Genomic DNA, 64,863 nt, shown 5'->3' with positions numbered 1-64,863 from the left:
CAAACACGTTTGGTGTTTGCCAAAAGGCATGTGGGAGACTCCCCCAACATATGGAAGAAGGCTTTTTGGTCATCAAGGAAACGCTATGTCTGGCGCAAACCCAACACCTCTCATCAACCCGAGAACACCATCCCACAGTGAAGCTTCATGGTGGCAGCATCATGCTGTGTGGATGTTTTCATCGGCAGGGACTGGGAAACTGGTCAGAATTGAAGGAATGATGGATGGCGCTAAATACAGGGAAATTCTTGAGGGAAACCTGTTTCAGTCTTTCAGAGACTGAGTAAGGCAAGTAAGGCAATAGGTCTCTTTGGCCTTGTATGAATCCAAGAAGAAATGTCAGTGATGAAAAGTACCCTTTCATAACAAAAAGTTAGTTTGGTAATTTTCCTGCATAGCAAATATATAGTTTATTATTACTTCATATATTAAAACATATTATTAAATAAACTTTCATTGTTCTAGACTCTAGATACAAATATGACTTTTTGTATGTATATAATTTTCTTTAAAAGTAAAAGCACACTCTGGACCAGGTGTGGGCAAATCTGGTTCTCAGCGGTTGGGCACTTCTGGTTTTATTTGGTTTTACTCTGGGTCCCTGGTACTTTGATATGCTAATAGTTAGATATTCCACATGACTGATTCTCCAAGTTAGAATCAGTCCCTGATTAAGGGAGGATGGAAAACCAGCAGCACCCACAAGGACTGGACTTATCCACGTTAAATATGTTACTGATCAACTGAACTAAACAGGTAACCAGTTTAGTTCTTTACTTCACTTTGCTACCAAGGCACAGAGGAGGGTTGTCTCATTGATGCTTCTCACCCCTAGTCATCCATAGTCCTTAAATGGACATTTAGCTGAACACTTAAAAAAAGACTGATAATAAGCAATGAAAATAAACTCAGGTTGTTTCACTCTGTTTCTACAGAGAGTGACACATATAACATAATTTTAAATTGCAAATAAATAAAGTTTTCCTGCCGTTATGGGAGGGTGGAGGTGGGCAAAAAAAACACATAGTGTATCATATTCTCACTGTGTGCACTATGCAGTGTCATTGTTTTGGCTACCCTTATGTTCACTGAATAGCCTACTAGTCCAGTAACGTCAGTCAGGTGTGTGTTTTTCTGAGAATAACTCTTTTTGATCAGATATTATTTGTGCAGAAAATAGAAAACGTATTATGTAATTTGCTTTGCTTGTCTATCATCTTAAACTCTGTGTGTAACTGCGAGATGAGAAAAGTCTTCAAATGTATTAACAATTGAATTAATGTATTTTAAGAAAGCATCTTGTAAAGGCACTTGGATTTAGCCTTTGATTTTATTTCATTGTATTTATTGTGTTCTGATTGGCTGAAAGCCATGGTATATCAGAACGTATACCACGGGTATGACAAAACATTTAGTTTTACTGCTCTAATTACGTTGGTAACCAGTTTATAATAGCAATAAGGCTCCTCTGGGGTTTGCACTGTAATTCATATCATAGGCCTAATAGTACTGTAGAGCTCTTATTACTTGCACACAATACAGCTGGATCGCCTCGTCCTGCCCCTAGGGGTCCACCGTCCTGCAGCGCCCCAACCCACTACATTCCACTCAGCTTTAGGATCTTAGTGAAACATTCGTTTTTGGTTTCAGGTTTGTTAGGCCAAGGCCAGAGTGACACGCAAGAGTACGGCAGACCCCCAGGGCCAGGACTGAGTAACCTAGCAGTAGGGATTGCCTAAATAAGTACAGTGGCTTGCGAAAGTAATCACCGCCCTTGGCATTTTTCTTATTTTGTTGCCTTACAACCTGGAATTAAAATAGATTTTTGGGGGGTTTGTATCATTTGATTTACACAACATGCCCGACCACTTTGAAGATGCAAAATGTGTTATACTGTGAAACAAACAAGAAATAAGACCAAAAAAAATGAAAACTTCGGCGTGCATAACTATTCACCCCCCCCCCAAAGTCAAAACTTTGTAGAGCCACCCTTTGCAGCAATGACAGCTGCAAGTGTCTTGGGGTATGTCTCTATAAGCTTGGCACATCTAGCCACTGGGATCTTTGCCCATTCTTCAAGGCAAAACTTGTCCAGCTTCTTCAAGTTGGATGGGTTCTGCTGGTGTACAGCAATCTTTAAGTCATAGCACATATTCTCAATTGGATTGAGGTCTGGGCTTTGACTAGGCCATTCCAAGACATTTAAATGTTTCCCCTTAAACAACTTAAGGTTTAGCAGTATGCTTAGGGTCATTGTCCTGATGGAAGGTGAACCTCCATCCCAGTCTCAAATCTCTGAAAGACTGAAACAGGTTTCCCTCAAGAATTTCCTTGTATTTAGCGCCATCCATCATTCCTTCAATTCTGACCAGTTTCTCAGTCCCTGCCGATGAAAAACATCCCCACAGCATGATGCTGCCACCACCATGCGTCACTGTGGTGATGTTGTTCTCGGGGTGATGAGAGGTGTTGGGTTTGCGTCAGACATAGTCTTTCCTTGATGGCTAAAAAGCAACATTTTAGTCTCATCTGACCAGAGTACTTTCTTCCATATGTTTGGGGAGTCTCCCACATGCCTTTTGGCGAATACCAAACGTGTTTGCTTATTTTTTTCTTTAAGCAATGGCTTTTTTTCTGACCACTCTTCCGTAAAGCCCAGCTCTGTGGAGTGTACGGCTTAAAGTGGTCCTATGGACAGATACTCCAATCTCCGCTGTGGAGCTTTGCAGCTCCTTTAGGGTTATCTTTGGTCTCTTTGTTGCCTCTCTGATTAATGCCCTCCTTGCCTGGTCTGTGAGTTTTGGTGGCGGCCCTCTCTTGGCAGGTTTGTTGTGGTGCCATATTCTTCCATTTTTTAAATAATGGATTTAATGGTGCTCTGTGGGATGTTCAAAGTTTTGGATATTTTTTTATAACCCAACCTTGATCTGTACTTCTCCACAACTTTGTCCCTGACCTGTTTGGAGAGCTCCTTGGTCTTCATGGTGCCGCTTGCTTGGTGGTGCCGCTTGCTTGGTGGTGCCGCTTGCTTGGTGGTGCCCCTTGCTTGGTGGTGCCCCTTGCTTGGTGGTGCCCCTTGCTTGGTGGTGCCCCTTGCTAGGTGGTGTTGTAGACTCTGGGCCCTTGTAGAACAGGTGTATATATACTGAGATCCTGTGACAGATCATGTGACACTTAGATTGCACACAGGGGGACTTTATTTAACTAATTATGTGACTTCTGAAGGTAATTGGTTGCACCAGATCTTATTTAGGTGCTTCATAGCGAAGGGGGTGAATACATATGCACGCACCACTTTTCCGTTTTTTATTTTTTCTGAATTTTTTGAAACGTTATTTTTTTTCATTTCACTTCACCAATTTGTAATATTGTGTGTATGTCCATTACATGAAATCCAAATAAAAATCTATTTAAATTTTAGGTTGTAATGCAACAAAATAGGAAAAACGCCAAGGGGGTGAATACTTTTGAATGGCACTGTAGTACATTCTATGGATGGTCTTAAACTGCGGTAATTTATGTCTGAGATTATATGAACATGACTGGGCATTGAAACATATCTGTATCCATTCATCATCATCAATAGTGTCTCCTAGGTCTTCATCACATTTTATTTTTTATGTTTTGTGTCATCGTGAAAAGCCTATCAACCCTACAGTTTGGAAATCAACTTTAGAGGTTTGTCAGACTACCTTAAAATAGTTGTATTATTTGAAGCTTCTGGCTTGTCCAGTATTGGCTGCACAGAGAGAATAAAGTGAATAAAAGTGAACTTCAGTGTCGTCACAGACTGCTCTTCCCTGGCTGCCTGACACTGCTGAGATCCCTGTCACCATCTGATCCTGCTCAGATGAGGCATAATGAAGAATTACCTTGGTGTACATTTATACATTGTATTTTCCAAGAATAGAACCAAGTGTTGAATTATTGAAATTACCATTATTCCCAGACTGTAGCCTACCCATCAACTCAAGATGGAATTTTGTATCTATTAACCGATTGTTCTAATATACTGCAAAATAAACGTGAGCTCCATCGACTGGTCTTCCCTGGCTGTCTGACCCTGCAGGGACACCTGTCACCATCTGATCCTGCTAAGACATGATGAACATAGTGTTGTGTACTGACTGTGCATCATGACAGTAAAGCCTGTAGAGTTGTTCATACAGTTTCAGTGTAAAAAGTCAGGAATTAGTTAGGGAAACTATCAGATCAATAACGTTACATTGATGTACTGACTGTGATTGGGGCAAAAAATGATATATAGCATCAGCCAACTTTTGGCTAGCCCTAATGGTACATCAACTGGAGAAAACAGGTCAAGTTCATTTACTGCTGTTGAAATGGAACAAAAAAAAGGCTACAAAACATTTCCATACACACAACAGCTGTTAGACACTTCTACCTGACAGATAGCTAGAGGCTAGAGCTGAACTGGCTGCGGTAGCTACTAGCTAGCTAGCTAGCTAGCTAGTTCATTCACTTCAGACAGAACTTCAGTCGAGAGGGGATGAAACACTAGCTAACGTTACATGTCAGTTACACTACTAGCTCAGCACTGGGAATAAATACTTTTTTTCCTGTTAAATTAAACTGCAGTTACCTTGCCAGCTATATCAGTCAGTTAAGAGTAGACCGTTTTTGCTCTACTTGCTTTTGCAACTCAGAGAAAAAGCACAACACACATAGACAACAGCTGCCTTTGTTTGCATGCTCTGTGGTGTCTGCTTGGTCCTAAATCCAGCCGCCTGAGACCACCAAACAGCCTGGTCCTAAAGCACACCGATGCCGCTTTTTGTATCCCAATGGAATGATTCAACTGGGGGGGACAAACATTTCAAGAATCTGGGGTCATTTCCCCCCTGTCCCCAGGGAAAGTTGCTCCCCTGCTTTTCCCATTACTTTATTGTCACAAGATTTGTTCCAAGTATGTTAAAGCACTAGTGAATTTTCTGGTAAAGCAGCCTGACTGTGTTCTTTCTATGAAAGATCCATATGAACAAAGTAATTTTGTCTTATGTCTTGGTTGTCTGTCCTCTTTAGTTTGTTTCTGAGATGCACAGAGTCCATTACTCTAGCACTGTGTTATGTTGTAGATAAACAATCTTGTTTAAAAATAACTGTATCTTGAAAACAAGTCTCTAAATAAATTCAAAGAGGATTGTTGATGGATGTGTATGCATCAACTCTCCTCCCTGTAGTGAACATGTCATGATGTGAAACCAAAGGCAGAGAGAGCATGTATAGTATTTCCTGAGTTTTAAAAAATGAATGGAAGTATGGAGCCAGTTTTGCGCCTACCTAAAAAAAAGGCTTAAATATGTGTAAAAAAATATATACATATACAGTGCCAGTTAAAAGTCTGGACACACCTACTCATTCCAGGGTTTTTCTTTATGTTGACTATTTTCTACATTGTAATAATAGTGAAGACATCAAAACTACATGATTCCATATGTGTTATTTCATAGTTTGATGTCTTCACTATTATTCTACAATGTAGAAAATAGTAAAAATAAAGAAAAACCCTTGAATGAGTAGGTGTGTCCAAACTTTTGACCTGTACTGTATATTTCCTGAGGTTTCTTATATCTCCTAGATATAGGACAGACACTTCAAAACCTTATTCCTTTTGGACTCTTTTTTGCCCCCAACGTCTTAGACTCTAGAGAACTAATACTCACAGTGATCATATCTAAAACATTTTCTACAACAACAACACTGATTCTAATTAAAGCAGTCTGAAGTCAGGTCTTCCTGTAGGGGATTGTATCATAGAGTTGGATGGGAGGGGCCACAGAGGAAAATGCTGCCCCACATCTATTTTACTTTCACTTACTCGTTTTGTAGAATGTCTGTGGAGAAGGTATGTAAACTATTCTTTATCTTTAGAGTTTTTATTTAGTATTTGTTGGGAACCAGTAGGACAATTATGTTTATCATAAACAATCAAATATATTTTAAACAATTCATTGTAGGCATTAGTCCGCTAGTCCAGTATATGACAACTATATTATGTTCACTCTACGTAGATGCTATCTCTCCCATAGTTAATCTTTTCTGGCTATGAAAATGTTTCCATCCACTTTAAATGACTCATTCTTTTGTTAAGTGTTTGATTAATAATGATGAGAGGGAAAATTAAGACTAGACAACTTATGTTTATCAAAGTAAGACTATGATAAGAACTGACTAGGGTACTGTGCAACAACAGGAAGTTGGACTCCAGATCATACCTGCTTATAATTTGCTCATCTGCAGAAACTACTTGACCCTCAGCTATGTATTTTCTTTTTGTTGGTTGTTTTGCTCAATAGTTTCTGTGAACTAACAGAAGAACCTTATTAGGCCCGCTGACTATATCAGGCCTCTCGAGTCTTATTAAGTTCCAGTCTGTAAGACAGCCAGGTGGCGTCATTTACCCTTCAGATAGACTCTCCATACAGCACCCAGCCTTGTGTCATATGCAGGCTATGCTTTCTTTTCTGTCACGTGCTGACAGGCGACAGGTCAAATCTGTAGGCTCTCTTCCTGTTGATAAACCACTGTGTCCTCATGATGATGTAGTGGACACCTACTGTATGCAATCAGAAGGGTGTTTTTGACATGAGAAAATAAATAATTTTCCTATCCGATCTACTTCAGCTGCAGGAGTAAATTACAGTTCCAGGCTGGAGGGAGGCAGAAGGAGAGAAAGAGAGACTCAGCATGCAACAATGGCTGCCAGTGGATTACACACACCGTCAGGTAATATCTACAAATTAAACATAAATATTTGTATTTATTTTGTACTCATCAAAATGATCTGTACTCAGCTATATGATGAATGTGAAATTTAGATTAGGAGCTTGGGATCACTGGGTGTAGAGACATGGATGCCAACTATGCCCAATCTTACTGCAGATGACTCCAGAGGACATACAGTAGCTCTTGATTATAATCGTCAGAGGAGAGTAGATGATGAATGGAAAGTGTCTGAGATACTTAGTTTCCTACAGAGGGAGGTTCAGAGTAGGGAGAGAGTAGGGCTGTTACAGTGACCTTATTACCGCCACACTGGCGGTCACGAGTCATGATGACAGTCAAATTCCACATGACTGTTTAGTCACAGTAATTAGGCTTCTCTGATGCTGCTCATTAGTAGCCTACCAAACTTGCTAACTGCCTGGTACTCATCACTCTATTGTCCCTCTAATCACTCTGACATCAATGGAAATCTATTCAAAAATCTAATCAAAACCTTAATGAGAGCCCATTTCTATAGACTACGTAATTGTGTGAGAAAACAAAGTTTGATGGCCTCTAATAAAAATAGGAGGATCCCATCAGCTTTCTATAGGCTAGGCCCGCTATATTTTTTTCTCAACTTTTCTAATATTAAGCACATTGCTTCGCTTTACAACATTAGTAGAGCCCCCCTGCCTGGCATGAAAATTAACCACGGGAAAAGCGTCCCTCATTAGCTATTTAAGTGCATAGATGACATGTATTTTTCCCCATACCCCTGACAGGTGCATGATAATAGTCTATTCTAAATCAAAACTAATCTCACAAATATATTATTTAGTATACTCTACCAGTCAAAAGTTTTAGAACACCTATTCATTTAAGGGTTTTTCTTTTTTTTAAACTATTTTCTACATTGTAGAATAGTAGTAAAGACATCAAAACTATGAAATAACACACATGGAATGAAATGTTGAACAAATCAAAATATATTTTATATTTCAGATACTTCAAATAGCCACATTGATGACAGCTTTGCACACTCTTGGCATTCAGCTTCACTTGGAATGCTTTTCCAACAGTCTTGAAAGAGTTCCCACATATGCTGAGCACTGGTTGGCTGTTTTTCCTTCACTCTACGGTTCGACTCATCCCAAACCATCTCAATTTGGTTAAGTCGGGGGATGAGTAGGTGTTCTAAAACTTTTGACCGATAGTGTATATAAAGACTACATTAAATTAAGAATAGTCTGATGGGTGACGATATTAGCCTATCACTTGTGAAGGATGTTTTATCACTTGTGAATGATGTCCAGCTTGTGCAGTAAGGCAACTTATACAAATCATGCAAAGAGAAACTGAAGAAGATTGGAAGATGCTTTGTGTGTTTAGTACAGAAACACATGGCAAAATGTAAGTCAAAGAAGGGCCATGTGTAAAATGTGGAAGCAAACAACAGTTTGCTGTGTGACCCGGTAACAAGAGTTAGGTGCAACCTCTGTTTCTGAAGATGATGTTGTTTCCTCACTTATTCCCCATTCAGTGACGATGAAATCAGATGGACAGAATACATTGTTGATAAAAACTGCAAAGGCATGGGGGAGGGCCCATCGGGTAGGAAGATAGCTCTTGCTTCCTAGATGGGGGCAGTCAGAGAAGCTTCCCTGATGAAAAAAAGACCAGCATACATTTCTAGCTGGTGCATGCTGGTCTATGCTGGTCTGATGCTGGTCAAACCTGTCTGATGCATTCCATTCGCTCCGTCATGGCTATTATTTTGAGCCGTCCTCCCCTCAGAAGCCTCCTGTGCTCGGGGGCCTGATTGGTGTCACATTTTTGCCCCAGCCCCAGCTAACACACCTGACTCCAATAATCGACTAATCATGATTTTTAGTTGGGGAATACAATTTGTTTAATCTGTTGTGTTTCCTAGGGATGGGGAAAAGGTGTGACACCACTCCGGCCCCCGAGAACTGGGCTGCATTCCATACACTTAAAAGACACCCTCTCCCCTCAGCCTTCAAATGAAGTGGACACATCTGATGACGTATCATGACGTCTGACGAGTTGACACTTGCAGGGCGAGGGAGGAAGGAATTCATTTTAAATGGACCGCCCTTGCCTGGAAATGTATCACTCATTCGACCCGCGACGATTGTGTTTTCAGCCACCGGTAGCTTGTGGGTGCTTTATATGCGCTACAGTCAATTATGAGTGCATGTCTACTTATATTAACTACAGTACATGCAACATTTCCACACGCATATTATCTAGTAAGAAAACAATACCTTAGCACTCAAAAGAGAGTGTTACGTGCATTATCACGTAGCACAGCGTGTACTTTGTTCTTGGGGATTTCAAACATATTCTCAAATGCCATTGAAATGGCAGCAGCGGTATGAGAACCAGCACATTCTTGAGCATGCAATACGGCTTTCCTTAGTAGAAAATCCTGGTCGATCCACTGTGTTGTCAGACTTAGCATGCTCATGGGGCTGACAACACTGGTCCAAATGTCAGTCGTGAAGCTAATAGCAGTGATGCCCATAGCAAGTAGCTCATGGATGTGCTTTTCAACAATACTGTGTAACTCCGGTAGGGCAACATCTGAAAAATAGGGCCTACTCGCTTGACCAGTCGGTGAAAGCCAACATCATCCACGGCAAAGAACGGTTGATTGTCAAGGCCAATGAATTCAATTATCTTGGCATTAATGGATTTCGCCTTTGAGTTGTCTAGCTGAAATGTTCCTACTCTTTCAAATGACTGCTCGACTTGAACTTATTTAGTTGTTGGAAGTGTGCACTTAGTTTTTTTCTGCTTTTGTTCTAACTAGTCGCTGAATGTCTGGGGGTGATGCACTTTCAAATGAGTAATTAGGTTAGTGGTATTGAAAGATTTCACTTTCTCCCCTCCTAGGGAAATAATAGCAGCACAAACGTTGCATATGGCCTTTCTGTTATCTTCCTTTGAAACTTCAAAATAGATCCACAGAGCAGACATTGTGGGCTAGGTTAGGAATGCTGTGTTGCACGTGTAGCGCTGTATTTTTCGTGGCATCATTTCGTCATCTACCTGCGTTATACAGGTATGCACGTCAGCTTTGACATCGGTTATGCACATCAGCATTAAACTATACCTAGAGCCGATGCTGAATTTGCTACCTATGTTCGGATTAGCCGTTGGAAGAAGTGGGAGGGAGAGAGGGAGAGTCGTAAGATATTGTTTTCTTACTCGATAATACGCTTGTGAAAATGTTACTTATATGTATAGTTTGTGTATACTCTGTTACAATTCCTTTGTGGCACTTTTTCTGTTAAATGAAATTGTCAGATAGCTAGCTATTTCTGCAAGTCAATTTGCTTTGACTAGCAGCTTCTATGTTAGCTTCTGATTGGAATCTATACAGTCTACCTAGCTATTTAGTCATATTTATGTGCTTTATATAGATTTGTTTTATTTAACCTTTATTTAACTAGGCAAGTCAGTAAAGAACAAATTCTTATTTACACTGATGGCCTATCCCGGCCAAACCCGGACGACGCTGGGCCAATTGTGAGCCGCCCCCTGTGGAACTCCCAATCACGGCCGGATGTGATGCAGCCTGGATACAAACCAGGTACTGCAGTGACGCCTCTTGCACGGAGATGCAGTGTCTTAGACCACTGCACCACTCGGGAGCCCCTAAATGTCTAAATGACTATATTCATGTAATGTGGATACAATAACTTGCTGTATGTAGCAAATAAAAAAATCATTTCCACATATTCACATATAGAATAATGCAATTCACTTTTGTTGTCATGCTAGGTCTTTGATATGATTGCGAATACAAACATGTTTCTACTTAACTAGCTAGGTTTGTTTGATTGATTTTAATTCAAGAATGCTTGCCATAATTGTGAAAACATTTCCCACTTTGACAAACTGGATCACTTTGTTATATTGTACTGGAGTAAAGTTGAAAGTATCTGGTATTTACATGGTATAAGTAACAGCTTCATTTTACAGCCCTCTTACTTCGTATCTACCCTGTAAATGTGAAGGTGGTACCATGTAATAATTGGGTAAGATCACGGACAGATTTGCTCTTGTCTTCATGGGATAGAGTCAACCAATGCAGTGGTAACTCACAAGTAACTACATTGTATCTACGTGGAAAAAGACACCACTTCATTTTACAGCCCTGTTACTACGAATATACAATGTAACTAAAGGTGAAGTACATAAAAACTGGGGGAGAATATCAACACAAGAGGATAGCTTGAAGGTATTTATTTGGTAATTATGTGGTAATAAATAATACATTACTATGTATGTTCATTGGTGTTTCTTACATATTACTTTGAAAGAGACTGGCGTGACATAGTAATAAGCTGGTACTTACTTGTACTTACCTTCTTACTTACTCATGCTTACTTATCTTATTACAAAATAAGTATGTAGTACTTACTTGCTTGGTTCCTAGTAAGTAAGTTAAACACTACGTATTGTTAACATCATGAGCACGCAACACGCTGCACCTTGGTCTGCTCATTACGAATCTTCTGTGACGTTTGTCGTAATGAGTAGACCAAGGTGCAGCGTGTTGCGTGCTCATGATAAATATTTATTTAAACTCAGAACACTAAAGCAAAACAACAAATAACGGAAACCGAACGTCACGTTCTGCAGGCTTTACAGAGCTGTGCAAAAACAAGATCCCACAACACCAGGTGGAAAAAAAAACCTACTTAAGTATGATCTCCAATTTAGAGACAACGAGGACCAGCTGCCTCTAATTGGAGATCATTCCAAACAAAACCAACATTGAAATACAAAACTAGAACATGAACATAGAAATACAAAACATAGAAAAACACCCCCTGTCACGCCCTGACCTACTCTACCATAGAAAATAACATCTTACTATGGTCAGGACGTGACAGGTGAAAACAATGTGTGGGGAAGCAGAGGCACAGAAACTCACATCAATACCTTTGTCAGATAACACTGAAACCAAGAATTGATGCTATAACCAATCAAGAGGAACTCTAACTGAACAACAAAGATTTTTTTAATCAAGAGAGGAACAGACTAAATCAAATCACATTTTTTTGGTCACATACACATATTTAGCAGATGTTGTCGCGGGTGTAGCGACATTATTGTGTTCCTAGCTCCAACAGTGCAGTAGTATCTAAAAATGATTCACAACAATACACACAAATCTAAAAGTAAAAATAAGAAATCCCGCTATTGTAACGATGTTCGCTGAGAGTCGGGAAGCAAGTTCAGGGAGTGAATACATTTACAACAAGAAACACAACAAGAAACACAACAAGAAACCAAAGGGAGTGACATTTAAAAACACAACAAGAAACACGAACAGCGCACCAACATGACACAGAAACAGAAACAATGACGACTTGGGAAAAAACTAAAGGGAGTGACATATAAAGGGCAGGTAATCAAGGAGGTGATGGAGTCCAGGTGAGTGTCATTATGCGCAGATGCACGTAACGCTGGTGACAGGTGTGCACCATAACGAGCAGCCTGGTGACCTAGAGACCAGAGAGGGAGCACACGTGACAGCTATGCTCTCCGACGAATCATCAAACAGAAAAAGCTTCAATACAGGACTAACATCAAATCGTACTATACCGGCTCCGACGCTTGTTGGATGTGGCAGGGCTTGCAAACCATTCCAGACTACAAAGGGAAGCACAGCAGAGAGCTGCCCAGTGACACGAGCCTACCAGATGAGCTGAATAGCGTCTATGCTCGTTTCGAGGCAAGTAACACTGAAACATGCATGAGAGCACCAGCTGTTCCGAACGACTGTGTGATCACGCTCTCCGCAGCCAATGTGAGTAAGACCTTCAAGCAAGTCAATATTCACAAGGCCGCAGGTCCAGAAGGATTTCTAGGACGTGTACTCCGAGCATGCGCTGACCAACTGGCAAGTGTCTTCACTGACATTTTCAACCTCTCACTGTATGAGTCTGTAATACCAACAGGTTTCAAGCAGAACACCCTGTGCCCAAGAACACTAATGTAACCTACCTAAATGACTACCGATCCGTAGCACTCACGTCTGTAGCCAGGAAATTCTTTGAAAGGCTGGTCATGGCTCACATCAACACCATTATCCCAGAAACCCTAGACCACCCCCAATTTGCATACCGCCCCAGCAGATCCACAGATGATGCAATCTCTATTGCACTCCACACTGCCCTTTCACACCTGGACAAAAGGAACACTTATGTGAGAATGCTATTCATTGACTACAGCTCAGCGTTCAACACCATAGTGCCCTCAAAGCTCATCAATAAGCTCAGGACCCTGGAACTAAACACCTCCCTCTGCAACTGGATCCTGGACTTCCTGACGGGCCGCCATCAGGTGGTAAAGATAGGTAACAACACATCCGCCACGATAATCCTCAACACGGGGTCCCTCAGGGGTGCGTGCTCAGTCCCCTCCTGTACTCCCTGTTCCCTCATGACTGCATGTCCAGGCATGACTCCAACACCATCATTAAGTTTGCAGATTAAGTTTGCAGTCATTACCGCCACACAGTCATCCAAGATGGTGTAACAGTCAGACGTCTTTGGTCCTCGTCTTGTTGTGTCCCGTGTATATATATTTTTTATCTTTTCTTCGCATATCTTTTTTATATTTTTTCTAAAACTCAACTTCAAAACACTCTCCTGCAACCCTCCTCACCCAATGTGGTGCGGATCTGTTTTTTTTCTAAAGCATTATTCACCTCGTATTCGGAATCCCCCAACAGAAGCTAGCCACTGCTAGCGGTCATCAGCTAACCTCTAGCTCGGATAGCTCTTGCCAGTTTGTACAACGCGACTCAAACCAGAGCATACCTCTATACCAGGACCTCTATACCAGGTGTTGTCAGAGGAAGGCCCTAAAAATTGTCAAAGACTCCGCATTGCAAGCTGTGTACCGGAGCACAAAGTCTAGGTCGAAGAGGCTTCTAAACAGATTGTACCCCCAAGCCATAAGACTCCTAAACATCTAATCAAATGGCTACCCAGACTATTTGCATTGCTCTCTCCCCCTCTTCTACGCTGCTGCTACTCTCTGTTGTTATTATCATAGTCACTTTAATAACTCTACCTACATGTACATATTACCTCAATTACCTTGACACCGGTGCCCCCGCACATTGACTATGTACCGGTACCCCCTGTATATAGCCCCACTATTGTTATTTACTGCTGCTCTTTAATTATTTGTTATTCTTATTTCATACTTTTTTTAGGTATTTTCTTAAAACTGCGTTGTTCGTTAAGGGCTTGTAAGTAACCCTTTCACTGTAAGGTCTACACCTGTTGTATTCGGCACATGTGACAAGTACAATTTGATTTGATTTGAATCGAAAATAATGGAATTAAGAAATATATGAATATTAGATCGCGCAATGTCGGGGTGGCATTGATTAAAATACAGTAGAATATAATACAGTATATACATATGAAATGAGTGAAGCAGTATGTAAACATTATTTAAACATTATTAAAGTGACTAGTGTTCCATTATTAAAGTGGCCAGTGATTCCAAGTCTATGTACAGTTGAAGTCGGAAGTTTACATACACCTTAGCCAAACACATTTCAACTCAGTTTTTCACAATTCCTGACATTTAATCCTAGTAAAAATTCCCTGTCTTAGGTCAGTTAGGATCACCACTTTATTTTAAGAATGTGAAATGTCAAAATAATAGTAGAGAGAATGATTTATTTCAGCTTGTATTTCTTTCATCACATTCCCAGTGGGTCAGAAGTGTACATACACTCAATTAGTATTTGGTAGCATTGCCTTTAAATTGTTTAACTTGGGTCAAACGGTTCGGGTAGCCTTGCACAAGCTTCCCACAATAAGTTGGGTGACTTTTGGCCCATTCCTCCTGACAGAGCTGGTGTAAATGAGTCAGGTTTGTAGGCCTCCTTGCTCGCACACGCTTTTTCAGTTCTGCCCACAAATTTTCTATAGGATTGAGGTCAGGGCTTTGTGATGGCTACTCCAATACCTTGACTTTGTTGTCCTTAAGCCATTTTGCTCCAATTTTGGAAGTATGCTTGGGGTCATTGTCCACTTAGAAAACTCATTTGCGATCAAGCTTTAACTATCTGACTGATGTCTTGAGATGTTGCTTCAATATATCCACAAACTTTTCCTTTCACTTGATGCCATCTATTTTGTGAAGTGCACCAGCCCTCCGGCAGCAAAGCACCCCCACAACATGGTGCTGCCACACCCTGTGCTTCACAGTTGGGATGGTGTTCTTTGGCTTGCAAGCCTTCCCCTTTCTCCTCCAAACATAACGATGGTCATTATGGCCAAACAGTTCTATTTTTGTTTCATCAGACCACAGGACATTTCTCCAAAAAGTATGATCTTTGTTTCCATGTGCAGTTGCAAACCGTAGTCTGGCTTTTTCAGGGCAGTTTTGGAGCAGTGGCTTCTTCCTTGCTGAGCGGCCTTTCAGGTTATGTCGATATAGGACTCGTTTTACTATGTATATAGATACTTTTGTACCTGTTTCCTCCAGCATCTTCACAATGTCCTTTGCTGTTGTTCTGGGATTGATTTGCACTTTTTGCACCAAAGTACGTTCATCAATAGGAGACAGAACACATCTCCTTCCTGAGCGGTATGACGGCTGCGTGGTCCCATGGTGTTTATACTTGTGTACTATTGTCTGTACAGATGAACGTGGTACCTTCAGGCATTTGGAAATTGCTCCCAAGGATGAACCAGGTTGTGGAGGTCTACAATCTTTTTTCTGAGGTCTTGGCTCATGTGTTTAAATTTTCCCATGATGTCAAGCAAAGAGGCACTGAGTTTAAAGGTAGGCCTTGAAATACATCCACAGGTACACCTCCAATTGACTCAAATGATGTCAATTAGCCGATCAGAAGCTTCTAAAGCCATGACATCTTTTTCTGGAATTTTCCAAGCTATTTAAAGGCACAGTCAACTTAGTGTATGTAAACTTCTGACCACTGGAATTGTGATACAGTGAATTATAAGTGAAATAATCTGTCTGTAAACAATTGTTGGTAAAATTACTTGTGTCATGCACAAAGTAGATGTCCTATCCGACTTGCCAAAATTGTGGTTGAAAAACGAGTTTTAATGACTCCAACCTAAGTGTATGTAAACTTCCAACTTCAACTGTATATAGAGCAGCAGCCTCTAAGGTGGAGGGTTGCGTAACTGGGTGGAAGCCGGCTAGTGATGGCTATTTAACAGTCTGATTGCCTTAAGATAGAAGCTGTTTTTCAGTCTCTCATCCCAGCTTTGATGCACCTGTACTGATCTCACCTTCTGGATGATAGCGGGGTGGACAGGCTATGGCTCGGGTGGTTAATGTCCTTGATGATCTTTTTGGCCTTTCTGTGACATTGGGTGCTGTAGGTGTCCTGGAGAGCAGGTAGTTTGCCCCCAGTGATGCGTTGGGCAGACCACACCACCCTCTGGAGAGCCCTGCTGTGGCGGGCGCTGCAGTTGACATACCAGATGGTGATACAGCACAACACGATGCTCTCAACTGTGCATCTGTGAAAGTCTGTGAGGGTTTTTGGGGCCAAGCCAAATTTCTTCAGCCTCCTGAGGTTGAAGAGGCGCTGTTGTGCCTTCTTCACCACACTGTCTGTGTAGGTGGACCATTTCAGATCATCAGTGATGTGGACGCCGAGGAACTTGAAGCTTTCCACCTTCTCCACTGTGGTCCCGTCCATGTGGATAGGGGCATGCTCCCTCTGTTGTTTCCTGAAGTCCACGATCAGCTCCTTTGTTTTGTTTACGTTGAGTGAGAGGTTATTTTCCTGACACCGCTCTCCCAGGGCCCTCACCTCCTCCCTGTAGGCTGTCTCATCATTGTTGGTAATCAGGCCTACTACTGTTGTCGTCTGCAAACTTGATGATTGAGTTGGAGGCGTGCATGGCCACATAGTCACGGGTGAACAGGAAGTACAGGAGGGGCTGAGCACGCACCCTTGTGGGGCCTGTGTTGAGGATCAGCGAAGTGGAGGTATTGTTTCCTACCTTCACCACCTGGGAGTGGCTTGTCAGGAAGTCCAGGACCCAGTTGCATATCCCGGGGTTCAGACCCAGGGCCCCGAGCTTAATGATGAGCTTGGAGGGTTTTATGGTGTTGAACGCTGAGCTATAGTCACTGAAAAGCATTCTTACATAGGTATTCCTCTTGTTCAGACGGAATAGGGCATGTGCAGTACCATGGCAATTTTATTGTCTGTGGATCTATTTGGGTGGTGAGCAAATTGAAGAGGGTCTATGGTGTCAGGTAAGGTAGAGGTGATTGAGAATACAATCAGAAATACTGTTAGAAGGTTTTGAAATTGACTGCCATAGCCCCAATTAAAAAGTAAACATTGGCTGTTAATTACATTATTTTTTTTCACATGGTTGGGGTCACAAGAATTTACAGATATCAAAATGGGGTCGTGGGCCAAAATGTTTTGTGATGAACGCTGTATGATTTCATTGTGCTTCAGCTTATTTCATGGTTTTTGTATTCCATAATGCCAGGTGACTACCTCCATCTCTCAGAGCTGAGGATTGTGCTGCTGGGATACAGAGTAGCTGGGAAGACTTCATCAGGAAACACCATCCTGGGCAGAGAGGAGTTTGACCTGAGGACAGCTGCTCAGTGTGTGAAGAGACAGGGAGAAGTAGCAGGGAGGCAGGTCACTGTAGTCGACACTCCTGGCTGGTGGGCTAATCAACCTGTAGAGAGGACTCCTGAGCTGGTTAAACAGGAGATTGTGCTCAGTGTTTCTCTGTGTCCCCCAGGACCCCACACTTTCCTCCTTGTCATAGATGTGGATGACTCATTCACTGAGGAATACAGAAGAGCAGTAGAGGAACACATGGAACTTCTCAGTGAGAAAGTCTGGAGTCACACTATAGTGCTGTTCACCCATGGGGACTTTCTAGGAGACACAACCATTGAGCAGCACATTGCGAGACAAGGGGAGGCCCTCCAGTGGCTTGTTGAGAAATGTGGAAACAGGTATCATGTCTTCAACAATAAAAACAGGGGTGACGGCATGCAGATCACAGAGCTGCTGAATAACATAGAGGAGACGGTGGCAGGAAACAGAGGAGGACGTTATGAGATAAAGGGAGAGATACTACTGGAGATAGAAGAGAAAAGGAAAGCAGAGGAAGAGAGAGCAAAACAGAGACTGATGAAGGTTCAGGAACAGAGAAAGACCCTCAGATCGCTAATGGGTGAGATTGTTTAATTATTATATTTTTTTGTCTCTGCTCAGGGTCTTTGAATTTTTCTACTGATGGCATCTGGTATACACCAGGTAGAGTGACCTAAGTTATAATACAATATGGGGTTACTAAAGCTACAGTCTGCGATTGGTAGCTCATTGCAGTTTTACTAAGTCAAAACTGTTCTCAGGGCAGATCTGCTCCAGGGGCAAAATTAATTTGATTGGGTTTTGAAACGTTCAGAATAGCTCCTACATTATACAGTGCATTCGGAATGTATTCAGACCCCTTGACGTTTTCCACATTTTGTTACGTTACAGCCTTATTCTAATATTGATTAAATAGTTTTTTCCTCTCATCAATCTACACACAATACCCTATAATGACAAAGCAGAAACTAAAATATACATTTACATAAGTATTCAGACCCCTTAATCTGTACTTTATTCAAGCACTTTTGGCACTGATTACAGCCTCAAGTCTTCTTGGGTATGGCGCTACAAGCTTGGCACACCTGTATTTGGGGAGTTTCTCCCATTCTTTTCTGCAGATCCTCTCAAGCTCTGTCAGGTTGAATGGGTAGTGTCGCTTCACAGCTAATTTCAGGTCTCTAGAGATGTTCGTTCGGGTCCAAGTCAAGTCTGGGCTCTGGCTGAGCCTGTCAAGGACATTCAGAAACTTGTCCCGAAGACACGCCTGCATTGTATTTTCTCAGTGCTTAGGGTTTTATCCTGTTGGAAGGTGGTCCTGAGCGCTCTGAAGTGGGTTTTCATCAAGGATCTCTCTGTACTTTGCTCCGTTCATCTTTCCCTCAATCCTGACTAGTTTCCTGGTCCCTGCAGCTGAAAAACATCCCCACAGCATGATGCTGCCACCACCATGCGTCACCGTAGGGATGGTGCCAGGTTTCCTCCAGATGTGACGCTTGGCATTCAGGCCAAAGAGTTCAATCGTGGTTTCAACAGACGAGAGAATCTTGTTTCTCATGGTCTGAGAGTCCTTTAGGTGCCAAGCTGGCTGTCATGTGTCTTTTTACTGTGGCCATTCTACCACAAAGGCCTGATTGGTGGAGTGCTGCAGAGATGGTTGTCCTTCTGGAAGGTTCTCCCATCTCCACAGAGGAACTCTGAGGCTCTGTCATAGTGTCCATCGGGTTCTTGGTCACCTACCTGACCAAGGCCCTTCTTGCACGATTGCTCAGTTTGGCCAGGCGGCCAGCTCTAGGTAGAGTATTGGTGGTTCCAAACTTCTTCCATGTAAGAATGATGGAGGCCACTGTGTTCTTGGGGACCTTCAATGCAGCAGAAATGTTTGGTACCTTTCCCCAGATCTGTGCTTCGACACAATCCTGTCTCGGAGCTCTACGGACAATTCCTTCGACCTCATGGCATGGTTTTTGCTCTAACATGCACTGTCAACTGTGGGACCTCATAGAGACAGGTATGTGCCTTTCCAAATCATGTCCAACCAATTGAATTTACCACAGGTGGACTCCAGTCAAGTTGTAGAAACATCTCAAGCACGATCAATGGAAACAGGATGCACCTGAGCTCAATTTCGAGTCTCATAGCAAAGGGTCTGAATACTTATGTAAATAAGGTGTTTCTGTTTATAATTTTAATACATTTACAAAAATTCCTAAAAACCTGTTTTCGCTTTGTCAGTATGGGGTATTGTGTGTAGATTGATGAGAAAAAAAATGTTTAATCAATTTTAGAATAAGGCTGCAACGTAACAAGATGTGGAACAAGTCAAGGGCTCCGAATACTTTCCGAAGGCACTGGTGCCACTTCAGTAACGCTCATTAGAAATTGTTTAAAGATCTTTCAATTTACAACACATTCCATTGGGTTGTATGTAGCCTATAATATGTTTTCATTATAGGGGAAGAAAATACAAAATAAACAGTATTCTGAGACAACAACAACATCTCAGCCAGGTCTAATGTAAAAGTTAATGTAAAATACCTTACAGCTTTTAGATCTATGCAATGCTATTTTGTTTTAATCCATGTTCAACATGAACTAGTCCCAAGCTTCTACTGAACTGGAATTGGGATAATTTGCTTAAAGACCCAGGCAGAATTTGTCATTTTAATTCATTTTAATTACTTCACTAGAACTGGAATGGTCTGAATACAAAATGTATGTTGGGCGCATTAAGTGATGATATGTTTTCCGTTATTTTCTTGTTTGATACAATGTGTTGGAAGATTTCTGGTCCATCTGAAAGCATAGTCACATTTCGCCACAAATATACCACAGTGCCTTGCGAAAGTATTCACCGCCCTTGGCATTCATCCTATTTTGTTGCCTTACAACCTGGAATTAAAATAGATTTTTTGGGGGGTTTGTATCATTTGATTTACACAACATGCCTACCACTTTGAAGATGCAAAATATTTTTGGGTGTGTGAAAAAAAACAAGAAATAAGACAAAACAGAAAACTTGACCGTGCATAACTATTCACCCCCCCCCCCCCCAAAAAAAGTCAATACTTTGTAGAGCCACCTTTTGCAGCAATTACAGCAAATTTGTCTCTATAAGCTTGGCACATCTAGCCACTGGGATTTTTGCCCATTCTTCAAGGCAAAACTGCTCCAGCTCCTTCAAGTTGGATGGGATCCACTGGTGTACAGCAATCTTTAAGTCATACCACAGATTCTCAATTGGATTGAGGTCTGGGCTTTGACTAGGCCATTCCAAGACATTTAAATGTGTTGTGGTGCCATATCCTTTCCATTCTTTAATAATGGATTTAATGGTGCTCCGTGGGATGTTCAAAGTTTCGGATATTTTTTTATAACCCAACCCTGATCTGTACTTCTCCACAACTTTGTCCCTGACCTGTTTGGAGAGCTCCTTGGTCTTCATAGTGCCGCTTGCTTGGTGGTGCCGCTTGCTTGGTGGTGCCGCTTGCTTGGTGGTGTTGCAGACTCTGGGGCCTTTCAGAACAGGTGTATATATACTGTGATCATGTGATAGATCATGTGACACTTAGATTGCACACAGGTGGACTTTATTTAAGTAATTATGTGACTTCTGAAGGTAATTGGTTGCACCAGATCTTATTTAGGGGCTTCATAGCAAAGGAATGAATACATATGCACGCACCACTTTTCCGTTTTTTTTAATTTTTTAATTTCACTTCACAAATTTGGACTATTTTGTGTATGTCAATTATATGAAATCCAAATAAAAATCTATTTAAATTACAGGTTGTAATGCAACAAAATAGGAAAAACACCAAGGGGGTGAATACTTTTGTAAGGTTACAACAGTATGTTAAATTCTCTCTTTATACAGGCTAACAGTAAAAATAATTATAGAAGAGGCATGTGTATATTCTATGTAACAAAAACCATTGCCAGCTAATAACAGAAGCTAAAAATAGCTTGGGCAAAATAGCAGGCTAGCCAGCTAGCACCTAGTGTTAAGTTAGCTAGCGGTTAGAATTCGACAGGTAACTAACAAATCTCCTAAAATATAACAGGTTAAAATATATATAAATGTCGAGTCTCATATGTACACATGAAAATAGAAATAATGTGAGCCTTTGTTCGTGCAAATAAAACCTTTAGGAGCTAAAAACATTCATAGTTAAAATAAAAATAATTGTTGCTGCCATTTTGTCTCATTGACTTCCATACAAAACTATCCAGCTAGTCTGATTTCTTTCACGCTCCAGCTAAAGAAGATGGAATTTATACTCCATGATTTTAAAAACAGCGGGAGAACTTGTGTTATTGTAAAACCAATTGACTGAATTGACTGAAACCGTATATCTATGCATTCAAAATACATTTGAGGGTGCATTCTTCAAGTTTAAAGTTTTATTAGTCGTATGTATGGGTTAGGCATGGAATACGGGTCTTTCTATGAATAATGGGGCCAATGTGTGACATTGGGTTAAAATGTTCAAAATGGTTTGAAACAAAAATGTAAAATATTTTCATGCAGTTCCACATGTGTATGTATGCAAATTGGCCCATAACTCCAACAATACAACAGCGTAGGCCTAGGACTATACATCCTTTAAGCAGAGTTCGTACAGACATTGGTAAGTCAAATTCAAGGACTTTCAAGGACTTTTTAAAGCAATTAACTGTAATTTTCAAGGACGTCAAAGTTATACAATTGTAGAATTTATGTAATTGTACATAGAGGGCCTAATGTAGAAGCCCCCCCAAAAAATACAACATGCAAAAAGTGTAAAAAAATGTATTAAAAAAAGTAGGCCATTACCACTTTAAGAATAATTAATTTTGTAGGCGTTGCCAATGCATTGATGTTCAAATTAGTATTACATTCCAAAATATGTGAGAATAATGTGGACATTGCCTGACTAAATAGATTGGATGTATGCATGGCCATTCAGACACATAATAAATGAATAGTGGCAACATTAATCTCACCATTTGAATCTCACCATTGCTGTTTTTATAATGAGAAAGTAAACTAAATTCAGGTTCCTTTTTTAATGGAAGGATTTGTATGGAAAGCCAAGTTGAAGCCAACATTAGATGTTGTCGTCCTCTTAATAAATGCACGTGGTTTTACTGCAACAGAGTAGCGCAACAACCTTCAAATGAAACGGCGGGAAACAAACGAAAGTGGCCACATCGCTCACAAAAACGGATAAAAAATGAAATCACAGATAATTATAAGGGAGCAGGAGAACTTATAAATTGGCTACAATTATGATAAGGACTTTTCAAGCACCAAACTAAGGAATTGTCTGATTTTCAAGGTAGGCCTAACAGTTGGAATGGTCTGTGGGTACTTAAGTTTCCCAGTTGAATTTCTGAGCTCCTAATTCAAGTTCAAGTAGGCTAGGCTACTTCAAGACCCTTGTATTGTTTAAAATTGCAGGTGTAACATACAGTAGAAAACAAAAGGTATCTGTCATGTTGTTTCATTACCAGATCATATTGTCAATAAGCCCACTAGACTATGTAATTTGGGGGCCCGCCGGTGTAACTGCTAAACTGCTTGCTGACTGTATACTGCATATTTGGAGCGGGTTTACTAACGTGTTAGTTCTAGTAGCTATGATGACTATGACATTAGCTAATATGGTGACAATGATGTAGGCTGTGTGTAGCGGTTATGATATGAAGGTTTGGTTTGGAAAGTTTTTTTTACCTAATCACAGACAGATGATGTGTTGTGCACTAACATCCACAAGCGAAGGGAAAAGGTGAGAGGAGGAGAGTGCATAGATACGAGAAGGAATTATACAACGAGCAAAGTGATCATGCTGTTTGTTTGTGGCTGCTATGAAAGTGAACTGTATCTGTTGAAAAACTTTTCTTAAACGAAGCAAACGGAATGAAATAGGGAATAACATACCTTAATTTGTCCAATAGAAACTCTTCTTTACAGCTGTTGGACTAATGATTACACCCTAGATGCAGGCAAGAGTGTCCAATGCTGTATTGAATGTGTCACTGTCATTAATTCAGTGGATCCCCTTACAAGTGTACAGGCTGGCAGGCCTTGAGAGGATGGGAGCAGTGGCCATGGCATAATCCCAATTCTACTGGAGCTGAATCGTAAGAAGTTCCTCTCCACTGGTAGCTGTTCTCCTCCCTTGGCACGCTTTCCTCAGTATTATTTGATGGGTATGCCTTTATTGGCCAGAGATGATAGGAATGTGAATATTATGTGATACCTTGATGTGATTATGAGGACTTGTGCTAATGACAAAACTGAGATGATGTAACCATGTTGTGCTTGTTGTCAGAAGTGATTGTTCAGAGCGCTTGGAGCTGAAGATGTCTTCGAATGTACCTGAAATCTCTTATAAAAAATACCATTTATTTTGGTATCTGATATCTGGCGGATCATTCCCAAGCTCCACTCCTTGATGTAAAGAAAATGTATTTTGGTATCTGATATCTGGCAGATCATTCCCAAGCTCCACTCCTTGATGTAAATAACCTGTGCATTGTTAGTTTAGTTCCGAGGACCTCACCTATGAAAAGGTGATGTAGTATTGGCTACAGGAAGCTTTATTTGTGGTTAAATCCTCCATGTTACAATGGCATATGAGGAATATTATAATGGACACACTATATACAGAGTAAAAATGTACCTCTTTCATTGTGAACTGGGGAAAATAATCTATCCCGCTCTCTCTCTCTCTGTCAGGTGACTCCCTCCATCTCTCAGAGTTAAGGATTGTGCTGCTGGGGTACAGAGGAGGATCTGGGAAGAGTTCAGCAGGAAACACCATACTGGGCAGAGAGGAGTTTGACCTGAAGACAACTGCTCAGTGTGTGAAGAGACAGAGAGAAGTAGCAGGGAGGCAGGTCACTGTGGTCGACACTCCTGGCTGGTGGAAGAATCTTCCTGTAGAAAGGACTCCTGAGCTGGTTAAACAGGAGATTTTGCTCAGTGTGTCTCTGTGTCCCCCAGGACCCCACACTTTCCTCCTTGTCATATCGGTGGGGTTTTTATACACTGAGGAAGACAGAAGAGCAGTAGAGGAACACTTGACCCTTCTCAGTGAGAAAGTCTGGAGTCACACTATAGTGCTGTTCACCCGTGGGGACTGTCTGGGAGACACAACCATTGAGCAGCATATTCAGAGAGAAGGGGAAGCCCTCCAGTGGCTTGTTGAGAAATGTGGAAACAGGTATCATGTCCTCAACAATGAGAACAGAGGGGATGTCACTCAGGTCACAGAACTGCTGGCGAAGATAGAAGAGACGGTGGCAGGAAACAGAGGACATTTTGAGATAAAGAGGGAGCTACTAGAGAAGATAGAAGTTTGGAGGAGAAAAAAGGAAGACAAAGCTAAACAGCTGTGCATGAGGGTGAAGAAACAGAGAGAGATCCATAGAACATTTATAGGTGAGTTTTCTGTTCATGGTTTATTTTTCAAACTGCTTGGCAGGTATAAAAGCACCAGACATTTGTCATTGACAGTATAATTTTTAATTCTCAGGAGGACACATATTTTCCTAATTATAGATGGACTCACTCTCCATGACTTTTTCCAAATTTGTGGGATTAAAATTAAAATGTATATAATTGTAATTAGAAACACCTTACAGCAGTGAGTCTCTTTGGGTATGTCTAAGAGCTTTGCACACCTGGATTGTGCAATATTGCCCATTATTCTTTTTAAAATGATACAAGTTCTGTGAAGTTTGTTGTGGATCATTGCTAGACAACCATATTCTTGCCATAGGTTTTAATGAAAATTGAAGTCAAAACTGTAAATAGGAAACTCAGGAACATTCACTGTCGTCTTGGTAAGTAACTCCAGTGTATGGAGTGGTGTTTTAGGTCTTGTGGCCTTGTGTTTCAGGGTTATTGTTCTCCTCAAAGGTGAATTTGTCTCCCAGTGTCTGTTGGAAAGCAGACTGAACCAGGTTTTCCTCTAGGATTTTGCCTGTGCTTAGCTACATTCTGTTTTCTTTTAATCCTGAAAAACTCTCCAGTCCTTGCCGATGACAAGCATACCCATAACATAATGCAGCCACCACCATGCTTGAAAATATGGAGAGTGGTACGCAGTGATGTGTTGTGTTGGATTTGCCCCAAACATAACACTTTGTATTCAGGACAAAATGTTAATTCCTTTGCAAAATGTTTTGCAGTATTGCTTTAGTGTCTTGTTGCAAACAGGATGCAATGTTTTGGAATATGTTTTATTCTGTACAGGCTTCCTTCTATTCACTCCATTATTTAACTCAACATTTTGGAGTAACTACAATGTTGTTGATTCATCCTCAGTTTTCTCTTATCAGAGCCATTAAACTCTGCAACTGTTTTAAAATCACCATTGACCTTATGGTGAAATTCCTGAGCAGTTTCCTTCCTCTCTGGCAACTGAGTTAGGAAAGACCTATATCTTTGTATTGACTGGGTGTATTGATACACCATATAAAGCCTAACTTCATGCTCAAAGGGATATTCAGTGTCAGCTCATTTTTATATATATATATATATATATACTGCTCCAAAAAATAAAGGGAACACTTAAACAACACATCCTAGATCTGAATGAAAGAAATAATCTTATTAAATACTTTTTTCTTTACATAGTTGAATGTGCTGACAACAAAATCCAATTTATCAATCCATGGAGGTCTGGATTTGGAGTCACAGTCAAAATTAAAGTGGAAAACCACTCTACAGGCTGATCCAACTTTGATGTAATGTCCTTAAAACAAGTCAAAATGAGGCTCATTAGTGTGTGTGGCCTCCACGTGCTTGTATGACCTCCCTACAATGCCTGGCCATGCTTCTGATGAGGTGGCGGATGGTCTCCTGAGGGATCTCCTCCCAGACCTGGATTAAAGCATCCGCCAACTCCTGGACAGTCTGTGGTGCAACGTGGCGTTGGTGGATGGAGCGAGACATGATGTCCCAGATGTGCTCAATTGGATTCAGGTCTGGGGAATGGGCGGGCCAGTCCATAGCATCAATGCCTTCCTCTTGCAGGAACTGCTGACACACTCCAGCCACATGAGGTCTAGCATTGTCTTGCATTAGGAGGAACCCAGGGCCAACCGCACCAGCATATGGTCTCACAAGGGGTCTGAGGATCTCATCTCGGTACCTAATGGCAGTCAGGCTACCTCTGGCGAGCACATGGAGGGCTGTGCGGCCCCCCAAAGAAATGCCACCCCACACCATGACTGACCCACCGCCAAACCGGTCATGCTGGAGGATATTGCAGGCAGCAGAACGTTCTCCACGGCGTCTCCAGACTCTGTCACGTCTGTCACGTGCTCAGTGTGAACCTGCTTTCATCTGTGAAGAGCACAGTGCGCCAGTGGCGAATTTGCCAATCTTGGTGTTCTCTGGCAAATGCCAAACGTCCTGCACGGTGATGGGCTGTAAGCACAACCCCCACCTGTGGATGTCGGGCCCTCATACCACCCTCATGGAGTCTGTTTCTGACCGTTTGAGCAGACACATGCACATTTGTGGCCTGCTGGAGGTCATTTTGCAGGTCTCTGGCAGTGCTTCTCCTGCACCTCCTTGCACAAAGGCGGAGGTAGCGGTCCTGCTGCTGGGTTGATGCCCTCCTACGGCCTCCTCCACGTCTCCTGATGTACTGGCCTGTCTACTGGTAGCGCCTCCATGCTCTGGACACTACGCTGACAGACACAGCAAACCTTCTTGCCACAGCTCGCATTGATGTGCCATCCTGGATGAGCTGCACTACCTGAGCCACTTGTGTGGGTTGTAGACTCCATCTCATGCTACCACTAGAGTGAAAGCACCGCCAGCATTCAAAAGTGACCAAAACATCAGCCAGGAAGCTTAGGAACTGAGAAGTGGTCTGTGGTCCCCACCTGCAGAACCACTCCTTTATTGGGGGTGTCTTGCTAATTGCCTATAATTTCCACCTGTTGTCTATTCCATTTGCACAACAGCATGTGACATTTATTGTCAATCAGTGTTTCTTCCTAAGTGGACAGTTTGATTTCACAGAAGTGTGATTGACTTGGAGTTACATTGTGTTGTTTAAGTGTTCCCTTTAATCTTTTGAGCAGTGTGTATATATATATATATATATATATATATATATATATATATATTGGTTTTTATCTACCAATCAGTGCCCTTTTTTGTGAGGCATTGGAAAACCTCCCTGGTCTTTAAATCTGTGCATGAATTCACTACTCAATTGAAGAACCTTACAGATAATTGTGTATGTGGGGTACAGAGATGGGGTAGTCATAAACAAATAATGTCAACCACTATTATTGCACACAGTGAGTCCATGCAACTTATTATGTGACTTAAGCACATTTTCTTACTCGTGAACTTATTTATGACTTGCCATAAAGTGGTTGAATAATTTTTGACTGAAGACATTTCAGCTTTTAATTTTTAATGAATTTGTAAAAATGTATGTGTATGTGTAGATCTTGCATCTCAGTGCTAGAGGTGTCACTACAGACCCTGGTTCAATTCCAGGCTGTGTCACAACCGGCTGTGACCCAGCACAATTGGCCCAGTGTCATCTGGGTTAGGCCAGGGTAGGCCGTCATTGTAAATAAATATTTGTTCTTAACTGACTTGCCTAGTTAAATATATATATTTTAAAGATCAGTACAGACAATACATCTCAATTTAATACATGTTACATTCAGGCTGTAAAAAAAAAAGGTGATGTGAATATTTTCTGAAGGCACTGAACATGCATCATCCGCTGACATTATTTTTCAGTTAATGCGAGTAACCCAATTTTTGAAACTTCTCTGTAGATTAGCTGTGTTAAAATGGATCGCAATGTGTTTTGAAAATCGCATCCTACAATGTGATCTATGTTATCATAATGCTCCCAAATCGCACCTTCAGATCAATAAAAGCTGTGTTCTCTCTGACAGGTGACTACCTCCATCTCTCAGAGCTGAGGATTGTGCTGCTGGGATCCAGAGATGCTGGGAAGAGTTCAGCAGGAAACACCATCTTGGGCAGAGAGGAGTTTGACCTGAGGACAGCCACTCAGTGTGTGAAGAGACAGGGGGAAGTAGCAGGGAGGCAGGTCACTGTGGTCGACACTCCTGGCTGGTCGAAGAATCTCCCTGTAGAGTACACTCCTGAGCTGGTTAAACAGGAGATTGTGTTCAGTGTGTCTCTGTGTCCCCCAGGACCCCACACTCTCCTCCTGGTCATACGGGTGGATGTTTCATTCAAAGAAGAAGAAACAAATGCTGCAGAGGACCACCTGGAGCTTCTCAGTGAGAGAGTCTGGAGTCACACTATAGTGCTGTTTACCCATGGAGACTGTCTTGGAGACACAACCATTGAGCAGCATATTCAGAGAGAAGGGAAGGCCCTCCAGTGGCTTGTTGAGAAATGTGGAAACAGGTATCATGTCCTCAACAATGAGAACAAGGGTGATGTCACTCAGGTCACAGAGCTGCTGGAGAAGATAGATGAGTTGGTGGCAGCCAACAGTGGAGATGTGTTTTACCCTGAAAGAGATTGTGAAGAAGGAATGAATTGGATACCTGAGGAGATGTGGGAGAAACCATCTTTGCCATTAAAGGGAGCTCACAGCATATACCCTCTTCTTCTGAGTAGTAAGTATGGTACTCTGACAGTACCTTCAAGTCTCAAGCGTGCTACAACGTTCTTGTTTGGCTACCCTCAATTTAAAAAGGTTAGTTTACCAACTTAGAGGTGCACATATGTTTACAAAAGGATCATGATTTAAAAACAAATCAAGATTCCAGTCACACATCATATTACAAAATAACATTTAAACAAAATAAGACAGAATAAATTCTACAGTCCACTTTCCTTCTGTTATTAACATTATTCATAAACCTGAACCAAACACCATCATAGTGTAGGTATCATTATTGCTTATTTCTTTAGTCTAAAACGTTGGGGGAGGGGGGCCGGGGCTGCTAACCTGACATATGGAATTGTTTTAAGATGGTCATACTATGGATCATTTAGCTATTTGATTTAGAATTTTAGGACCCCTTTAGGTATTAAAAAAAATCTATGTATTATTTTTGGTTATAAAATATTGATTTTGGCCTTTACTACTAAAGCCCATAGAAACACATTGAAAAACACATTCATACATTGCAAAAAGGACAGTAAAAAAAGAAAATCATAAGAAACAAGATGTTGAAGTGCCTGTCCTAAATCTAGAAGATATAAAAAAACTTTGTACACATATTTAACCCCTTTTTTGGGTAGGCACAAAATTACCTTCATACTTCCATTACTTTTTTTAAACGGGTACCGGTTACCTTCAGACAAGTCCCGTTAACACGTGTGGGGGTCGTAGAGCAAAACAGAGAACACCATCATGTTTGTTAGAATCTCCCCTTTCCACAGTGGGGTCCCAGTTTGTAGCCCAAACGGGTTGGACACTACCAAACAGAAGTTGGCACATCGACGGTACCGACTTCAAATGATTCTCCTGACATTTGTGGGGGTCCTAGAGCAAAACGGTTGGTAGGATGTCTCATGGTCTGACAAACACCGCTCTAGCTCTACCTTCAGATGCGGAAGTGCGACACTGGCGGATGTAGTGGATTGAGACGCATCCAACGCAAAAAAATATCTCTAGAGATACACTACCATTCAAAAGTTTGGGTTCACTTAGAAATGTCCTTGTTTTAGAAAGAAAGGCACATTTTTTGTCCATTAAAATAACATCAAATTGATCAGAAATACAGTGTAGACATTGTTAATATTGTAAATGACTATTGTTGCTGGAAACAGCTGATTTTTAATGGAATATTTACATAGGCGTACAGAGGCCCATTATCAGCAACCATCACTCCTGTGTTCCAATGGCACGTTGTGTTAGCTAATCCAAGTTGATCATTTTAAAAGGCTAATTGATCATTAGAAAACCATTTTGCAATTATGTTAGCACAGCTGAAAACTGTTCTGATTAAAGAAGCAATAAAACTGGCCTTCTTTAGACTAGTTGAGTATCTGGAGCATCAGCATTTGTGGGTTCGATTACAGAAATTGCCAAGAAACTGAAGATCTCGTACAACGCTGTGTACTACTCCCTTCACAGAACAGCGCAAACTGGCTCTAACCAGAATAGAAAGAGGAGTGGGAGGCCCGGTGCACAACTGAGCAAGAGGACAAGTACATTAGAGTGTCTAGTTTGAGAAACAGACGCCTCACAAGTCCTCAACTGGCAGCTTCATTAAATAGTGCCCGCAAAACACCAGTCTGAACATCAACGGTGAAGAGGCATCTCCGGGATGCTGGCCTTCTAGGTAGAGTTCCTAGGTCCAGTGTCTGTGTTCTTTTGCCCATCTTAATCTTTTATTTTTATTGGTCAGTCTGAGATATGGCTTTTTCTTTGCAACTCTGCCTAGAAGGCCAGCATCCCGGAGTCGCCTATTCACTGTTGACGTTGAGACTGGTGACGTTGAGACTGGAAATTGATGGGGATTTGTTTGTTATGTAACTTAGCAATCAACTCTAGGAGGTTATCTACATGATGCAAGCATTGTGTTGTTTTACAGTGAGTGGAGGCAGCAGACCTGAGACTGGATATGATGGTTCAGAACAGATGTCTGGGGTTGGATCTGTAGCTGAATCTCTGCTGAGGCTAGTGGGTAGGATGTTACGATTCTTCCCTGAGAATACAGTTTTATCAAAATAAAAATAATGTGTTGAATGCGTTTATCATTTTATCATTCACCAAGCAAGAAAAATAATGGATTGTAGAGTACTTCAGCCTAATCTAAGTTTTATAGTTCTCTTGTTGTGATGTTGTCCAGTACCTGGAGAATACATATCTGATACCCAGTCTCTGAGAAGCTCTGTGTACAGCTCCCAGACATCAGAACCAGTATGTGAGCACAACTCCAGCTTGGATTTCATGAGGTAGGCACTGTTGTCTGAGGCTCCGCTTCTCCCTCACAAAACATGTTCTATAATAATCAGATCTACTGAGGATGTAACAAGCTGTACACATTCAAACATTATTGCACATACACACTAGTAGCATGTCAATGTACACTACCAGTGAAAAGTTTTAGAACGCCTACTCATTCAAGGGTTTTTCTTAATTTTTACTATTTTCTACATTGTAGAATAATAGAGAAGACATCAAAACTATGAAATAACACATGTAGTAACCAAAAAAGCATTAAAAAAATCTAAATATATTTGAGATTCTTCAAATAGCCAGCCTTTGCCTTGATGACAGCTTTGCACACTCTTGGCATTTTCTCAACCAGCTTCACCTGGAATACTTTTCCAACAGTCTTGAAGGAGTTCCCACATACGTTGAGCACTTGTTGGCTGCTTTTCCTTCACTCTGCGGTCCGACTCATCCCAAACCATCTCAATTTGGTTGAGGTCGGGAGATTGTGGAGGCCTGGTCATTTGATGCAGCACTCCATCACTCTCCTTCTTGGTCAAATAGCCCTTACTCAGCCTGGAGGTGTGTAATGCAGCAATTCGACCATGAAGGCCTGATTCACACAGTCTCCTCTGAACCGTTGATGTTGAGATGTGTCTGTTACTTGAGCTCTGTGAAGCATTTATTTGGGCTGCAATTCCTGAGGTTGGTAACTCTAATGAACTTATCCTTTGCAGCAGAGGTAACTCGGGGTCTTCCTTTCCTGTGGCGGTCCTCAAGAGAGCCAGTTTCATCAAAGCGCTTGATGGTTTTTGCGACTGCACTTGAAGAAACTTAAAAAGTTCTTGAAATGTTCCGTATTGACTGACCTTCATGTCTTAAAGTAATGATGGACTGTCATTTCTCTTTGCTTATTTGAGCTGTTTTTGCCATAATATGGACTTGGTCTTTTACCAAATAGGGCTATCTTCTGTATACCACCCCTACCTTGTCACAACACAACTGATAGGCTCAAACGCATTAAGAAGGAAATAAATTCCACAAATTAACTTAAGATGTCAAACCTGTTCATTGAAATGCATTCCAGGTGACTACTTCATGAAGCTGGTTGAGAGAATGCCAAGAGTGTGCAAAGCTGTCATCAAGGTAACGGGTGTCTATTTGAAGAATCTCAAATATTAAATATATTTTAATTTGCTTAACACTTCTTTGGTTACTACATGATTCCATATCAGTTATTTCATAGTTTTGATGTCTTCACTATTATTCGACAATGTAGAAAATAGTATAAATAAATAAAAACCTTGGAATGAGAAGGTGTTCTGAAACTTTTGACCGGTAGTGAATATTAACAAAAATGCTGAAAAATGTACTGAAGATGCAAGAGTGGGGAGGTTGACATCAAGGCTACTGTAGCACAAGCGGAAACCTTCAGAGCTTTCTTAATCTCTGTCTCTCTCTATTGTAGCATGCAACAATGGATACACTAATTCTCTATCTCCCTGCCCTAACTAACCCTGTTCTCTGAATATAGTTCTGTAGTCAGAAGTATCTTTTGTAGTCAGAAGAATCCGTTCACCAGTGACACATCAAACCCTGAATCTGAACACAGCTCTACATCTACACCAGCGGAACATGTAAGTAGACTATATCATCATTGCCTCAGTGTTTCAGTTCAACTCTATTAAACATTCTCAATACTCACAGTTTGATTATTGTAGGACAGTCATTATTTTAAAGTACTTAAATGTTTTCACTCCTCAAATGTTGTGTAATGTCGAGTTTGCATCCCTCAGTTGTGTAGAAAAGATCCAGTTATATGCCTCAATAATTAATAATAAAAAATAAGCCACTGTCTTAATTATAGATGTCTATTCCTTTCATATGGTATTCAGGCATGTACCGTCATTTCTGGACTATTAAGCACACCTGAATATAAGCCGCACCCACTGAATTTAAAAAAAATATTATTTTGAACATAAATAAGCCGCACATGTCTATAAGCCGCAGGTGCCTACCGGTACATTGAAACAAATGAACTTTACACAGGCTTTAACGAAACACGGCTTGTAACAAAAATAAATAGGCTTTAACGAAACACGGCTTGTAACAAAAATAAATAGGCTTTAACGAAGCACGGCTTGTAACAAAAATAAATAGGCTTTAACGAAACAAGGCTTGTAACAAAAAATACAAAATTAGCAGTAAACAGTAGCCTACCAAGAAAGTCATTGGTCACCATCTTCCTTCTCCTGTGCACTGAAACCATCTCCTTCGGTGTCGGAGTTGAATAGCCTCAGAATTGCTTCATCCGATATTGGATCGTTTTCATTGTCGCTCTCGTCACTTTCATCCGGAGGCAAATCCCCCGCTGAGCCCTCTTCAACATGCAGCAGTCCAGCCTTTCCAAACCCGTTGATGATAGTGGATTTTTTGACAGTGCTCCACGCTGTCAGGACCCACTGGCAGACTTGACCATAAGTTGCTCTTCGCATGCGGCCCGTTTTAGTGAAGAATTTCTCCACTTGCCATCCAAGCCTCCCGCTGAACACGGAGCGCCACCTTAAATGCACGATTTACACTGATGTCGAGTGGCTGCAAATACTTTGTTGTACCCCCAGGAATCAGGGTGACAAAATGACTACCGTAATCAGAATGATGGGAAGTTTGAGAGCGCTCGATTTAATCTAAACAGTAAACAAAAATAGTTGTTTGACCTTAACCCGTTCGGCAATTTCATTGGTCTAATGAAAGCTTCATGCCGCCAAAAAACTGAACACGTCACAGAATGTGTTTTTTTGGAGAAAAAAAATTGAAAGCGGGAAAAATCCATACATTAGCAGCGTCATTGTTGGGGCTAGGGGGCAGTATTGAGAATTTTGAAAAAAATATGTGCCCATTTTTAACTGCCACCTACACCAACTCAGAAGCTAGGATATGCGTATTATTACCAGATTTGGATAGAAAACACTCTGAATTTTCTAAAACTGTTTGAATGGTGTCTGTAAGTATAACAAAACTCATATGGCAGGCAAAAACCTGAGAAAAAAAAAAGAATTTTGTGGCTGTACTATTTTTTTGAGTCATTGTTTAATAGATAACACAGTGAGAAAGGATTCATTTCGCAACTCCTACGGCTTCCACTAGATGTCAGCGATCTTTATAAAGTTGTTTGAAGCGTCTATGATGAACAGAGACCGGATGACAAGGAAGAGAAGTTGACCTCCCTGGGATGTCGTCACTTCATTATTGACTGCACCTGCGCAATCATGTGACGCGAGACATTTTTCAAAAACGTTTTTCTAGACACAGGAGAGGTCGGGTTGAAACATTACTGATGTTTCACGTTAAAAATGGCTCTAAAGATTGATGCTAAACAACGTTTGACATGTTTGAACGAACGTAAATAGATTTTTTTTTTAAACTTTTTAAACTTTTCGCCGTGACTTCCCACCCCCCCGCGCTACTTTTTAGTAGCCACCGAAGCCTAACAACTTGGAGTTATTTGGACTTTGTCATTATGAACTTTGTCAAAAGAAACCACATTTGTTGTGAACCTGGGATTCCTGGAAGTGCCAATGGATGAAGATAATCAAAGGTAATGGATTATTGACAATAGTATTATTGATATTACATGGTTACAAGATGATGCTAACCTATATAGCCTAGCCTATTGTTCTTAGCACAGCACCCGGTTTATTGCAACTTGTGATTTCCCAGTAAAGTTATTTTGAAATCTGGCAAGACAGTAGCATTTACGAAATGTTAAACTATAATTATTTGAATGACAATATTATAATTTACCAATGTTTTCGAATAGTAATTTTGTAAATTGTAACGTTGTTCACCGGAAGCATTTCAGAGAAGAAAAAAATCTGAATTTCACCGCTACTGTAAAATGCTGTTTTTGGATATAAATATGAACTTGATGGAACAAAAAATGCATGTATTGTGTAACATAATGTCCTAGGAGTGTCATCTGAGGAAGATTGTCAAAGGTTAGTGCATAATTTTAGCTGGTTATCTGTTTTGACGCCTGTCTTTGAATTGACAAAACATTACACACAGCTATTTTCAATGTACTCTCCTAACATAACCTAACTTTATGCTTTCGCCGTAAAGCCTCTTTGAAATCGGACAATGTGGTTGGATTTAGGAGATGTTTATCTTTCAAATGGTGAGAAATAGTTGATTGTTTGAGAAATTGAAATTATTAGATTCTTGCAGTTTTGAATTTCCCGCCATGGTCACTTGACAATGAATCCCATTAACGGGATCAGATCCCCAATTAAGCCGCGAGGTTCAAAGCTTGGGAAAAAAGTTGCGGCTTATAGGCCGGAATTTACGGTAGTTGGATCTGCTCAAGTTTATTTATGTTTTATATGTTTTTATTTAAACCTAACCCGGACGACGCTGGGCCAATTGTGCGCCGCACTATGGGACTCCCAACCACGGCCAGTTGTGATACAGCCTGGAAACGAACCAGGGTCTGTAGTGACACCTCAAGCACTGAGATGCAGTGCCTTAGACCGCTGCGCCAGTCGGGAGCACTTACAACGATCATCATGTTGACATTAGACCACGTTTCAGGTCCTGAGCGCCACTCGGGACCACTCACAACTATCATCATGTTGACATTAGACCACGTTTCAGATCTTGAAATATCGGACAAACATTTTGTACTTTAAAGGGTTCATCTGCAGATGCTACAGTACATACATTTTTTTTTACATACTATAAATGAATGAATGATATGTACCCATTGATTCTTGACGAATATAACTTAGAAATGCCTCATGAGCTTAGTTCAACTGTCATACTCCCAAAATATAAGCTTGTTTTACTCCAGTGTTTATAGACAAAATAAATGTAAACAAACACTGTATAGCCTCAAAGCATGGTTGAAACAATAATTTTTATATCATGGATGGTCAGTCCTTGCATCCTTAGCTCTGTCTATGAATTAAAGAGTGGTTACATTTCTCCAGCCTCGACCCTTAGCTTTTTACCGAAACAGTGGTGGGGAAAGAGATTTGTTATTATTTCAACTGCAGATGGCGCCATTAAAACGGCTGCAGTGCAGATCGAAGGTGGTCTAGTTGCTTTCTAAGAGACTGCTGATTTGGTGTTTTCAATCTGCATTTCAGACACTTGCTGTTGTGACAAAATTAACACCTGAAACATCCATAGGATTTACAGAAATGTCATGCAGGTAACAATGTATTGCTGATAACATTAATACAGTTGATTCAGAGGATTTGTGTTAATTATTGTAACTAATAATTGTCCTGTGTCCTCCAGGCTTCAGTGCTCCCATGCAGGTCTGTTCCAGTGCAGTTTGACAGGGCTGGTGTTTCTGATGAAGGGGAAGGGGGAGGTGCTGTACAGAACTGTCCAATGGGATGAGAATCTCCTGCACTCCACTGGCCAGACTCCTGCAGGACCCCTGTTCAGTATTGAGTGTCTTCAGGGGTCTATCTGTCAGCTACATCTCCCACACTGTGAGATTCTCTCTGGTGAGTTACACACCACTCTCACAACTATCATCAAGATGACCAATACAACAGCCAAATGACAGTGGATGAGTAAGATATATTTGTTTTGCAGGAGAGGGTCTTGATTCCCTGTCTGTGGCCCATGTTACTGGTGACAGTGTGGAGGTTTTACCACCACTGAGGGTGACTGACACACACGTAGTGGTGAACATCACAGACCTCTCCTTATGGGGCCTGGTCAGAATGTTTAAACCCTTCCTCTCGATCAAGGGACAGGTGCTGCCTTTCCTCCAATCATTCGGCCATCCTCAGTCAGTTCTGAATGTGATCGTCCTGCCATCGAATGTGCCTCTTAATGAGGTACAGACCAAATCCATGTGCTAACCAAAACATGTCTTGTCATGTATTTTATATTTTACAACTGTGGTGCTAAAAATGTCTTCAAAAAATAATGAAATCATAAAAAATACTATTTAGTTTTTTTTTATACAGTTGAAGTCGGAAGTTTACATACACTTAGGTTGGAGTCATTAGAACTCATTTTTCAACCACTCCACACATTTCTTGTTAAACAAACTATAGTTTTGGCAAGTCGGTCAGGACATCTACTTTGTGCATGACACAAGTCATTTTTCCAACAAATGTTTACAGACAGATTATTTCACTTATAATTCACTGTGTCACAATTCCAGTGGGTCAGAAGTTCACATACACTAAGTTGACTGTGCCTATAAATAGCTTGGAAAATTCCAGAAAATGATGTCATGGCTTTAGAAACTTCTGATAGGCTAATTGATATCATTTGAGTCAATTGGAGGTGTATCTGTGGATGTATTTCAAGGCCTACCTTCAAACTCAGTGCCTCTTTGCTTGACATCATAGGAAACTCAAAAGAAATCAGAGCTATTTCCAAACGCCTGAAGGTACCACGTTCATCTGTACAAACAATAGTACGCAAGTATAAACACCATGGGACCACGCAGCTGTCATACTGCTTAGGAAGGACATGTGTTCTGTCCCCTAGAGATGAATGTAATTTGGTGCAAAAAGTGTAAATTAATCTCAGAACAACAGCAAAGGACATTGTGAAGATGCTGGAGGAAACAGGTACAAAAGTATCTATATACACAGTAAAATGAGTCCTATATCAACATAACCTGAAAGGCCGCTCAGCAAGGAAGAAGCCACTGCTCCAAAACCGCCCTGAAAAAGCCAGACTACGGTTTGCAACTGCACATGGGGACTAAGATCGTACGTTTTGGAGAAATGTCCTCTGGTCTGATGAAACAAAAATAGAACTGTTTGGCCATAATGACCATCGTTATGTTTGGAGGAGAAAGGGGGATGCTTGCAAGCCGAGGAACACCATCCCAACCGTGAAGCATAGGGGTGGCAGCATCATGTTGTGGGGGTGCTTTGCTGCCGGAGGGACTGGAGCACTTCACAAAATAGATGACATCTTGAGGATGGAAAATTATGTGGATATATTGAAGCAACATCTCAAGACATCAGTCAGGAAGTTAAAGCTTGGTCGCAAATGGGTCTTCCAAATGGACAATGACCCTAAGCATACTTCCAATGTTGTGGCAAAATGGCTTAAGGACAACAAAGTCAAGGTATTGGAGTGGCCATCACAAAGCCCTGACTTCAATCCTATAGAAAATTTGTGGGCAGAACTGAAAAAGCGTGTGCGAGCAAGGAGGCCTACAAACCTGACTCATTTACACCAGCTCTGTCAGGAGGAATGGGCCAAAATTCACACAACTTATTGTGGAAAGCTTGTGGAAGGCTACCCAAAACGTTTGACCCAAGTTAAACAATTTAAAGGCAATGCTACCAAATACTAATTGAGTGTCTGTAAACCCACTGGGAATGTGATGGAAATAAAAAGCTGAAATAAATCATTCTCTCTACTATTATTCTAACATTTCACATTCTTAAAATAAAGTGGTGATCCTAACTGACCTAAGACAAGGAATTTTTACTAGATATTAATGTCAGGAATTGTTAAAAACTGAGTTTAAATGTATTTGGCTAAGGTGTATGTAAACTTCCGACTTCAACTCTGTGGCTTTCCTTTTGACAGGAAATGGTGTAACTTTGTTCAACTTCAAAAAGCTTTTTTTTTCTTCTTAAAACATGGTTCAAGACAAAACATTCAGGTAGTGTTCAATACCCCCCTTTTAGGTCTTCATGTCCTCATTGATAATCATCTGTTATTCTGTGGCAGGTGAAGCAGCAACAAACAGGGAACACTTACATACCGGTCTGTTCGGATTGCACTCTAAGTCGAGGGGGAAAATACAGTCTCTCCTGTGATCTGAAGAAGATACAGGACATCTACCCTAAAGCTAAGGTAGACTCTGACTGATGTTGTTTACAGATGATGTCACATACTGATGATGATGTCGCATAGTGATGATGTCACATACTGATGATGTCACATAGTGATGATGACATCACATTGTGCCAGATGTACACTCATGGCCGGCTCCCCACGCCCACCCACCTATCAATCAATCAATCAATCAATCAATCAAATTTATTTATAAAGCCCTTTTTACATCAGCCGATGTCACAAAGTGCTATACAGAAACCCAGCCTCAAACCCCAAATGTAGGTACACGGTGGCTAGGAAAAACTCCCTAGACAAGCAGGAACCTAGGAAAAAACCTAGAGATGAACCAGGCCAAATAAAAATGTGATTCACATTTTTTTTTTAAATCTTCACATTTTCAAGCAGTCCATTTATATTTTCCAACGGGGCTATACATTTGGGTGAGGTTTTTTTCTCGCCTGAGTATCCTCGTTTCACTGCCAAAAATAAAATGAAACCATCTTGTGTTCAGCGAAATAACAACACAATGTCAAATACAGGTAGCCTAGTCAAATAATTAACATCCAATCACATTAACCCTTACTCTCTCGCGAGAATTCCACTAATGGTGGCTCAGTTGGTAGAGCATGGTGTTTGCAACGCCAGGGTTGTGGGTTTGATTCCCACGGGGGACCAGTACAGAGAAGAAATTTATGAAATGTATGCATTCTCTACTGTAAGTTGCTCTGGATAAGAACGTCTGCTAAATGACTAAAATGTAAATATGTAGCTGCTGCTCATTCCGTTTGCCCGAAAATTGATAAATGGTTAAAAAAGTAAGGCCCATAGAGACACATACCAGCTCTACTGGTAGTATTGCTACTACCAGCAGTACTACACCTACACCTGTTGATGACACAAGTTGCTCTGCTTCCACGAGCACATCCAATGCTAGCATCAGTAATTCTGCATTTGTTGTTAGCCCAGCTAGCATTTACACTGACAGTTGTGAATCTGATGCAGCCGAAGAGCTACTGCCCCCTTACCCGGGAAAGCACCGAACAACAGACAGGGACGTTGGACCATCGAAGAGGCGCAAATATGATAAGAACTACATTGATTTGGGGTTCACTTATATTGGGAGTAGGGTCTTTCCTGAAAAGGATTATCTCACAACTCAATGAAACCTTCACTCTTGCTCAGACATTTAGAAACAAAACATGGCAATTGAAAAAAATAAGCCACTGGAGTTTTTTTGGCGAGAATTAATATGACTTTCAAGTAGTAAGACATGTATAAAAGCAACAGATACCATTAATAAGAAGGGACTAGAAGCGTCTTATATGGTGAGTTACCGAGTGGCCAGGACAGGCAAGCCCCGTACTATTGTGGAGAACTTACTTCTTCCTGCTGCCGCGGATATGACTGGGACAATGCTGGGGGAAAAGGACAAAAAACTATACAGACAATACCTCCATCAAACAACACTGTTTAACGGCGCATCAGTGACATGGCAGGAGATGTTATGAAACAATTACTGCTTCGCATACAAGCCAGTGAATTCTATGCGTTGCAGCTGGATGAGTCAACAGACGTGGCGGACCTGGTGCAGCTCCTGGTATATGTCCGTTACGTTTACGGGGGTCAACTAAGGAAGACATCCTCTTCTGCAAACCACTGGAAACCAGGACAACAGGAGAGGATATTTTTAAAATACTGGACAGCTTTGTGACATCAAATGGACTTTGGTGGTCAAGATGTGTTGGTATCTGTACTGATGGCGCAAAAGCCATGACAGGGAGACATAGTGGAGTGGTAAGGCGCGTGCAAGCAGTTCCTCCCAACGCCACTTGGGTACACTGCAGCATCCACCGAGAGGCTCTTGCTGCCAAAGGAATGCCTGGCAGCTTGAAAGAAATGGTTAACTTTGTTAAAGCAAGGCCCCTGAACTCTCGTGTATTTTCTGCACTATGCAATGAAATGGGCAGCGACCATGTAACGCTTTGACAACATACAGAAGTGCGCTGGTTATCAAGGGGCAAAGTATTGACACATTTTTTTTATTGGGAGACGAGCCAAAAGTTTTCTTTACTGACCATAATTTTCACTTGTCTGACCGCTTGCATGATGACGAGTTTCTCACACGACTGGCCTATCTGGGTGATGTTTTTTCTCGCCTGATTGATCTAAATCTAGGATTACAGGGACTCTCTGCAATTATATTCAATTTGCGGGACAAAATTGAGGCTATGATTATGTCAAGTCCTGACCAGTATAAGGGGTTATTTGTTATTGTAGTTTGGTCAGGACGTGGCAGGGGTGTGTTTGGTTAGAGTGTTTCGGGGTTTGTTGGGTTAGGTTCTTGTTAGTCTATTTCTATGTTAGTTCTAGTATGTCTATTTCTATGTGGTGTTTGTTGGGTTGACCTTCAATTGGAAGCAGCTGCTCCTAGTTGCTTCTAATTGAAGGTCCTATTTAAGAAGGGTGTTTTTTCTTTGGGATTTTGTGGGTAGTTGCTTCCTTGTTTAGTGTTTGTTGCACCTGACAGGACTGTTTCGTTTTGTTCTTTTTGTATACGTATTTAGTTGTTTCTCCTTCTTCAAATAAAAAGAAAATGAGTATACATATTCCCGCTGCATTTTGGTCCAATCCTTACGACAACCGTGACAGATTAAGAAGTTGGAGCTCTTCTCTGTCTGCATTAACAAGGACAACACACATGTCTTTCCATCGTTGTGTGATTTTTTGTGTGCAAATTAACTCAAGCTTACGGACAATGTCAAATGTGATATAGCGAAGCACCTGAGTGAGTTGGGTGTGCAATTACGCAGGTACTTTCCCGAAACGGATGACACAAACAACTGGATTCGTTGTCCCTTTCATGCCCTGCCTCCAGTCCACTTACTGACATCTGAACAAGAGAGCCTCATCAAAATTGCAACAAGCGGTTCTGTGAAAATGTTATTTAATCAGAAGCCACTGCCAGATTTCTGGATTGGGCTGCGCTCAGAGTATCCTGCCTTGGCAAATGGCTCTGTTAAGACACTGATGACCTTTGCAACCACGTACCTATGTGAGAGTGGATTCTCGGCCCTCACTAGCAAGAAAACTAAATACAGGCACAGACTGTTTGTGGAAAATGATGTGAGACTGAGACTCTCTCCAATACAACCCAACATTGCAGAGTTATGAGCATTCTTTCAAGCACACCCTTCTCATTAACCTGTGGTGAGTTATTCACCATTATCAATGAACAAATAAAGTTTTATATGTAAGATGGCTAAATAAAGAGCAAAATTATTGATTATCATTATATTATTATTTGTGCCCTAGTTCTACAAGAGCTCGTTGTCACTTCCCACAAGCCGGGTTGTGACAAATTCACACTCATTCTCATGTTTAATAAATGTATCGTATAGTGTGTGTGTGTGGCAGGCTTACAATGATGGCAAAAAACAACATTTGAGAGTGCGCTGACCCTGGTGCTAAAGGGGGTACGCAGCTGGAGGTTGAATGTTTGAAGGGGTACGGGACTATAAAAAGTTTGGGAACCACAGTTCAACTCTGTTACTGGTTGTTGCTCCTCTGCTAATATAGGAAACATACCAGAGCATCGGATGTCCGAGTGCCTTTGACTAGAAAATGTTTTAACACGGCAGCGACACCAAGCGATAGGACGGCCACACGCTGCTTTAAGCTGTTCATCGTTGTGGTGTGTCTGAGATACAAGGAAAGGGTTTGATAACAGCACAAGTACAATTTACAATGTAGTCTAATCTAGTGTCACTTTGTGTTTCAGCGTATTCAGATTTACTGGGACTATGGTCCAAACTACCACCCCACCTTTCAGGTGTTCCTGAACCCAGACACGGAACATGTAGAGCTGAGACTTCTGGAAAGAGGGGCTGATGGACATGAAGTGTGGGCAGGACGTGTCCTTCTGCCAGGTAAAACTATACAATTATTATTTTAATTAAAACTTTAAAATACCTTAGCCACAATGTCCACAGTACTGCTGGTTCCTCTTTTCTCATTGGTTGGCTACCATTAAGATTTCTCTAACATCATGTTCAGTGGGTACAACAGGACAAAACATATTTGGAAACTTGAACTTGTCCAATAAGGAACACTCATTTTTTGTTTTCCATTAAAAAAAAACATTTAGCAAACATAAACTCAAATGAACATGGTAAAGGTGCCCGATATCTAAATTAGTTCTAAGATGAAAGATGAAATCCAGCTGTGTTTGGGACCTCAAGGCCTGTATATGAGAAGGTTTTCTTTAAACCCATCCAACCACCATTCCCACCTTACTGTGGACCCATCAGTGATGTGGATGGATTAGTGATGTTAGAAGGGATTATCTGCTGCTGCACTGTGCTCGTAAACACTGGTGTTACACAGCATACATAATTGTATACAGAGGTTCATGTCTTTGTTTTCCTGATTCTCAGGTTCTGTGTTAGTGGGAAGGGATCAGGCTGAGAACAGTCACAGTGATTCTGCAGAGAAGCAACTGCATTCTGTACGAAAGGACTTTGTGGATCGTGTGTCAAAGTCGGTTGTTGACGATCTGCTGGATGGACTTCTGCAACAAAAAGTGATTAATAACCATGAAATGGAGACAGTAAAAGTGATTCCTGAGAGGGCAGAGAAGGCCCGGGAAGTCATTGACATGGTGCTGAGGAAAGGAGCTGTTTCATGTTTAATAATGAAAACCCTTCTGGTTGAACTGGACCCCTTCTTATGCACAACGCTTGGCTTCAGCTAAAACATTGTCAGAGTATGATGCATTGATGAGCATGTCCTTTGACGTCTACATTTTGGAATTAGCGTGTTAGGCTGATCACTTCTCTATCATTCAACATAACCTCAACCTCAATATGCAATGTATTGAACTCTCTTCAATAAGCCAAACATGTTGGATTTCAGGTTAGAGTGTGAATAGTGTATATAATGTCAAGTTGAATCATTATAAAATCACAGATGAATTGCACTTTTTCTATTTTTATATTGTCTGTATTTTGTTTTTATGTCCTTTTTGTGCTTGATGACATACGGTGTTTTAATATAGAGCCGCAAACCATCTTATTTTATTGAACTGGACAGTTAACTTCTCATTCCACTATAACATGTAACGTGAACTAGTGCCAATCCCGTACAGTCACTCCATGATAATGGTTTGATATGATTGATCTTTTAATAATAATAGCTATCATTTTGACTGTACATAGCAATTAAGTAAAATACTGATGACCATTTTGAAAAAATAGGGGGGGGATTATTGAATTTGTATCAAAAAATATATTTATAATCATTAGATTGTAATTGATTTGATTATCTCTGTATTAATTTCCTATGTTTTCAAAACTTAAATAAAGAAGATATTAAACCTAGCAATCATTGATCAGAATTGTCAGGGTTGATCTCTATAGTGAAACACCTATTTCATTTCTGGTAGTCTAACACAATCAACATGTAATGAAGTGACAACACAAACACTGTTTTACACACCAATTACGCCTCATTAGTGTTCATGGGACTCCAATATAATCACAACTTGTTGATGATAAGACCAGGTAGCGTTGTAACACTTCACTTTAACAAGGCACAGAGTAGGGTTGTCTCTCTCACTGATGCTTCTCATTAATAGTCCTTAAATGGTCATTTAGCCAAACACTTCAGAATAGACATCTAAAACTGACAATACAGGAAACTCAGGTTGTTCTACTGGGTTTCTACAGACAATGACATATAGTGTATCATATTCTCACTGTGTGCACTGTGCAGAATCATTGTTTTGGCTACAATTATGATCAATGAATAGCCTACTAGTTCGGTAACGTCAGTCAGGTGTGTGTTTTTCTGAGAAGAGCTTTTTTTTATCAGATATTATTGCGCAGATCATAGAAAATGTATGTCCTCTGCTTTGGTTGTCCATCATCTTAAACTCTGTGTGTAACGGCGAAATGAGAGAAACCAACTAATTTATGAACTTTTGAATTAATGCATAATTTCTGTATCTAATGTGTACATGGGGCAATTTCCAATGTTCTCCTTTATATAGTATGGATGAGTTCAACACCCAAAATGCAAGACGTCCTGTACTTCCTGAATGAATACTAACACTGTGGTATTTCTCTCTTTTTCGTTTGATCATATTTATGACCAATACAAACCTGATCACATCACTGTGAAGGACAGAAGATTCTCACTGTCCCTATGGACCATATTGATTTCAATACGTTTGAATTTATTGGCTAGATGTCTTTCATGGGCTGGTTAAAACATCCATTGCCATTCCTCTGGTCATGGGTCAGGTTTCTAGGATTAAATGAAATAGAGGTATTTCAGAATATTGAGACATAGAGACTAACGTGAGCTGTTGGACTCGCCATCGACCTAAGAGGTGTCTTGGTATTTGGAGGAGCCGTAACGGATGGATGGAAGCATGGATGGATGGATGGGTGGAAGGATGAGTGAAAGGAGGCATATGATGTTGTCTTTGGTTCCTCTTGTCCCCTTACCGTATTGTCACACAATGTGGTCCAAGTATGTTAAAGTACTACTATATATTCTTGTTACATGACTGTCTTCTTTCTGTGAAAGATCCATATGAACAAAGAGATTGTTGTCTTATGTCTTGGTTGTCTGTCCTCTTTAGTTTGTTTCTGAGATGTACAGTCCATTACTCTAGCACTGTGTTATGTTGTATAGAAACACAATCTGGTTTATAAATAACTGTTGAAAACAGGTATTTCAATAAATGCTAATATGATTGTTGATGGATGTGCATGTATCTCATCTCTCCTCCCGGAAGTGAACATGTCATGATGTGAAACCAGAGACAGAGAGAGCATGTGTAGGGTTTCCTGAGTTTCAGAGTTTTTTCTGACCACATGACGAAAAAGTAGTAGGACCATGACTCCACTCTGCAGAGCAGAACTAACACCCTGATACCATGGTATCAGAACTAACACCCATACTGCCCATGTATACCATGATAACAGAACTAACATCCATTACTGCCCATGTATACCATGGTAACAGAACTAACCACCATTACTGTCCATGTATACCATGGTATCAGAACTAACCCCCATACTGCCCATGTATACCATGATAACAGAACTAACACCCATTACTGCCCATGTATACCATGGTAACAGAACTAACCCCCATACTGCCCATGTATACCATGATAACAGAACTAACACCCATACTGCCCATGTATACCATGATAACAGAACTAACACCCATACTGCCCATGTATACCATGATAACAGAACTAACACCCATACTGCCCATGTATACCATGGTAACAGAACTAACACCCATACTGCCCATGTATACCATGGTAACAGAACTAACACCCATACTGCCCATGTATACCATGGTATCAGAACTAACCCCCATACTGCCCATGTATACCATGGTAACAGAACTAACACCCATACTGCCCATGTATACCATGATAACAGAACTAACACCCATACTGCCCATGTATACCATGGTAACAGAACTAACCCCCATACTGCCCATGTATACCATGGTATCAGAACTAACACCCATACTGTCCATGTATACCATGATAACAGAACTAACCCCCATACTGTCCATGTATACCATGGTATCAGAACTAACCCCCATACTGTCCATGTTTACCATGATAACAGAACTAACCCCCATACTGCCCATGTATACCATGGTATTGCACCTTCTCATATAAAGTCCATAAAAGTAATCAACTCACTGACAGATTTAATACTCGGTGATCATACCTAAAATATTTTTTTACAACAGCACTGATTAAATTAATTCAACCACTAAAGCTCAGTCAGATATTTAGCCTACTAGTCTCTCTAGACAGATGGGCTGCCTCCCACAATGTACCAATGTTCCTGCTTTGCCTACTAGTTCTGAGTTTTTGAGACTATGGGATAATCTCTATTGCACAGTCCTCGTGTCCTCTTTCCTCCTTAAAACCCATTGGAGGAAAAGGTCAGAGGAGAGGGACCTCTGGCTTTCTCATCCAATGGGTTTTGAGAAAAGGCAAGGAGAGAGGCTCCGAGGAGTATGCAATTGAGATTCTCCCAATATATTTACCTGTTCAGGTTGGATGGGATGGGCTCCAGAGCTGCGCCACAAGTTTTTTACTTTCTCCTACTCATTTACTTACAGTGGGGGGAAAAAAGTATTTGATCCCCTGCTGATTTTGTACGTTTGCCCACTTACAAAGAAATGATCAGTCTATAATTTTAATAGTAGGTTTATTTGAACAGTGAGAGACGGAATAACAACAAAAAAATCCTGAAAAACGCATGTCAAAAATGTTATAAAATGATTTGCATTTTAATGAGGGTAATAAGGATTTGACCCCTCTGCAAAACATGACTTAGTACTTGGTGGCAAAACCCTTGTTGGCAATCACAGAGGTCAGACGTTTCTTGCAGTTGGCCACCAGGTTTGCACACATCTCAGGAGGGATTTTGTTCCACTCCTCTTTGCAGATCTTCTCCAAGTCATTAAGGTTTCGAGGCTGACGTTTGGCAACTCGAACCTTCAGCTCCCTCCACAGATTTTCTATGGGATTAAGGTCTGGAGACTGGCTAGGCCACTCCAGGACCTTAATGTGCTTCTTCTTGAGCCACTCCTTTGTTGCCTTGGCCATGTGTTTTGGGTCATTGTCATGCTGGAATACCCATCCACGACCCATTTTCAATGCCCTGGCTGAGGGAAGGAGGTTCTCACCCAAGATTTGACGGTACATGGCCCCGTCCATCGTCCCTTTGATGCGGTGAAGTTGTCCTGTCCCCTTAGCAGAAAAACACCCCCAAAGCATAATGTTTACAACTCCATGTTTGACGGTGGAGATGGTGTTCTTGGGGTCATAGGCAGCATTCCTCCTCCTCCAAACACGGCGAGTTGAGTTGATGTCAAAGAGCTCCCTTTTGGTCTCATCTGACCACAACACTTTCACCAGTTGTCCTCTGAGTCATTCAGATGTTCATTGGCAAACTTCAGACGGGCCTGTATATGTATTCTTGAGCAGGGGGACCTTGCGGGCGCAGCAGGATTTCAGTCCTTCACGGCGTAGTGTGTTACCAATTGTTTTCTTGGTGACTATGGTCCCAGCTGCCTTGAGATCATTGACAAGATCCTCCCGTGTAGTTCTGGGCTGATTCCTCACCATTCTCATGATCATTGCAACTCCACGAGGTGAGATCTTGCATGGAGCCCCAGGCCGAGGGATAGTGACAGTTCTTTTGTGTTTCTTCCATTTGCGAATAATCGCACCAAATGTTGTCACCTTCTCACCAAGCTGCTTGACGATGGTCTTGTAGCCCATTCCAGCCTTGTGTAGGTCTACAATCTTGTCCCTGACATCCTTGGAGAGCTCTTTGGTCTTGGCCATGGTGGAGAGTTTGGAATCTGATTGATTCATTGCTTCTGTGGACAGGTGTCTTTTATACAGGTAACAAGCTGCGGTTAGGAGCACTCCCTTTAAGAGTGTGCTCCTAATCTCAGCTCGTTACCTGTATAAAAGACACCTGGGATCCAGAAATCTTTCTGATTGAGAGGGGGTCAAATACTTATTTCCCTCATTAAAATGCAAATCAATTTATAACGTTTCTGACATGCGTTTTTCTGGATTGTTTTGTTCTTATTCTGTCTCTCACTGTTCAAATAAACCTACCATTAAAATTATAGATGCATCCTTTCTTTGTCAGTGGGCAAACGTACAAAATCAGCAGGGGATCAAATACTTTTCCCCCCACTGTATCTAGAACGTCTGTTTATGAGAGAAGGTATGTAAACTATTCTTTATCTTTAGAGTTGTTTAATATTTTTGGGGAATCAGTACAAGATTATTTCCAGACAATTATGTTCATCATCAAATAATCAAATATATTTTAGACAATGAATTTAAGGCATTAGTCCCTAGTCCCATACGCAACAACAATAGGTTTTTTATTCTGTGTAGGGCAGTCTCTCCCATAGTTCATATTTCCTGGCTATGAGCATTTTTCCATTGATTTTAAATGACTCATTCTCATTCTGATTTTTGATGAGAATAGAAATTAAGAACATTAAGAGCCATGAACGGGGTTCACAGGATGGCAGAAAGGACATAAGAACAGTTGGATAACAAAACAAGCACTGTCATGTAGGAACTATCTCCTTCAGGAGTCTAAATACAAAATCTTGTGTCTATCTGACGTATTGTTCATGAGAAGATAATTGCAGATTGATTGAGCATTAGTGTTACATATGCAAAGAATGAGTTGTTAATCATTTCCTTGTTTTTTGAGATATCAATACTAAATTCAGTGAGGTTCATCTAAGACACGTCAATGATAACGATGCCAAGTTTCAAGTTGATAGGCTACGATGGATTGGATTTACAGTGGTTTAAATTAACACATAAAATCAGATTTTTAATCTTATGGGTCCTTGTGGCAATGAGGAATGACACTTACACAACAAAGTTTCAATCTTTAGGTCAAATGAGGCGGTCGATATGAGGGTTTACTTGAGACAGTTTATAACAGATTTGCTGTGAACCCCTAACATGACAATTGATGTTTCAAAGTAACTTGAAGACTAAAAATAGGAAATTTTAATTTATTTTAATTTTATCTTTATTTAACTAGGCAAGTCAGTTAAGAACAAATTCTTATTTACGTTGACGGCCTACCAAAAGGCATCCTGCAGGGACGGGGGCTGTGATTAAAAATAAAAAATAAATAAAATATAAATATAGGACAAAACACACATCACGACAAGAGAGACAACACAACACTGCATAAAGAGAGACCTAAGACAACAACATAGCAAAGCAGCAACACGACAACACAGCATGGTAGCAACACAACATAACAACAACATGGTAGCAGCACAAAACATGGTACAAACATTATTGGGAACAGACAACAGCACAAAAGGCAAGAAGGTAGAGACAACAATACATCACACAAAGCAGCCACAACTGTCAGTAAGAGTGTCCATGATTGAGTCTTTGAATGAAGAGATTGAGATAAAACTATCCAGTTTGAGTGTTTGTTGCAGCTCGTTCCAGTTGCTAGCTGCAGCGAACTGAAAAGAGGAGCAACCCAGGGATGTGTGTGCTTTGGGGGCCTTTAACAGAATGTGACTGGCAGAACGGGTGTTGTATGTGGAGGATGAGGTCTGCAGAAGATATCTCAGATGGGGGGAGTGAGGCCTAAGAGGGTTTTATAAATAAGCATCAACCAGTGGGTCTTGTGACGGGTATACAGAGATGACCAGTTTACAGAGGAGTACAGAGTACAGTGATGTGTCCTTTAAGGAGAATTGGTGGCAAATCTGATGGCCGAAAGGTAAAGCCGCTCGAGAGCACCCTTACCTGCCGATCTATAAATTATGTCTCCGTAATCTAGCTTGGGTTGGATGGCCATCTGAATCAGGGTTAGTTTGGCATCTGTGGTGAAAGAGGAGCGATTACGATAGAGGAAACCAAGTCTAGATTTAACTTTAGCCTGCAGCTTTGATATGTGCTGAGAGAAGGACAGTGCACCGTCTAGCCATACTTCCAAGTACTTGTATGAGGTGACTACCTCAAGCTCTAAACCCTCAGAGGTAGTAATCACACTTGTGGGGCATTCTTCTTACCAAACCACATGACCTTTGTTTTGGAGGTGTTCAGAACAAGGTTAAGGGTCGAGAAAGCTTGTTGGACACTAAGAAAGCTTTGTTGTAGAGCATTTATCACAAAATCCGGGGAGGTGCCAGCTGAGCATAAGTCTGTATCATCTGCATATAAATAGCTGAGAGCTTCCTACTGCCTGAGCTATGTTGTTGATGTAAATTGAGAAGAACGTGGGGCCTAGGATCAAGCTTTGGGGTACTCCCTTGGTGGCAGGCAATGGCTGAGACAGCAGATTTTCTGACTTCATACGCTGCACTCTTTGAGAGAGGTAGTTAGCAAACCAGGCCAAAGACTCCTCAGAGACACCAATACTACCGTATCAAAAGCTTTGGCCAAGTCAATAAAAATAGCAGCACAACATTGCTTAGAATCAAGGGCAATGGTGACATCATTGAGGACCTTTAAGGTTGCAGTGACACATCCATAACCTGTGCAGAAACCAGATTGCATACCCGAGAAAATACTATAGTCATCAAGAAAGCCAGTCGGTTGATTATTGACAAGTTTTTCCAACACTTTTGATAAACAGGGCAAAATAGAAATAGGCCTATAACAGTTAGAATCAACTCGATCCTTTAAATAAAGGATGAACCGTGTCTGCCTTCAAAGAAATGGGAACCTCCCCAGAAAGGAGAGACAGGTTAAAAGGTTGGAGATAGGCTTGGCGATGATAGGGGCAGCAACCTTAAAGAAGAAAGGGTTTTTGGGGTCAAGTTTAAGGAGCACCTTAACCTCTCTAGGGTCGGCGGGACGAAATCGTCCCACCTACGTAACAGCCAGTGGAATCCTGTGGCGCGTTATTCAAATACCTTAGAAATGCTATTACTTCAATTTCTCAAACATATGACTATTTTACACCATTTTAAAGACAAGACTCTCGTTAATCTAACCACACTGTCCGATTTCAAAAAGGCTTTACAACGAAAACAAAACGTTAGATTATGTCAGCAGAGTACACAGCCAGAAATAATCAGACACCCATTTTTCAAGCTAGCATATAATGTCACAAAAACCCAGAAGACAGCTAAATGCAGCACTAACCTTTGATGATCTTCATCAGATGACACAACTAGGACATTATGTTATACAATACATGCATGTTTTGTTCAATCAAGTTCATATTTATATCAAAAACCAGCTTTTTACATTAGCATGTGAGGTTCAGAACTAGCATACCCCCCGCAAACTTCCGGTGAATTTACTAAAAATGTACTAAATTACTCACGATAAACGTTTATTAATCCCCTGCCACAGCTCATTTTATTAATCCCCTGCCACAGCCCATTTTATTAATCCCCTGCCACAGCCCATTTTATTAATCCCCTGCCACAGCCCATTTTATTAATCCCCTGCCACAGCCCATTTTATTAATCCCCTGCCACAGCTCATTTTATTAATCCCCTGCCACAGCCCATTTTATTAATCCCCTGCCACAGCCCATTTTATTAATCCCCTGCCACAGCCCATTTTATTAATCCCCTGCCACAGCCCATTTTATTAATCCCCTGCCACAGCCCATTTTATTAATCCCCTGCCACAGCTCATTTTATTAATCCCCTGCCACAGCACATTTTGTTAATCCCCTGCCACTGCCCATTTTATCAATCCCCTGCCACAGCTCATTTGATTAATCCCCTGCCACAGCTCATTTTATTAATCCCCTGCCACATCCCATTTTATTAATCCCCTGCCACAGCCCATTTTATTAATCCCCTGCCACAGCTCATTTTATTAATCCCCTGCCACAGCACATTTTATTAATCCCCTGCCACTGCCCATTTTATCAATCCCCTGCCACAGCTCATTTTATTAATCCCCTGCCACATCCCATTTTATTAATCCCCTGCCACAGCCCATTTTATTAATCCCCTGCCACTGCCCATTTTATTAATCCGTCCATGATATTCACCACAAATGTCATGTCAGTACAGTGTTGTGATGTTTGTTGGAAGTTCGGGACATATAAGGAATATTGGGGGCACAATTCAATAAATATTCTATGAATTCTCAGTTCAGTGCTGTCTATGGGCTATGTTATCTCGATCAATTTAAATATGAAAACAGCTTTATATTTCTGTGGTGAATCTTTTTTAACAGTAGGATGCATAGTAAACATGGCACCCCAAAAATGCATATGCCGGTAATGTAATATCTGTGTTTTATTTAAATGGGTCTAAAATATTATCTATGGCTTTGCGGATGACCAATGAAATATACCTGCTGGAGCGCATGCTACGGGTGGGTGTTGCTATGGTGACCAGTGAGCTGAGATAAGGCGGGGCTTTTCCTAGCAAAGACTTATAGATGACCTGGAGCCAGTGGGTTTAGTGACGAATATGTAGCGAGGGCCAGCCAACGAGAGCATACAAGTCGCAGTGGTGGGTAGTATATGGTGCTTTGGTGACAAAACGGATGGCACTGTGATAGACTACATCCAATTTGCTGAGTAGCGTGTTGGAGGCTATTTTGTAAATGACATCGCCGAAGTCAAGGATTGGCAGGATAGTCAGTTTTACGAGGGTATGTTTGGCAGCATGAGTGAAGGAGGCTTTGTTGCGAAATAGGAAGCCAATTCTAGATTTAATTTTGGATTGGAGATTCTTAGTGTGAGTCTGGAAGGAGAGTTTACAGTCTTACCAGACACCTAGGTATTTGTAGTTGTCCACATATTCTAGGTCTGAACCGTCCAGAGTAGTGATGCTAGTCGGGCGGGAGGGTGCGGGCAGCAATCGGTTGAAGAGCATGCACTTAGTTTTATTAGCATTTAAATATTTAATCAATTACTTAGATGTTATTGTTGCAGCAAAAAGTAAGGTCAATTTGACGAATGCAGTGAATTCCATAGGAAATACATATGGGTCATATTTGACCCACATATTATGAAAACTTGAAAACTTGGGGTAGTGATGCAAAAACTATTTTTACTTAAAAAATAAGAAAAGACACATTAAAGACACATTATTTAAGGAATTCCTGGAATATTAGATGATGACATTTTTTGGGGGGGGGGGGGTGGGATCGATACAGCAACAAAAAAACATTAGGCCGGGGCATATGCATCCTAGGGTCAAAGTTAAAATGTCTTTACTAGAACTCTTTCAAGTCTTTTGTGATGATATGAGATAGTAACTCTGCTTGCTGTTCATAGCACAGAACAAATACTGTACTTTGGAGAAAAAAAATAAAAATTGCCACAACTTCATGTGCAGACACATAAACCACTGCTTAGTTGAATAATTCCCTTGTGGTGGTGTTTTTGTTATGTTCCGTAGCGACTAGACGTGGCATATCTTACAACCAGTCTCTGGGAGCCTCTGCAGACGCCTCCCTCTTATTAGGATCAGTATCTGTTGGCCAGCTCACGTTTATGCCAATAAGGCCTAGAATGACTTACAGCTGGGATTGCGTGAGATAGGCACAGGCTCTGATTCTCCCCTGAAAATAATGTCGTAATCATATCTATTGAGGAAGTAACAAGCTGTAAATATTCAGCTCTCACCCTACCACGTCATTGTATTCAACATAAGTATTTTTTTTCTCAAAATGTAAAGTACTATCAGTTTAATACTATATGTACAACAATGGATACACTCAATCTCCATCTCACTACTCTAACCTTGTTCACTAAACATAGACAGAAGACTCTGAATCTGTCCACAGCTCTACATCCACACCAGAGGTAAGCAGGTCAGAGTGACCTTATTACTGTGGTAGTAATTAAACATGGATTCAACTCTGTTAAAGAATCACAATATTGACAGTTTGAATATTGTAGAACACTAAATACTTAAAGTGATAGTTCACTTCAAAATGTAAGTTTGTCAGAAGTTTTCAGACTTGAAACGGTATCTAATGTCAAGTCCACATCCTTCAGTTGTGTACATCCAGCAATATACCTAAATCCTAAATCAATGAAGAAGTTATAGTATATTTTTCAAGAACACTACTGATTTTATTATGTGCTCTTTCTGCTTTCAGGACCCTTGCTGTTGTGACAAAACTGACACCTGAAATGTCCACAGAATTTACAGACACTTTGTGCAGGTGAGAATGTATTTCTGATAGTGTATATTGTGACTGTTACTGTTGTATGTGTGATTATTGTCCTGTGTCCTCCAGGCTTCAGTGCTCCCATGCAGGTCTGTTCCAGTGCAGTTTGACAGGGCTGGTGTTTCTGATGAAGGGGGAGGGGGAGGTGCTGTACAGAACTGTCCAATGGGAGGAGAATCTCCTGCACTCCACAGGCCAGACTCCTGCAGGACCCCTGTTCAGTATTGAGTGTCTTCAGGGGTCTATCTGTCAGCTACATCTCCCACACTGTGAGATTCTCTCTGGTGAGTTACACACCACTCTCACAACTATCATCAAGATGACCAATACAACAGCCAAATGACAGTGGATGAGTAAGATATATTTGTTTTGCAGGAGAGGGTCTTGATTCCCTGTCTGTGGCCCATGTTACTGGTGACAGTGTGGAGGTTTTACCACCACTGAGGGTGACTGACACACACGTAGTGGTGAACATCACAGACCTCTCCTTATGGGGCCTGGTCAGAATGTTTAAACCCTTCCTCTCGATAAAGGGACAGGTGCTGCCTTTCCTCCAATCATTCGGCCATCCTCAGTCAGTTCTGAATGTAATCGTCCTGCCATCGAATGTGCCCCTCAATGAGGTACAGACCAAATCCATGCGCTAACCAGAACATGTCTTGTCATGTATTTTAGAACTGTTGTGCTTACCTTAAAAAGTCTGCAAAAATAACGAAATGTTTTTTTTTTTTTATATGTGGCCTTCCTTTAGGCAGGAAATGGCCTGAGAGGGGCTGATGGAGATGAGGTGTTGGTAGGACATGTCCTTCTGCAAGGTAAAACCATACAATTATTCTATTAATTCACTCAGGTGGTAGTAGGTAAACTCCAATAAAAATAAATAAATGTGCAACTGAATGCCCAACTGAATATGGTTGAGGTATCTAATATCTGAATGAATCCCTTATTAAATGGGAAGGATGCAATCCAGCATGGTTTTGGACCTCAACGCCTATATTTGAGCAGAGGGTCTCTAAATCTAACCAACCACCATTCCGACCTTACTGTGGCCTTACAGTATCTGTAATGTGAATTAGCTGGTGGTGCGATTGTAGAAGGGTTCCGCTGCTGCACCCCTAACGTAAATACTGGTCTGGCACAGTGTATATTCTGACCTAGGTCAAACACATATGTGAAATACTTGAGCTGTGCTTGATTTAGTTTGCGTAGATTATACACAGGTGAGTGTATTTTGTCATCCCCCCGACCTCCAGGTGCTGTGTTGATGAGAGGGGATCAGGCTGAGACAAATCAGATGGTTTCAGCAGAAGATCTGCGTTCTGTGAGGACTGTAGATGGAGTGTCAATACCTGTGCTCGAAAGTCTATTGGACAGACTTCTGCAACGGAAAGTCTGCAGTAAACTTGAAATTGAGAAAGGGAAGGTGATTCTTGAGAGGGCAGTGAAGGCACGTGAAGTCATTGACAAGCCTATCCAATAATGAAAACCCTTCTGGTTGAACTGGACCCCTTCTTTTGCATAACACTTGGCTTCCACTGAAACATGTTGGAGTATGAGGCATTGATGAGCATGGCCAATGATGTCTGTATTCAATGATACAATTGGTCCGAAGTTTGCATATTGAGTGAAATCTATTGCCAATTCACCTTATTAACACTGCGTCCATTAATAATTTAACAACGTTCATTTTACAACGTTACAATGTTCTAACGTGATAAGATGTTGAAACCAATGCAAAAACCTTTGTAAAGTGTGACCTGTAGATAAAACAAATGATTCACACCTACACATGATTTGGGATAGTGAGAAGAACAATGCAATCACATTGTCATTGTCATGTGTGCTGATATTAACTGACATGTCAATGTATTATCCACCTGCGCTAGCTGTCTATGTTAGAACATTAAACTGTGAACAAGGCCTATCCTGTAGTCACATCATATTCTGTTTAACATGATAATCCCCTCCATGATTAGTTATGACACGATTGATGTTTCACTCATTTTTATTTTTGTATTTTTATTTCACCTTTATTTAACCAGGTAGGTTAGTTGAGAACAAGTTCTCATTTACAACTGCGACCTGGCCAAGATAAAGCAAAGCAGTGCGACACAAACAACAACACAGAGTTACACAGAATAAATGCATTTATTTTTGTTAACATGATATGGTGCTTTATTTGAATTTGTATCAACGATATTTTCAATGATTAGATTGATCATCTCTTAATTCATTTCAGTATTTTTTTTTCTTCAAAACTACAATAAAGAGGATAAGATAAAACATTTCCTGAGGAGAAGCTTATGAAAATAGGTGAAGAGGACATGCACAGGAGATGAATGCATGTAGGTTTACTGTACATCAATCCAAACCTAACACAATTCTTTCTTCTTGTTGCATATCCTTTTACACAGATTATGCAACTCCGCCCCCTGGTGTCCATCCTATGTTACTACTCCTCTATTAGGCTTGTTCCTTTCAATCTGTTGTATCTATACATTGGTCTATAGACTACTCAACTGCATTTCACTTGTTATCTCATCTGGTCATTGAATTAATCAATTAATCAATTTTTTAATGGGTCAAGCACTATTACGTGGAATTCCCCTATTGTTATAGGACTCCTAGTTTGGGGACCACCGATTTAGAATTGGCACTTGGAACTGGCTTAATCTACACAAGTTAACCATCTTTTTGATGGACCAGTCAGCAACATTCTAGGGACCAATACCAATCCATATACCGGGGGTTGAAGACCACTGAATAAAGATATCACTTCACTTGGAATTGGTGGCAGTTGGACTAACCTCTACCTTTGTGAAGTGCAGTGATTTCTATCTGCTCCAGCCAGGGATGGGACGAAGCCTAGCTGTCTGTCAGGGTTACCTACTACAGGTATTACAGGTGCAGCTCTGTTAATAACAGACTCTAACCCAAGGATAGAGACACTCATTAATAACATTTTACTGCAGTGGGCTAAATCAGGGCCACACAGAGTGTTTCTTGGTAGTCTTAAACAAATCTGGCCTACCTGGTTACTTTGAAACAAAAGTATACACCTCACACACATGGTTATGGATTTAAAAACAAGAAGACACCTGTACCATGTCAGATACAGAGTTGAAATGTATTACATTTTGAGTTTGTATTCCAATATTACACTTTACAGACATCACAGAAGACTGAAATATAGAAACACCATATTTTTGGCGTTTTTTCAATTTTTATTGTTTGTTAATTATTTAAAATATTAATAACATTCCACCCATGAGGCCACTAAAGGGCAATTTGGTCATTTGACTGTTAATGAGAACGTCATTACAGCATTCTAACAAAGATAGGTTTATTGAGTTCATTAGTTAAGTGTTTACACGCACGCACGCACGCACGCACGCACGCACGCACACACACACACACACACACACACGCACGCACGCACGCACGCACGCACGCACGCACGCACACACACACACACACACACACACACACACACACACACACACACACACACACACACACACACACACACAGCCAATCCACTGTAACCATCTGTAACACCCTTATGTCTGCATCAGCCCTGCAGGGTTAGAGGCCTGGCTCAGGTTCAAGTCATACTCCTGTTTTTCTCTGTCTGTTGTCTCGCGCTAAGTGAATGCGTTGTCCTGACATTTCTATCCAAACCCTTTTCACTTCAGATTAGCACAACATGGCGGTGGCATTAAATCTAATCCCTTATAAAGGTCCTATGTACCAGAGGGATTTCAGGCCAGTTTGACAGGAGTTAATTAGATGACGGTGCAGGAACAGCAAAACGTATTATTAAATCAAAATAAAAAAATCAAATCACATTTTATTTGTCACATGCGCCGAGTACAACACAGTACGCACTACCCTCTGTAGTGTCTTGTGGTCGGAGGCCGACCAGTCGCCATACCTGGCGGTGATGCAACCAGTCAGGATTCTCTCGATGGTGCAGCTGTAGAAATTTTTGAGCATCCGAAGACCCATGACAAATCTTTTCAGTCTCCTGAGGGGGAATAGGTTTTGTCGTGCCCTCTTCATGACTGTCTTGGTGTGTTTGGACCATGATAGTTTGTTGGTGATGTGGACACCAAGGAACTGGAAGCTCTCAGCCTGCTCCACTAATGGGGACGTGTTCGATGGGAGGTGAAAAAAAGAAAGCAGTTGAACTTGATAAGTCATCAAAAAGTCACACAAGTTGTTTGTTTGTCTAAACACAATCAATATGAAAGGTCAAAGGTCATCCTCTTGGTTCATTATTAGGACCTGGGGTTTTTCCTTGTTCCATGGACTCAAGTCTAGTTCCTAGTTTTTCAGAGGATGGGAAAAATGATGATGCAATATGGACAAGGCTTTGTCTCATCTTAGGAATTCTTCCTAGTAATTCTGCCTCGTCCTTGAATTCCCAGGGATTGTGGAAAAAATTCCCAAACTGACATAATGCCATGAGACATGGGCTGTTGATAGTTATGTACGGGATAACACCTGACTTCACTGAAACATTTAATCGGTTGAGAAACAAGTGACACCTCGTCCTCACTCGGTCTAAACCACACCATTATGTTAAGGGATGAGTGGTTAAGGCCTCTATAAAAGCCGTTAATGAGGATGTGATTTAGCTCTCTGCCCTTTTGACAGTTGCTTTCTTCACTGTGTTACACCCAAATGGGAGGCAATAGACAGAGAGAAAAGGATAGATAACATTTGGAGAGCTGTTGTGGTTCCTTTCTCTGTATGTGTAGATGACAGTAATCAACCTGCTGAGTTTGGCTGTGGTACAACAGAAACTTAGCTAGGCTTGTTCCTACCTGCCCAGAGAGCCTATGCTGACTGGATCTAGTGTGTTCTCTCTCTCCTGCATCCCGCCCCTCTCCCGACACACACACACACGCATGCAAACGAACAAGGAAGTACAAACATGCAGCTGTGATCCGGCCTCCAGTGTGTGTGTGTGTGTGTGTGTGTGTGTGTGTGTGTGTGTGTGTGTGTGTGTGTGTGTGTGTGTGTGTGTGTGTGTGTGTGTGTGTGTGTGTGTGTGTGTGTGTGTGTGTGTGTGTGGGCTGGGCTGGGGTTAATGGTATTGGTAAAATGAATAAGGACTGCTTCTGGCAAAACAAAAATGTTCTCTCTCCTTATCGGCTTCTGCTGATGTTACCTTTTATTCACCTTAGCCCAGACTCTGTGGCGTTGACTGACTGACTGACCAAAGTGTGATTCCCATTGAGACTTGTAGACCTGGGAATGGTTCTCTTCTTGATTTGATTGGCATGTGAGCACCGCAATGAAAGTGGATGTAAAGCAGAGGTAAAGTCTGTAAAGTTGCTTTGGAAGCAGGAAACATGTTGATTGCAGACATATTAGACTTCATTAATTGGTTCAACGTTGTTCAAACGTCTTGTTTCAGCTGTAAACTAAACAAGTTTCAATGGTTCTTAAAATGGTTTCTGAGAAAACAGTCATAGAGTGAATCTGCATAGGACTCTCTCAAAGCAAAAGAGAAATGTTGCAACACCTCCATCAACAGTTAGAGATTGGAATCCCAGGCCAATCACAGTCTAAAGTAAGAGAATGACTTCCTCTAAGATCATTTCCGGTTTCATAACAAATACATGCACAGCACACACACACACACAAATGCATTTGACAAAACGTGATTGGTGTGAAAAAGAGGGCTAACCGGACGAGACAGGGTGAGCGTGTTTGGTGGCCTCCCACGCTTACCTGACACAAACTTCCCCTAACACAAACATTCCCTTACACAAACCCTCCTTTACACAAACCTTCCCTAACACAAACCTTCCCGAACACAAACCCTCCTTTACACAAAGTTACTCTAACACAATCCTTCCCTAACACAAACATTCCCTAACTCAAACCTCACCTCAGTAAAACATTGTTGAATTAATATATACAGTATGTATACAGTACCAGTCAAAAGTTCGGACACATCTACTCATTCAAGGGTTTTTCTTTATTTTTACTGTAGAATAATAGTGAAGACCTCAAAACTATGAAATAACACATATGGAATCATGTAGTAACCAAAAAAGTGTTAAACAAATCAAAATATATTTTTGATGTTAGATTCTTTGAAGTAGCCACCCTTTGCCTTGATATCAACCTTGCACACTCTTGGCATTCTCTCAACCAGCTTCACCTGGAATGCTTTTCCAACAGTCTTGAGTTCCCACATATGTTGAGCACTTGTTGGCTGCTTTTCCTTCACTCTGTGGTCCAACTCATCCCACATCATCTCAATTGAGTGAGGTTGGGTGATTGACACAGACCGTGTCACCAGCAAAGCACCCCCACACCATCACACCTCCTCCTCCATGCTTCACGGTGGCAACCACACATGAAGACATCATCCGTTTACCTACTCGTCGTCTCACAAAGACACGGCGGTTGGAGCCAAAAATCTCAAATTTGGACTCATCACATCAAAGGACAGATTTCCACTGGTCTAATGTCCATTGCTCGTGATTCTTGGCCCAAGCAAGTCTCTCCTTCTTATTGGTGTCCTTTAGTGGTGGTTTATTTGCAGCAATCGACCATGAAGGCCTGATTCACGCAGTCTCCTCTAAACAGTTGATGTTGAGATGTGTCTGTTACTTGAACTCTGTGAAGCATTTATTTGGGTTGCAATTTCTGAGGCTGGTAACTCTAAAGAACTTATGCAGCAGAGGTAACTCTGGGTCTTCCTTTCCTGTGGCGGTCCTCATGAGAGCCAGTTTCATCATAGTGCTTGATGGTTTTTGCGACAGCACTTGAAGAAACTTTCAAAGTTCTTGAAATGTTCCGTATTGACTGACCTTTATGTCTTAAAGTAATGATGGACTGTCGTTTTTCTTTGCTTGTTTGAGCTGTTCTTGCCATAATATGGCCTTGGTCTTTTACCAAATAGGGCTATATTCTGTATACCACCCCTACCTTGTCACAACACAACTGATAGACTCAAACGCATTAAGAAGGAATGAAATTACACAAATTAACTTTTAACAAGGCCCACCTGTTAATTGTTATGCATTCCAGGTGACTACCTCGTGAAGCTGGTAGTCACCAGGCCCTGCAGTGCCTGGCTCCACTCCTACTCCCCAGGCGCTCTCTTTTGATGACTTCTGTAACCGTAATAACCTTGGTTTCATGCATGTTAACATTAGAAGCCTCCTCCCTAAGTTTGTTTTATTCACTGCTTTAGCACACTCTGCCAACCCGGATGTCCTAGCTGTGTCTGAATCTTGGCTTAGGAAGTCCACCAAAAACTCTGAAATCTTCGTCCCTAACTACAACGTTTTCAGACAAGATAGAATGACCAAAGGGGGCGGTGTTGCAATCTACTGCAGAGATAGCCTGCAGAGTTCTGTCCTGCTATCCAGGTCTGTACCCAAACAATTTGAACTTCTACTTTTAAAAATCCACCTCTCCAAAAACAAGTCTCTCACCGTTGCCGCCTGCTATAGACCCCCCTCGGCCCCTAGCTGTGCTCTGGACACCATATGTGAACTGATTGCCCCCCATCTATCTTCAGAGCTCGTGCTACTAGGTGACCTAAACTGGGACATGCTTAACACCCCAGCCATCCTACAACCCAAGCTTGATGCCCTCAATCTCACACAAATTATTAATGAACCCATCAGGTACAACCCCAAAGCCGCAAACACTGGCACCCTCATAGATATCATCCTAACCAACGTGCCCTCAATATACACCTCTGCTGTTTTCAACCAAGATCTCAGCGATCACTGGCTCATTGCCTGCACCCGTAATGGGTCAGCGGTCAAACGACCTCCACTCATCACTGTCAAACGCTCCCTGAAACATTTCAACGAGCAAGCCTTTCTAATCGACCTGGCCCTGGTATCCTGGAAGGATATTGACCTCATCCCGTCAGTAGAGGATGCCTGGTTATTTAAAAAAAATGCCTTCCTCACCATCTTAAATAAGCATGCCCCTTTCAAGAAATTTAGAACCAGGAACAGATATAGCCCTTGGTTCTCCCCAGACCTGACTGCCCTTAACCAACACAAAAATATCCTGTGGCGTTCTGCATTAGCATCGAACTGCCCCCGCGATATGCAACTTTTCAGGAAAGTTAGAAACCAATACACACAGGCAGTTAGAAACGCCAAGGCTAGCTTTTTCAAACAGAAATTTGCTTCCTGCAACTCAAACTCTAAAAAGTTCTGGGACATTGTAAAGTCCATGGAGAATAAGAACACCTCCTCCCAACTGCCCACTGCACTGAGGATAGGAAACTCTGTCACCACCGATAAGCCCACTATAATTGAGAATTTCAATAAGCATTTTTCTACGGCTGGCCATGCTTTCCACCTAACTACCCCTACTGCATTCAACAGCACTGCACCCCCCACAGGTACTCGCCCAAGCCTCCCCCATTTCTCCTTCTCCCAAATCCATTCAGCTGATGTTCTGAAAGAGCTGCAAAATCTGGACCCCTACAAATCAACTGGGCTTGACAATCTGGACCCTTTCTTTCTAAAATTATCTGCCGAAATTATTGCAACCCCTATTACTAGCCTGTTCAATCTCTCTTTCGTGTCATCTGAGATTCCCATAGATTGGAAAGCAGCTGCTGTCATCCCCCTCTTCAAAGGAGGTGACACTCTTGACCCAAATTGCTACAGACCTATATCCATCCTACCCTGCCTTTCTAAGGTCTTCGAAAGCCAAGTCAACAAACAGATTACCGACCATTTCGAATCCCACCGCACCCTCTCCGCTATGCAATCTGGTTTCAGAGCTGGTCATGGGTGCACCTCAGCCACGCTCAAGGTCCTAAACGACATCGTAACCGCCATCCATAAGAAACAATACTGTGCTGCCGTATTCATTGACCTGGCCAAAGCTTTTGACTCTGTTAATCACCACATCCTCATCGGCAGACTCAGTAGCCTTGGTTTCTCAAACGATTGCGTCGCCTGGTTCACCAACTACTTCTCTGACAGAGTTCAGTGTGTCAAATCGGAGGGCCTGCTGTCCGGACCTCTGGCAGTCTCTATGGGGGTACCACAGGGTTCAATTCTTGGGCCAACTCTTTTCTCTGTATACATCAATGATGTCGCTCTTGCTGCTGGTGAATCTCTGATCCACCTCTACGCAGACGACACCATTCTGTATACTTCTGGCCCTTCTTTGGACACCCTTTGTGTTAACAACCCTCCAGACGAGCTTCAATGCCATTCAACTCTCCTTCCGTGGTCTCCAACTGCTCCTAAAGACAAGTAAAACTAAATGCATGCTCTTCAACCGATCGCTGCCTGCACCTGCCCGCCTGTCCAGCATCACTTCTCTGGACGGTTCTAACTTAGAATTTGTGGACAACTACAAATACCTAGGTGTCTGGTTAGACTGTAAACTCTCCTTCCAGACTCACATCAATCATCTCCAATCCAAAGTTAAATCTAGAATTGGCTTCCTATTTCGCAACAAAGCATCATTCACTCATGCTGCCAAACATACCCTCGTAAAACTGACCATCCTACCAATCCTCGACTTCGGCGATGTCATTTACAAAATAGCCTCCAATACCCTACTCAACAAGCTGGATGCAGTCTATCACAGCGCCATCCGTTTTGTCACCAAAGCCCCATATACTACCCATCACTGCAACCTGTACACTCTCGTTGGCTGGCCTTCGCTTCATAATCGTTGCCAAACACATTGGCTCCAGGTCATCTACAAGACCCTGCTAGGTAAAGTCCCCCCTTATCTCCGCTCACTGGTCACCATAGCAGCACCCACCTGTGGCACGCGCTCCAGCAGGTATATCTCTCTGGTCACCCCTAAAGCCAACTCCTCCTTTGGTCGTCTCTCCTTCCAGTTCTCTGCTGCCAATGACTGGAACGAACTACAAAAATCACTGAAACTGGAAACACTTATCTCCCTCACTAGCTTTAAGCACCAGCTATCAGAGCAGCTCCCAGATCACTGCACCTGTACATAGCCCATCTATGATTTAGCCC

The 64,863-nt window shown here is 41.4% G+C and overlaps 1 protein-coding gene across 2 annotated transcripts; it reads left to right on the top strand.

Moving 5' to 3' along the window:
• Positions 1–5,760: 5,760 nt before the first annotated feature.
• LOC115172822 (GTPase IMAP family member 8) lies at positions 5,761–45,903 on the top strand. Of its 2 annotated transcripts, XM_029730608.1 has the most exons (14): positions 5,761–5,866; positions 6,646–6,747; positions 17,283–17,987; positions 24,132–24,836; positions 28,337–29,035; positions 30,965–31,057; positions 31,223–31,328; positions 32,843–32,945; positions 36,456–36,520; positions 36,610–36,824; positions 36,916–37,163; positions 39,034–39,159; positions 42,920–43,067; positions 43,575–45,903. In XM_029730608.1, exons 2-14 carry the CDS (start codon positions 6,717–6,719, stop codon positions 43,889–43,891), a joined length of 3,561 nt encoding a protein of 1,186 aa, XP_029586468.1. In that variant the 5' UTR covers positions 5,761–5,866; positions 6,646–6,716; the 3' UTR covers positions 43,892–45,903. The 2 variants fall into 2 exon arrangements, with proteins under 2 accessions (XP_029586468.1, XP_029586469.1); XM_029730609.1 differs by lacking the exon at positions 17,283–17,987.
• Positions 45,904–64,863: the final 18,960 nt, after the last annotated feature.

This window comes from Salmo trutta, chromosome 33, assembly GCF_901001165.1.
Source record: "Salmo trutta chromosome 33, fSalTru1.1, whole genome shotgun sequence".
Lineage (NCBI taxonomy): Eukaryota > Metazoa > Chordata > Actinopteri > Salmoniformes > Salmonidae > Salmo > Salmo trutta.
This window is presented reverse-complemented; position numbering and strand designations above follow the sequence as displayed.

Bases quoted from the DNA above. Each gene is read 5' to 3' on its own strand.
- LOC115172822 (XM_029730608.1), top strand. From the start codon at position 6,717: ATGGCTGCCAGTGGATTACACACACCGTCAG. The intron at 6,748-17,282 runs GTAATATCTACA...CCATAATGCCAG, and splicing joins TGGATTACACACACCGTCAG to GTGACTACCTCCATCTCTCA. The intron at 31,329-32,842 runs GTAGGCACTGTT...CTCTGAATATAG, and splicing joins TCCAGCTTGGATTTCATGAG to TTCTGTAGTCAGAAGTATCT.